The sequence below is a fragment of the Oncorhynchus keta genome, chromosome 22 (assembly GCF_023373465.1).
Source record: "Oncorhynchus keta strain PuntledgeMale-10-30-2019 chromosome 22, Oket_V2, whole genome shotgun sequence".
Taxonomy (NCBI): domain Eukaryota; kingdom Metazoa; phylum Chordata; class Actinopteri; order Salmoniformes; family Salmonidae; genus Oncorhynchus; species Oncorhynchus keta.
In genome coordinates, this window is record NC_068442.1 from 52,552,494 (window position 1) to 52,624,134 (window position 71,641).

Below are 71,641 nucleotides of genomic sequence, written 5' to 3' on the forward strand. Positions count from 1 at the left end.
TAGGTTGTTCATTATGTACACCAGAAAACTATTTACTGTTCATTTTACACTAATTACTCAATTTATAACATTAGCTATTTCTTGGAAATCCTTGCCATAAACATGACTTACAAATGTTTTAGACATTTCCTGTAGATGTATGTATTTACTGATTGCTTGCCCATGATAATAGACAGTTAGACGGGTTAACGTATTATAAATTCACATGGTGTTCATTTTCTCCCCAACCACAACATCTGTGTTGTTGAATGACCTGTCGTTATCACTGTAGGTCCGCCTCGACACGGGACCCTGATGGATGGTAGAGGGACTCGTCTGACGCTTGATATTCTGTGTGTTTATACAGAATAAAATAACACACATTAAAATAACACACCAATTCGTTGTTGAATAGTGAGATTCTGATAATGATGCTTTAAAAATAAAAAACGACTCTGTACCTTTAAGAGACAAATACATTAAACTGATTCATGCTTTGAAATGGAACGTACCTCTCATGAGACCGGGTTGGATATCATTCCATGCAGAGGCACACCAATCTGTTGTTAAATAGTGAGATTCTGATAATGATGCTTTAAAAATAAAAAAATAAATGACTCTGTACCTTTAAGAGACAAATACATTAAACTGATTCATGCTTTGAAATGGAACGTACCTCTCATGAGACCGGGTTGGATATCATTCCATGCAGAGGCACACCAATCTGTTGTTAAATAGTGAGATTCTGATAATGATGCTTTAAAAATAAAAAAATAAATGACTCTGTACCTTTAAGCGACAAATACATTAAACTGATTCATGCTTTGAAATGGAACGTACCTCTCATGAGACCGGGTTGGATATCATTCCATGCAGAGGCACACCAATCTGTTGTTGAATAGTGAGATTCTGGAAGTATTCATTAGTCACCCCATTACAGTTAACTGTATTAGGTTTTCATGAGAAGCAGCTGCATTCGGGCTGGACCTGTGCGACTGATGGTATACGATTCAAAAAGCATCAAACCTGTAATTTGTGGGGCAGATCTTGGCTTTAAAATGTACAGCATGTCACTGTGTAGTAGGTGTGGTAGATGTGGTAGGTGTGGTAGGTGTGGTAGATGTGGTAGGTGTGGTAGGTGTGGTAGGTGTGGTAGATGTGGTAGATGTGGTAGGTGTGGTAGGTGTGGTAGGTGTGGTAGATGTGGTAGGTGTGGTAGATGTGGTAGGTGTGGTAGATGTGGTAGGTGTGGTAGGTGTGGTAGATGTGGTAGGTGTGGTAGATGTGGTAGGTGTGGTAGGTGTGGTAGATGTGGTAGGTGTGGTAGGTGTGGTAGGTGTGGTAGATGTGGTAGATGTGGTAGATGTGGTAGGTGTGGTAGGTGTGGTAGATGTGGTAGGTGTGGTAGATGTGGTAGATGTGGTAGGTGTGGTAGATGTGGTAGGTGTGGTAGATGTGGTAGATGTGGTAGGTGTGGTAGGTGTGGTAGGTGTGGTAGATGTGGTAGATGTGGTAGGTGTGGTAGGTGTGGTAGGTGTGGTAGATGTGGTAGATGTGGTAGGTGTGGTAGATGTGGTAGATGTGGTAGGTGTGGTAGATGTGGTAGGTGTGGTAGATGTGGTAGGTGTGGTAGATGTGGTAGGTGTGGTAGATGTGGTAGATGTGGTAGATGTGGTAGGTGTGGTAGATGTGGTAGATGTGGTAGGTGTGGTAGATGTGGTAGGTGTGGTAGATGTGGTAGATGTGGTAGATGTGGTAGGTGTGGTAGGTGTGGTAGATGTGGTAGGTGTGGTAGATGTGGTAGGTGTGGTAGATGTGGTAGATGTGGTAGATGTGGTAGATGTGGTAGATGTGGTAGGTGTGGTAGATGTGGTAGGTGTGGTAGGTGTGGTAGGTGTGGTAGATGTGGTAGGTGTGGTAGATGTGGTAGGTGTGGTAGATGTGGTAGATGTGGTAGGTGTGGTAGATGTGGTAGATGTGGTAGGTGTGGTAGATGTGGTAGGTGTGGTAGATGTGGTAGATGTGGTAGGTGTGGTAGATGTGGTAGGTGTGGTAGGTGTGGTAGATGTGGTAGATGTGGTAGATGTGGTAGATGTGGTAGGTGTGGTAGGTGTGGTAGATGTGGTAGATGTGGTAGATGTGGTAGGTGTGGTAGATGTGGTAGGTGTGGTAGGTGTGGTAGATGTGGTAGATGTGGTAGGTGTGTATTTACATTCAAAATGTTCACGTTTACATTCCATGTTACAATTGATGACCATATTATTTACTTTATTTAAGTTTTTCTTCCTGTAGGATCCCATGTACTTTGATCTTATATCAAAGTATTTAGGATTAGTAGACTCTTTGCAAAAATAATCTGTCTTTTAAATCTCCCAGCCCTTCAAACGTAATGAGTGGCATGAAAGTTGAGACAAATGAGAAAGTTGAGACAAACGTGATGGAAAAGGCAGTTTTAGTCAATAATGGGAGCAATAATGAGTGGCATGAAAGTTGAGACAAATGAGAAAGTTGAGACAAACATGATGGAAAAGGCAGTTTTAGTCAATAATGGGAGCAATAATGAGTGGCATGAAAGTTGAGACAAATGTAGTCGGGAATGTATCCTGAGAACACATACATATGCAACATGTAAAGTGTTGATCTCATGTTTCATGAACTGAAATAAAAAATCACAGAATTTTTTTCCACCCTCCACCCGATGAAACTGAGGATTATTTCTGTTTGTAATAAAGCCCTTTTGTGGGGAAAAACTCATTCTGATTGGCTGGTCCTGGCTCCCAAATGCCCTCCCAGGACCATCCATGGCTGCGTTCCTGCCCAGTCATAAGAAATCCATAGAGTAGGGCCTAATGAATTTATTTTTCAAGTGACTGAGCTCGTTTTATGTATTGCAACTCAGTAAATCTTTGAAATGGTTGCAAGTTGCTTTAATATTTCCGTTCTTTATAATACAGTTACAGCATACTGTATATGATGCTCCATGTTGGGGTAATAAGGGTTGGGGTAATAAGAGGGTAATAAGGGTTGGGGTAATAAGAGGGTAATAAGGGTTGGGGTAATAAGAGGGTAATAAGGGTTGGGGTAATAAGAGGGTAATAAGGGTTGGGGTAATAAGGGCTGGGGTAATAAGAGGGTAATAAGGGCTGGGGTAATAAGAGGGTAATAAGGGTTGGGGTAATAAGAGGGTAATAAGGGTTGGGGTAATGAGAGGGTAATAAGGGTTGGGGTAATAAGAGGGTAATAAGGGTTGGGGTAATAAGAGGGTAATAAGGGTTGGGGTAATAAGAGGGTAATAAGGGTTGGGGTAATAAGGGTTGGGGTAATAAGGGTTGGGGTAATAAGGGTTGGGGTAATAAGGGTTGGGGTAATAAGGGTTGGTAATAAGGGTTGGGGTAATAAGGGTTGGTAATAAGGGTTGGGGTAATAAGGGTTGGGGTAATAAGGGTTGGGGTAATAAGGGTTGGGGTAATAAGGGTTGGGGTAATAAGGGTTGGGGTAATAAGAGGGTAATAAGGGTTGGGGTAATAAGGGTTGGGGTAATAAGGGTTGGGGTAATAAGGGGGTAATAAGAGGGTAATAAGGGTTGGGGTAATAAGGGTTGGGGTAATAAGAGGGTAATAAGGGTTGGGGTAATAAGGGCTGGGGTAATAAGAGGGTAATAAGGGCTGGGGTAATAAGAGGGTAATAAGGGTTGGGGTAATGAGAGGGTAATAAGGGTTGGGGTAATGAGAGGGTAATAAGGGTTGGGGTAATAAGAGGGTAATAAGGGTTGGGGTAATAAGAGGGTAATAAGGGTAATAAGGGGTAATAAGGGTTGGTAATAAGGGTTGGGGTAATAAGGGTTGGGGTAATAAGGGTTGGGGTAATAAGGGTTGGGGTAATAAGGGTTGGTAATAAGGGTTGGTAATAAGGGTTGGGGTAATAAGGGTTGGGGTAATAAGGGTTGGGGTAAAGGGTAAGGGTTGGGGTAATAAGGGTTGGGGTAATAAGGGTTGGGGTAATAAGAGGTAATAAGGGCTGGGGTAATAAGGGTTGGGGTAATAAGGGTTGGGGTAATAAGGGTTGGGGTAATAAGGGTTGGGGTAATAAGGGTTGGGGTAATAAGGGTTGGGGTAATAAGGGTTGGGGTAATAAGGGTTGGGGTAATAAGGGTTGGGGTAATAAGGGTTGGGGTAATAAGGGCTGGTAATAAGGGTTGGGGTAATAAGGGGGTAATAAGGGTTGGGGTAATAAGGGTTGGGGTAATAAGGGTTGGGGTAATAAGGGTTGGGGTAATAAGGGTTGGGGTAATAAGGGTTGGGGTAATAAGAGGGTAATAAGGGTTGGGGTAATAAGGGTTGGGGTAATAAGGGTTGGGGTAATAAGGGTTGGGGTAATAAGGGTTGGGGTAATAAGAGGGTAATAAGGGCTGGGGTAATAAGGGTTAGGGGTAATAAGGGTTGGGGTAATAAGAGGGTAATAAGAGGGTAATAAGGGCTGGGGTAATAAGAGGGTAATAAGGGTTGGGGTAATAAGAGGGTAATAAGGGTTGGTAATAAGGGTTGGGGTAATAAGAGGGGGTAATAAGGGCTTAAGGGTAATAAGGGTTGGGGTAATAAGGGTAATAAGGGTTGGGGTAATAAGAGGGTAATAAGGGTTGGGGTAATGAGAGGGTAATAAGGGTTAGGGGTAATAAGAGGGTAATAAGGGTTGGGGTAATAAGAGGGTAATAAGGGTTGGGGTAATAAGAGGGTAATAAGGGTTGGGGTAATAAGGGTTGGGGTAATAAGGGTTGGGGTAATAAGGGTTGGGGTAATAAGGGGTGGGGTAATAAGGGTTGGTAATAAGGGGGGGGGTAATAAGGGGTGGTAATAAGGGTTGGGGTAATAAGGGTTGGGGTAATAAGGGTTGGGGTAATAAGGGTTGGGGTAATAAGGGTTGGGGTAATAAGGGTTGGGGTAATAAGGGCTGGGGTAATAAGGGTTGGGGTAATAAGGGTTGGGGTAATAAGGGTTGGGGTAATAAGGGTTGGGGTAATAAGGGTTGGGGTAATAAGGGTTGGTAATAAGGGTTGGGGTAATAAGGGTTGGGGTAATAAGGGTTGGGGTAATAATTGGGGTAATTAAGGGTTGGTAATAAGGGTTGGGGTAATAAGGGTTGGTAATAAGGGTTGGGGTAATAAGGGTTGGGGTAATAAGGGTTGGGGTAATAAGGGCTGGGGTAATAAGGGCTGGGGTAATAAGAGGGTAATAAGGGTTGGGGTAATAAGGGTTGGGGTAATAAGGGTTGGGGTAATAAGGGTTGGGGTAATAAGGGTTGGGGTAATAAGGGTAATAAGGGCTGGGGTAATAAGGGTTGGGGTAATAAGGGTTGGGGTAATAAGGGTTGGAGTAATAAGGGCTGGGGTAATAAGAGGGTAATAAGGGTTGGGGTAATAAGAGGGTAATAAGGGTTGGGGTAATAAGGGTAATAAGGGTTGGTAATAAGGGTTGGGGTAATAAGGGTTGGGGTAATAAGGGTTAGGGTAATAAGGGTTAGGTAATAAGAGGGTAATAAGGGTTGGGGTAATAAGGGTTGGGGTAATAAGGGTTGGGGTAATAAGGGTTGGGGTAATAAGGGTTGGGTAATAAGGGTTGGGTAATAAGGGTTGGTAATAAGGGTAATAAGGGTTGGGGCAATAAGGGTTGGGGTAATAAGGGTTGGGGTAATAAGGGTTGGGGTAATAAGGGTTGGGTAATAAGGGTTGGGGTAATAAGGGTAATAAGGGTAATAAGGGTTGGGGTAATAAGGGTTGGGGTAATAAGGTTGGGGTAATAAGGGTTGGTAATAAGGGTTGGGGTAATAAGGGTTGGGGTAATAAGGGCTGGGGTAATAAGGGTTGGGGTAATAAGGGTTGGGGTAATAAGGGTTGGGGTAATAAGAGGGTAATAAGGGTGGGGGAAATAAGGGTTGGGGTAATAAGGGTTGGGGTAATAAGGGTTGGGGTAATAAGGGTTAAGGGTTGGGGTAATAAGGGTTGGGTAATAAGAGGGTAATAAGGGTTGGGGTAATAAGGGTAATAGGGTAATAAGGGTTGGGGTAATAAGGGAGTAATAAGGGTTGGGGTAATAAGGGTTGGGGTAATAAGGGTTGGGGTAATAAGGGTTGGGGTAATAAGGGTTGGGGTAATAAGAGGTAATAAGGGTTGGGGTAATAAGGGTAATAGAGGGTTGGGGTAATAAGGGTTAGGGTAATAAGGGTTGGGGTAATAAGGGTTAGAAATAAGGGTTAAGGGTAATAAGAGGGGGTAATAAGGGTTAATAAGGGGTAATAAGAGGTAATAAGGGTTAAGGGGTAATAAGGGTTGGGGTAATAAGGGCTGGGGGTAATAAGGGTTGGGGTAATAAGGGTTGGGGTAATAAGGGTTAGGGTAATAAGAGGTAATAAGGGTTGGGGTAATAAGAGGGCAATAAGGGTTGGGGTAATAAGAGGATAATACTGGGTTGGGGTAATAAGGGCTGGGGTAATAAGAGGGTAATAAGGGTTGGGGTAATAAGGGCTAGGGTAATAAGAGGGTAATAAGGGTTGGGGTAATGAGAGAGGGTAATAAGAGGGTAATAAGGGTTGGGGTAATAAGAGGGTAATAAGGGTTGGGGTAATAAGAGGGGGCAATAAGAGGGTAATAAGGGTTGGGGTAATAAGAGGGTAATAAGGGTTAGGGTAATAAGAGGGTAATAAGGGTTAAGGGTAATAAGAGGGTAATAAGGGTTGGGGTAATAAGAGGGTAATAAGGGTTGGGGGTAATAAGAGGGTAATAAGGGTTGGGGTAATAAGGGCTGGGGTAATAAGAGGGAAATAAGGGTTGGGGTAATAAGGGCTGGGGTACTAAGAGGGTAATAAGGGTTGGGGTAATAAGAGGGTAATAAGAGGGTAATAAGGGTTGGGGTAATAAGAGGGTAATAAGGGTTGGGGTAATAAGAGGGTAATAAGGGTTGGGGTAATAAGAGGGTAATAAGGGTTGGGGTAATAAGAGGGTAATAAGGGTTGGGGTAATAAGAGGGTAATAAGGGTTGGGGTAATAAGAGGGTAATACGGGTTGGGGTAATAAGGGTTGGGGGGTAATAAGGGTTGGGGTAATAAGAGGGTAATAAGGGTTGGGGTAATAAGAGGGTAATAAGGGTTGGGGTAATAAGAGGGTAATAAGGGTTGGGGTAATAAGAGGGTAATAAGGGTTGGGGGTAATAAGAGGGTAATAAGGGTAATAAGGGGTAATAAGAGGGTAATAAGGGTTAGGTAATAAGGGTTGGGGTAATAAGGGTTGGGGTAATAAGGGTTGGGGTAATAAGGGTTGGTAATAAGGGTTGGGGTAATAAGGGTTGGTAATAAGGGTTGGGGTAATAAGGGTTGGGGTAATAAGGGTTAGGGTAATAAGGGTTGGGGTAATAAGGGTTGGGGTAATAAGGGTTGGTAATAAGGGCTGGGGTAATAAGGGTTAGGGTAATAAGGGTTGGGGTAATAAGGGTTGGGGTAATAAGGGTTGGTAATAAGGGTTGGGGTAATAAGGGTTGTAATAAGGTAATAAGGGTTGGGGTAATAAGGGTTAGGGTAATAAGGGTTGGGGTAATAAGGGTAATAAGGGGTAATAAGGGTTGGGGTAATAAGGGTTGGGGTAATGAGGGGGTAATAAGGGTTGGGGTAATAAGGGTTGGGGTAATAAGGGTTGGGGTAATAAGGGCTGGGGTAATAAGGGCTGGGGTAATAAGAGGGTAATAAGGGCTGGGGTAATAAGGGCTGGGGTAATAAGGGTTGGGGTAATAAGGGTTGGGGTAATAAGGGTTGGGGTAATAAGAGGGTAATAAGGGTTGGGGTAATAAGGGTTGGGGTAATAAGGGTTGGGGTAATAAGGGTTAAGAGTAATAAGGGCTGGGGTAATAAGAGGGGGTAATAAGGGTTGGGGTAATAAGAGGGTAATAAGGGTTGGGGTAATAAGAGGGTAATAAGGGTTGGGGTAATAAGGGTTAAGGGGTAATAAGGGTTAAGAGGTAATAAGGGTTGGGGTAATAAGGGTTGGGGTAATAAGAGGGTAATAAGGGCTGGGGTAATAAGGGTTAGGGTAATAAGGGTTGGGGTAATAAGGGTTGGGGTAATAAGGGTTGGTAATAAGGGTTGGGGTAATAAGGGTTAATAAGAGGGTAATAAGGGTTGGGGTAATAAGGGTTAAGGGGTAATAAGGGTTGGGGTAATAAGGGTTGGTGGTAATAAGGGTTGGGTAATAAGGGTTGGGGTAATAAGGGTTGGGGTAATAAGAGGGTAATAACGGCTGGGGTAATAAGGGTTGGGGTAATAAGGGTTAGGGTAATAAGGGTTGGGGTAATAAGGGTTGGTAATAAGGGTTGAGGGTAATAAGGGTTGGTAATAAGGGTTGGGGTAATAAGGGTTGGGTTAATAAGGGTTGGGGTAATAAGGGTTGGTAATAAGGGTTGGGGTAATAAGGGTTGGGGTAATAAGGGTTGAGGGTAATAAGGGTTGGGGTAATAAGGTTGGGGTAATAAGGGTTGGGGTAATAAGGGTTGGGGTAATAAGGGTTGGGGTAATAAGGGTTGGGGTAATAAGAGGGTAATAAGGGTTGGGGTAATAAGGGTTAAGGGTAATAAGGGTTGGGGTAATAAGGGTTGGGTAATAAGAGGGTTAGGGTAATAAGGGTTAAGGGTAATAAGGGTTGGGGTAATAAGAGGGTAATAAGGGTTGGGGTAATAAGGGTTAGGGGTAATAAGGGTTGGGGTAATAAGAGGGTAATAAGGGTTGGGGTAATAAGGGTAATAAGAGGGTAATAAGGGTTGGGGTAATAAGAGGGTAATAAGGGTTGGGGTAATAAGGGTTAAGGGGTAATAAGGGCTGGGGTAATAAGGGTTAAGGGTAATAAGAGGGTTAAGGGCTTAGTAATAAGGGTTGGGGTAATAAGAGGGTAATAAGGGTTGGGGTAATAAGGGGTAATAAGGGTTGGGGTAATGAGAGGATAATAAGGGTTGGGGTAATAAGGGCTGGGGTAATAAGAGGGTAATAAGGGTTGGGGTAATAAGGGCTGGGGTAATAAGAGGGTAATAAGGGTTGGGGTAATGAGAGGGCAATAAGAGTTGGGGTAATAAGGGTTAAGGGTAATAAGAGGGTAATAAGGGTTGGGGTAATAAGAGGGTAATAAGGGTAATAAGGGTTGGGGTAATAAGAGGGGGTTGGGGTAATAAGGGTTGGGTAATAAGAGGGTTGGGGTAAGGGCTGGGGTAATAAGGGTTAAGGGGTAATAAGAGGGTAATAAGGGTAATAAGGGTAATAAGAGGGTAATAAGGGTTGGGGTAATAAGAGGGTAATAAGGGTTGGGGTAATAAGAGGGTAATAAGGGTTGGGGTAATAAGGGCTGGGGTAATAAGAGGAAATAAGGGTTGGGGTAATAAGGGCTGGGGTAATAAGAGGGTAATAAGGGTTGGGGTAATAAGAGGGTAATAAGAGGGTAATAAGGGTTGGGGTAATAAGAGGGTAATAAGGGTTGAGGGTTAGGGGTAATAAGAGGGGTAATAAGGGTTGGGGTAATAAGAGGGTAATAAGGGTTGGGGTAATAAGAGGGGGTAATAAGGGTTAAGGGTAATAAGAGGGTAATAAGGGTTAGGGTAATAAGAGGGTAATAAGGGTTGGGGTAATAAGGGTTAAGGGTTAGGGTAATAAGGGTTGGGGTAATAAGGGTAATAAGGGTTGGGGTAATAAGAGGGTAATAAGGGTTAAATGCTCAAGGGTAATAAGAGGGTAATAAGGGTTAAGGGGTAATAAGAGGGTAATAAGGGTTGGGGTAATAAGAGGGTAATAAGGGTTAAGGGGTAATAAGGGTAGGGGTAATAAGGGTTGGGGTAATAAGAGGGCAATAAGGGTTGGGGTAATAAGGGCTGGGGTAATAAGAGGTAATAAGGGTTGGGTAATAAGGGTTGGGGTAATAAGGTCTGGGGTAATAAGGGTTGGGGTAATAAGGGTTAGGTAATAAGGGTTGGGGTAATAAGAGGGTAATAAGGGTTGGGGTAATAAGAGGGGGTAATAAGGGTTAGGGTAATGAGAGGATAATAAGGGTTGGGGTAATAAGGGCTGGGGTAATAAGAGGGTAATAAGGGTTAGGGTAATAAGGGTAATAAGAGGGTAATAAGGGTTAGGTTGGGGTAATAAGAGGGTAATAAGGGTTGGGGTAATAAGAGAGGGTAATAAGAGGGTAATAAGGGTTGGGGTAATAAGAGGGTAATAAGGGTTAGGTAATAAGGGTAATAAGAGGGTAATAAGAGGGTAATAAGGGTTGGGGTAATAAGAGGGTAATAAGGGTTGGGGTAATAAGAGGGTAATAAGGGTTGGGGTAATAAGAGGGTAATAAGGGTTGGGGTAATAAGAGGGTAATAAGGGTTGGGGTAATAAGGGCTAATAAGGGTTGGGGTAATAAGAGGGTAATAAGGGTTGGGGGTAATAAGAGGGTAATAAGGGTTGGGGTAATAAGAGGGTAATAAGGGTTAGGGGCAATAATAAGGGCTGGGGTAATAAGAGGAAATAAGGGTTAATAAGGGTAATAAGGGCTGGGGTAATAAGAGGGTAATAAGGGTTGGGGTAATAAGAGTTGGGTAATAAGAGGGTAATAAGGGTTAGGGTAATAAGAGGGTAATAAGGGTTGGGGTAATAAGAGGGTAATAAGGGTTAATAAGTAATAAGAGGGTAATAAGGGTTGGGGTAATAAGAGGGTAATAAGGGTTAGGGTAATAAGGGCTGGGGTAATAAGGGTTGGAAATAAGGGTTGGGGTAATAAGGGTTAGGGTAATAAGGGCTGGGGTAATAAGAGGGTAATAAGGGTTAGGGTAATAAGAGGTTAATAAGAGGTAATAAGGGTTAATAAGGGTAATAAGAGGGTAATAAGGGTTAATAGGGTAATGAGAGGGTAATAAGGGTTGGGGTAATAAGAGGGTAATAAGGGTTGGGGTAATAAGGGTTGGGGGTAATAAGAGGTAATAAGGGTTAGGGTAATGAGAGGGTAATAAGGGTTGGGGTAATAAGAGGGTAATAAGGGTTGGGGTAATAAGAGGGTAATAAGGGTTAAGGGTAATGAGAGGGTAATAAGGGTTGGGGTAATAAGAGGGTAATAAGGGTTAGGGTAATGAGAGGGTAATAAGGGTTAGGGTAATAAGAGGGTAATAAGGGTTGGGGTAATAAGAGGGTAATAAGGGTTGGGGTAATAAGGGCTGGGGTAATAAGAGGGTAATAAGGGTTGGGTAATAAGAGGTAATAAGGGTTGGGGTAATGAGAGGGTAATAAGGGTTGGGGTAATAAGAGGGTAATAAGGGTTGGGGTAATAAGGGTTGGGGTAATGAGAGGGTAATAAGGGTTGGGGTAATAAGGGTTGGGGTAATAAGAGGTAATAAGGGTTAGGGTAATGAGAGGGTAATACGGGTTAGGGTAATAAGGGCTGGGGTAATAAGAGGAAATAAGGGTTGGGGTAATAAGGGCTGGGGTAATAAGAGGGTAATAAGGGTTAAGTAATAAGAGGGTAATAAGAGGGTAATAAGGGTTGGGGTAATAAGAGGGTAATAAGGGTTGGGGTAATAAGGGTTAGGGTAATAAGAGGGTAATAAGGGTTGGGGTAATAAGAGGTAATAAGGGTTGGGGTAATAAGAGGGTAATAAGGGTTGGGGTAATAAGAGGGTAATAAGGGTTGGTAATAAGGGCTGGGGTAATAAGAGGTAATAAGGGTTAAGGGTAATAAGTAATAAGGGTTGGGGTAATAAGGGTTAGGGTAATAAGAGGGTAATAAGGGTTGGGGTAATAAGAGGGTAATAAGGGTTGGGGTAATAAGGGCTGGGGTAATAAGAGGGTAATAAGGGTTGGGGTAATAAGGGTTGGGGTAATAAGAGGATAATAAGGGTTAGGGTAATAAGGGGTAATAAGGTTAGGGTAATAAGGGCTGGGGTAATAAGAGGGTAATAAGGGTTGGGGTAATAAGAGGGTAATAAGGGTTAGGGTAATAAGAGGGTAATAACGGTTGGTAATAAGGGCTGGGTAATAAGAGGTTGTAATAAGGGTTAGGGTAATAAGAGGGTAATAAGGGTTGGGGTAATAAGAGGTAATAAGGGTTAGTAATAAGGGCTGGGGTAATAAGAGGGTAATAAGGGTTAGTAATAAGGGCTAGGGTAATAAGAGGGTAATAAGGGTTGGTAATAAGGGCTGGGGTAATAAGAGGGTAATAAGGGTTGGTAATAAGGGCTGGGGTAATAAGAGGGTAATAAGGGTTGGTAATAAGGGCTGGGGTAATAAGAGGGTAATAAGGGTTGGTAATAAGGGCTGGGGTAATAAGAGGGTAATAAGCGTTGGGGTAATAAGAGGGTAATAAGGGTTGGTAATAAGGGCTGGGGTAATATGAGGGTAATAAGGGTTGGTAATAAGGGCTGGGGTAATAAGGGTTAGGGTAATAAGGGTTAAGGGGTAATAAGAGGTAATAAGGGTTAGGGTAATAAGGGTTGGGGTAATAAGAGGGTAATAAGGGTTAGGGTAATAAGGGTTAGGGTAATAAGGGTTAGGGTAATAAGAGTTAAGGGGTAATAAGGGCTGGGGTAATAAGGGTTGGGGTAATAAGGGTTGGGGTAATAAGGTTGGGGTAATAAGGATTAGGGTAATAAGGGCTGGGGTAATAAGAGGTAATAAGGGTTAGGCTAATAATGGTTAGGGTAATAAGGGTTAATAAGAGGTAATAAGGGTTAGGGTGATAAGTGTTGGGGTAATAAGGTTTAGGGTAATAAGGGTTAGGGTAATAAGGGTTAGGTAATAAGGGTTGGGTAATAAGGGTTGAGATAATAAGGGCTGGTAATAAGGGCTGGTAATAGGGGTTAGGGTAATAAGGCTTAATAAGTAATAAGGGTTAGGTAATAAGGGTTTGGGTAATAAGGGCTGGTAATAAGGGTTGGGGTAATAAGGGCTGGTAATAAGGGTTGGGGTAATAAGGGTTTAGGTAATACGGGTTGGGGTAATAAGGGTTGGGGTAATAAGGGTTAGGGTAATAAGGGATGGTAATAAGGGCTGGTAATAAGGGCTGGTAATATGGGTTGGGGTAATACGTGTTGGGTTAATAAGGGTTGGGGTAATAGGGGAAAAGGGTTGAGATAATAAGGACTGGTAATAAGGGTCGGGGTAATAAAGGCTGGTAATAAGGGTTGGGGTAATAAGGGTTGGGTTAATAAGGTTTGGGGTAATAGGGGGGAAAGGGTTGAGATAATAAGGGCTGGTAATAATGGTTGAGATAATAAGGGCTGGTAATAAGGGTTGAGATAATAAGGGCTGGTAATAAGGGCTGGTAATAAAGGCTGGTAATAATGGCTGGTAATAAGGGTTGTGGTAATAAGAGGGTAATAAGGGTTGGGGTAATGAGAGGGTAATAAGGGGGTAATAAGGGTTGGGGTAATAAGAGGGTAATAAGGGTTGGGGTAATAAGGGTAATAAGGGGTAATAAGGGTTGGGGTAATAAGGGTTGGTAATAAGGGTTGGGGTAATAAGAGGGTAATAAGGGTTGGGGTAATAAGAGGGTAATAAGGGTTGGGGTAATAAGGGTAATAGGGTAGGGTTGGGTAATAAGGGGTAATAAGGGTTGGGGTAATAAGAGGGTAATAAGGGTTGGGGTAATAAGAGGGTAATAAGGGTTAGGGTAATAAGGGCTGGGGTAATAAGAGAGAAATAAGGGTTAGGGTAATAAGGGCTGGGGGTAATAAGAGGGTAATAAGGGTTAGGGGGTAATAAGAGGGTAATAAGAGGGTAATAAGGGTTGGGGTAATAAGAATAAGGGTTGGGGTAATAAGGGTAATAAGGGTTAGGGTAATAAGTAATAGGGTTGGGGGTAATAAGGGGTAATAAGGGTTAATAGGGTAATAAGAGGGGTAATAAGGGTTGGGGTAATAAGGGGTAATAAGGGTTGAGGGTAATAAGGGCTGGGGTAATAAGAGGGTAATAAGGGTTGGGGTAATAAGGGCTAATAAGGGTAATAAAAAGGGTTAGTAATAAGGGTTGGGGTAATAAGAGGGTAATAAGGGTTAAGGGTTGAGGTAATAAGAGGGTAATAAGGGTTGGGGTAATAAGGGTAATAAGGGTTGGGGTAATAAGGGTTAGGTAATAAGGGTTGGGGTAATAAGGGTTAGGGTAATAAGAGGTAATAAGGGTTGGGGTAATAAGAGGGTAATAAGGGTTGGGGTAATAAGAGGGTAATAAGGGTTGGGGTAATAAGAGGGTAATAAGGGTTGGGGTAATAAGAGGGTAATAAGGGTTGGGGTAATAAGAGGGTAATAAGGGTTGGGGTAATAAGGGTTGGGGTAATAAGAGGTTAATAAGGGTTGGGGTAATAAGGGCTGGGGTAATAAGAGGGTAATAAGGGTTGGGGTAATAAGAGGGTAATAAGGGTTGGGGTAATGAGAGGGTAATAAGGGTTGGGGTAATAAGAGGGTAATAAGGGTTGGGGTAATAAGGGCTGGGGTAATAAGAGGGTAATAAGGGTTGGGGTAATAAGAGGGTAATAAGGGTTGGGGTAATGAGAGGGTAATACGGGTTGGGGTAATAAGGGCTGGGGTAATAAGAGGGAAATAAGGGTTGGGGTAATAAGGGCTGGGGTAATAAGAGGGTAATAAGGGTTGGGGTAATAAGAGGGTAATAAGAGGGTAATAAGGGTTGGGGTAATAAGAGGGTAATAAGGGTTGGGGTAATAAGGGTTGGGGTAATAAGAGGGTAATAAGGGTTGGGGTAATAAGAGGGTAATAAGGGTTGGGGTAATAAGGGCTGGGGTAATAAGAGGTAATAACGGTTGGTAATAAGGGCTGGGGTAATAAGAGGGTAATAAGGGTTGGGGTAATAAGAGGGTAATAAGGGTTGGGGTAATAAGGGCTGGGGTAATAAGAGGGTAATAAGGGTTGGGGTAATAAGGGCTGGGGTAATAAGAGGGTAATAAGGGTTAGGGTAATAAGGGTTGGGGTAATAAGAGGGTAATAAGGGTTGGGGTAATAAGAGGGTAATAAGGGTTGGGGTAATAAGGGCTGGGGTAATAAGAGGGTAATAAGGGTTGGGGTAATAAGAGGGTAATAAGGGTTGGGGTAATAAGGGTTGGGGTAATAAGAGGGTAATAAGGGTTGGGGTAATAAGGGCTGGGGTAATAAGAGGGTAATAAGGGTTGGGGTAATAAGGGTTGGGGTAATAAGAGGGTAATAAGGGTTGGGGTAATAAGAGGGTAATAAGGGTTGGGGTAATAAGGGCTGGGGTAATAAGAGGGTAATAAGGGTTGGGGTAATAATAAGAGGGTAATAAGGGTTGGGGTAATAAGAGGGTAATAACGGTTGGTAATAAGGGCTGGGGTAATAAGAGGGTAATAAGGGTTGGGGTAATAAGAGGGTAATAAGGGTTGGGGTAATAAGAGGGTAATAAGGGTTGGTAATAAGGGCTGGGGTAATAAGAGGGTAATAAGGGTTGGTAATAAGGGCTGGGGTAATAAGAGGGTAATAAGGGTTGGTAATAAGGGCTGGGGTAATAAGAGGGTAATAAGGGTTGGTAATAAGGGCTGGGGTAATAAGAGGGTAATAAGGGTTGGTAATAAGGGCTGGGGTAATAAGAGGGTAATAAGGGTTGGTAATAAGGGCTGGGGTAATAAGAGGGTAATAAGCGTTGGGGTAATAAGAGGGTAATAAGGGTTAGTAATAAGGGCTGGGTAATATGAGGGTAATAAGGGTTAGGGTAATAAGGGTTGGGGTAATAAGAGGGTAATAAGGGTTAGGGTAATAAGGGTTGGGGTAATAAGAGGGTAATAAGGGCTGGGGTAATAAGGGTTGGGGTAATAAGAGGGTAATAAGGGTTGGGCTAATAAGAGGGTAATAAGGGTTAGGGTAATAAGGGTTAGGGTAATAAGAGTTGGGGTAATAAGGGCTGGGGTAATAAGGGTTGGGGTAATAAGGGTTGGGGTAATAACGGTTGGGGTAATAAGGATTGGGGTAATAAGGGCTGGGGTAATAAGAGGGTAATAAGGGTTGGGCTAATAATGGTTGGGGTAATAAGGGTTGTGGTAATAAGGGTTAGGGTGATAAGTGTTGGGGTAATAAGGTTTAGGGTAATACGGGTTGGGGTAATACGGGTTAGGGTAATAAGGGTTGGGGTAATAAGGGTTGAGATAATAAGGGCTGGTAATAAGGGCTGGTAATAGGGGTTGGGGTAATAAGGCTTCGGGTAATAAGGGTTAGGGTAATAAGGGTTAGGGTAATAAGGGCTGGTAATAAGGGTTGGGGTAATAAGGGCTGGTAATAAGGGTTGGGGTAATAAGGGTTTAGGTAATACGGGTTGGGGTAATAAGGGTTGGGGTAATAAGGGTTAGGGTAATAAGGGATGGTAATAAGGGCTGGTAATAAGGGCTGGTAATATGGGTTGGGGTAATACGTGTTGGGTTAATAAGGGTTGGGGTAATAGGGGAAAAGGGTTGAGATAATAAGGACTGGTAATAAGGGTCGGGGTAATAAAGGCTGGTAATAAGGGCTGGTAATATGGGTTGGGGTAATACGTGTTGGGTTAATAAGGGTTGGGGTAATAGGGGGGAAAGGGTTGAGATAATAAGGGCTGGTAATAATGGTTGAGATAATAAGGGCTGGTAATAATGGTTGAGATAATAAGGGCTGGTAATAAGGGTTGGTAATAAGGGCTGGTAATAAGGGCTGGTAATAAGGGTTGGGGTAATAAGGGTTGAGATAATAAGGGCTGGTAATAAGGGCTGGTAATAAAGGCTGGTAATAATGGCTGGTAATAAGGGTTGTGGTAATAAGGGTTGAGATAATACGGGCTGGTAATAAGGGCTGGTAATAAAGGCTGGTAATAATGGCTGGTAATAAGGGTTGGGATAATAAGGGCTGGTAATAAGGGTTGGGGTAATAAGGGTTGAGATAATAAGGGCTGGTAATAAGGGCTGGTAATAAGGGTTGGGGTAATAAGGGCTGGTAATAAGGGCTGGTTATACGGGTTGAGATAATAAGGACTGGTAATAAGGGCTGGGGTAATCAGGGGGTAATAAGAGTTAGGGTAATAAGGGTTAGGGTAATAAGGGTTGAGATAATAAGGGCTGGTTATAAGGGTTAGGGTAATAAGGGCTGGGGTAATAAGGGTTGGGGTAATAAGGGTTGGGGTAATACGGGTTGGGGTAATAAGGGTTGGGGTAATAAGGGTTGGGGTAATAAGGACTGGTGATAAGGGCTGGGGTAATAGGGGTGATAAGGGAAATAGGATTAGGGCTAGGGTTAACCAATAGGGTTAAGATTAGGGCTAGGGTTAACCAATAGGGTTTGGATTAGGGCTAGGGTTAACCAATAGGGTAATGATTAGGGCTAAGGTTAACCAATAGGGTTAGAATTAGGGCTAGGGTTAACCAATAGGGTTAGAATTAGGGCTAGGGTTAACCAATAGGGTTAGGATTAGGGCTAGGGTTAACCAATAGGGTTGGAATTAGGGCTAGGGTTAACCAATAGGGTTAGAATTAGGGATAGGGTTAACCAATAGGGTTAGAATTAGGGCTAGGGTTAACCAATAGGGTTAGAAATAAGGCTTAACCAATAGGGTTAGGATTAGGGCTAGGGTTAACCAATAGGGTTAGAATTAGGGCTAGGCTTAACCAATAGAGTTAGGATAGGGCTAAGGTTAACCAATGGGGTTAGAATTAGGGCTAGGGTTAACCAATAGGGTTAGGATTAGGGCTAGGGTTAACCAGAGGGTTAGAATTAGGGCTAGGCTTAACCAATAGAGTTAGGATAGGGCTAAGGTTAACCAATAGGGTTAGGATTAGGGCTAGGGTTAACCAGAGGGTTCGCACATCAGTCTGGTGATTATGAGGAGTTGTTGACGAAAACCAAATGCACCACTGAGGCCACTGGCTTTTAATTTAAACACACACACACACACACACACACACACACACACACACACACACACACACACACACACACACACACACACACACACACACACACACACACACACACACACACACACACACACACACACACCAGCCCCCCTCCCTGTTCATCTCTTCATGTATTACATACCACTTCTGGGAAGTTAACTTTGCAGCGAGAGCGAAAGCATTAATATCACAGCATCGTTGGTGCTGTTCCACATCAAAGTGGCGTGAGGAAATGTCCCGGGGACCACCCCCTTGGAGACAAAGCACAACAGTGTGCTGCAGTGTATCAGCCTTTGCCTTTGATGTTGGCTAAGTCCCCAAAGGCACCCTATTCCCTATAGTACAATGGAGCCTTATGGACCCTAGTTTTAAAAAAGTAGTGCACTATCATAGGGAAGAGGGCACTGTGGGACGCCCCCCGTTTGTGTTATAATCCTGTCCTTGGAGGGCAGAATTTGATCTGCCTCCATTAGGACATTACAGGTTCATTAGGGGAGATCTAAACACTTCCATATATCCTGCATCCCCCCCTCGGGTGGGCGGGGGGCATCCTGCCAATATATTCAAGGTTTGGTTCTTTTTTCCTCTTCGTCCTGTTGGTTTCCTCTCCTCTCTCTGTTCTGTTCTGGTTTCCTCTCCTCTCTCTGTTCTGTTCTGGTTTCCTCTCCTCTCTCTGTTCTGTTCTGGTTTCCTCTCCTCTCTCTGTTCTGTTCTGGTTTCCTCTCCTCTCTCTGTTCTGTTCTGGTTTCCTCTCCTCTCTCTGTTCTGTTCTGGTTTCCTCTCCTCTCTCTGTTCTGTTCTGGTCTCCTCTCTCTGTTCTGTTCTAGTCTCCTCTCTCTGTTCTGTTCTGGTTTCCTCTCCTCTCTCTGTTCTGTTCTGGTTTCCTCTCCTCTCTGTTCTGTTCTGGTTTCCTCTCCTCTCTCTGTTCTGTTCTGGTTTCCTCTCCTCTCTCTGTTCTGTTCTGGTTTCATCTCCTCTCTCTGTTCTGTTCTGGTTTCCTCTCCTCTCTCTGTTCTGTTCTGGTTTCCTCTCCTCTCTCTGTTCTGTTCTGGTTTCCTCTCCTCTCTCTGTTCTGTTCTGGTTTCCTCTCCTCTCTCTGTTCTGTTCTGGTTTCCTCTCCTCTCTCTGTTCTGTTCTGGTCTCCTCTCTCTGTTCTGTTCTAGTCTCCTCTCTCTGTTCTGTTCTGGTTTCCTCTCCTCTCTCTGTTCTGGTTTCCTCTCCTCTCTCTGTTCTGTTCTGGTTTCCTCTCCTCTCTCTGTTCTGTTCTGGTTTCCTCTCCTCTCTCTGTTCTGTTCTGGTTTCCTCTCCTCTCTCTGTTCTGGTTTCCTCTCCTCTCTCTGTTCTGTTCGGAACTCACTGTAGTTGAGCTCCACTCTCCCAAAGCGGCCTGAGAGGTATTTGGTTCTCTCTCTCTCTCTCTCTCTCTCTCTCTCTCTCTCTCTCTCTCTCTCTCGCGCTCTAACTTAATTTCAATTAAATTTAAGGGCTTTATTGACATGGGAAACATGTGTTAACATTGCCAAAGCAAGCGAAATAGATAATAAACAAAAGTGAAATAAACAATACAAAATGTACAGTAAACATTACAAGATAATAAAGACATTACACATGTCATATTATGTATATATACAGTGTTATAAGGATGTGTAAATAGGGAAAAGAGTACACAAGGGAAAATAAATAAACATAAATATGGGTTGTATTTACAATGGTGTTTTTTCTTCACTGGTTGCCCTTTTCTTGTGGCAACAGGTCACAAATCTTGCTGCTGTGATGTCACACTGTGGTATTTCAACCAAAATATATGGGAATTTATCAAAGTTGGATTTGTTTTCAAAATTCTCTGTTTATCTGTGTAATCTGAGGGACATACAGTATGTGTGTCTAATATTGTCATACATTCGGCAGAAGGTTAGGAAGTGCAGCTCAGTTTCCACCTCATTTTGTGCGCAGTTTGCACATGGCCTGTCTTCTCTTGAGAGCCAAGTGTCCCTTCAGCAGCCTGATAATGCACTGGTTTTTCCCCAAGGTTGCTGTTGACGCATATCCCAGCAGTACATATTGTAGTCAAATTTATCTGCACTTTTGTGGACTCTCTCTCTCTATCTTTCTCTCTCTCTCCTCGACTTTCGGCTGACTGGCCGATAGAAGAACTAGATCCGGTTGAGGAGGACGTGAGGGGGAGACGTGAGGGGGAGGACGTGGGGGAGAAGTGAGGGAGGGGACATGAGGGGGAGACGTGGGGGGAGGTGAGGGGGAGACGTGAGGGGGAGACGTGAGGGGGAGACGTGAGGGGGAGACGTGAGGGGAGGTGTGAGGGGGAGGTGTGAGGGGGAGACGTGAGGGGAGGTGTGAGGGGGAGACGTGAGGGGAGGCGTGAGGGGGAGACGGAGGGGGAGACGTGAGGGGGAGACGTGAGGGGGACGTGAGGGGGAGGACGTGAGGGGGAGGTCGTGAGGGGGAGACGTGAGGGGGTGAGGGGGAGACGTAGGGGGAGACGTAGGGGGAGACGTAGGGGGGACGTGAGGGGGAGATGTGAGGGTGGGTGAGGGGGAGACTGTGAGGGGAGACGTGAAGGGGAGACGTGAGGGGAGACGTGAGGGGAGACGTAGGGGAGACGTGAGGGGAGACGTAGGGGAGACGTAGGGGAGACGTAGGGGAGACGTGAGGGGAGACGTAGGGGGAGACGTGAGGGGGAGACGTAAGGGGGAGACGTAGGGGAGACGTAGGGGGAGAGGTAGGGGAGACGTGAGGGGAGACGTGAGGGGGAGACGTAGGGGGAGACGTGAGGGGAGACGTAGGGGAGACGTGAGGGGAGACGTAAGGGGGAGACGTGAGGGGGAGACGTGAGGGGGTGAGGGGAGACGTGAGGGGGAGACGTGAGGGGGAGACGTGAGGGGGAGACGTGAGGGGGAGACGTGAGGGGGTGAGGGGGAGACGTGAGGGGGAGACGTGAGGGGGTGAGGGGGAGACGTGAGGGGTAGCGGACCGGTAAAGAGGACTTCTACCGTCGACTTCAAGACCTATTCTGGGACGACCCTCCACAATAGCAACATCACAAAAATGGAAAGCCTGAAGGTGATTGGCTGACACACTAATGGGTCTCCACTCTGCCTGGTTCCTCTCAAGATTTCTTCATTTTAGGAAATGTTCCTGTCCCACTGTGCTTCTGCTTTTTCTTTGAGGTATAAGCAATGTTACATTTGTTGACATTTGTTGATTTTGAAAAGGTATTTTAATACATTTGATTGATATGGGTCAGATATTTGCCATAGAAGTCAATATTTCTACCGTGCAGTATATATATTACAATGCTCTGTTCTGAAACCCAGCAAAAGTGACAAAGTCCCACCCCCAGGCTTCTCCTCCTGCACCTTCTCAACCCCTACACCTCCTCAACCCCTACACCTCCTCAACCCCTGCACCTCCTCAACCCCTGCACCTCCTCAACCCCTGCACCTCCTCAACCCCTGCACCTCCTCAACCCCTGCACCTCCTCAACCCCTGCACCTCCTCAACCCCTACACCTCCTCAACCCCTACACCTCCTCAACCCCTACACCTCCTCAACCCCTACACCTCCTCAACCCCTACCCCTCCTCAACCCCTACACCTCCTCAACCCCTACACCTCCTCAACCCCTGCACCTCCTCAACCCCTGCACCTCCTCAACCCCTACACCTCCTCAACCCCTACACCTCCTCCTCTCCACATCTCAAGCCCTACACCTCCGCAACCCCTACACCTCCTCAACCCCTACACCTCCTCAACCCCTACACCTCCTCAACCCCTACACCTCCTCAACCCCTACACCTCCTCAACCCCTACACCTCCTCAACCCCTACACCTCCTGCTCTCCTCATCTCAACCCCTACACCTCCTCCTCTCCTCATCTCAACCCCTACACCTCCTGCTCTCCTCATCTCAAGCCCTACACCTCCTCCTCTCCTCATCTCAACCCCTACACCTCCTCCTCTCCTCATCTCAACCCCTACACCTCCTGCTCTCCTCATCTCAACCCCTACACCTCCTGCTCTCCTCATCTCAACTCCTACACCTCCTCCTCTCCTCATCTCAACCCCTACACCTCCTCCTCTCCTCATCTCAACCCCTACACCTCCTCCTCTCCTCATCTCAACCCCTACACCTCCTCCTCTCCTCATCTCAACTCCTACACCTCCTCATCTCCTCATCTCAACCCCTACACCTCCTCCTCTCCTCATCTCAACTCCTACACCTCCTCATCTCCTCATCTCAACCCCTACACCTCCTCCTCTCCTCATCTCAACCCCTACACCTCCTCCTCTCCTCATCTCAACTCCTACACCTCCTCATCTCCTCATCTCAACCCCTACACCTCCTCCTCTCCTCATCTCAACTCCTACACCTCCTCATCTCCTCATCTCAACCCCTACACCTCCTCCTCTCCTCATCTCAACCCCTACACCTCCTGCTCTCCTCATCTCAACCCCTACACCTACTCCTCTCCTCATCTCAACCCCTACACCTCCTGCTCTCCTCATCTCAACCCCTACACCTCCTCCTCTCCTCATCTCAACCCCTACACCTCCTCCTCTCCTCATCTCAACCCCTACACCTCCTCCTCTCCTCATCTCAACCCCTACACCTCCTCAACCCCTACACCTCCTCAACCCCTACACCTCCTCAACCCCTACACCTCCTCAACCCCTACACCTCCTCCTCTCCTCATCTCAACCCCTACACCTCCTCCTCTCCTCATCTCAACCCCTACACCTCCTCCTCTCCTCCTCATCTCAACCCCTACACCTCCTCCTCTCCTCATCTCAACCCCTACACCTCCTGCTCTCCCTCATCTCAACCCCTACACCTCCTGCTCTCCTTATCTCAACCCCTACACCTCCTCCTCTCCTCATCTCAACCCCTACACCTCCTCCTCTCCTCATCTCAAGCCCTACACCTCCTCAACCCCTACACCTCCTCCTCTCCTCATCTCAAGCCCTACACCTCCTCCTCTCCTCATCTCAACCCCTACACCTCCTCCTCTCCTCATCTCAACCCCTACACCTCCTCCTCTCCTCATCTCAAGCCCTACACCTCCTCCTCTCCTCATCTCAACCCCTACACCTCCTCCTCTCCTCATCTCAAGCCCAACCATCTGCAATCTCCAGTGTATAACATGTTAAAGTGGCATCAACTGTTGAGGATAACAGCAGGATAACAGCAGGATAACAGCAGGATAACAGCAGGATAACAGCAGGATAACAGCAGGATAACAGCAGGATAACAGCAGGATAACAGCAGTGGTATGTGTACTTGGTTATGTCGATTTTATACAACATTCGTTCACAAAGCAAGTCACTACATGTAGTAATTGGTTTGGGGAATTGATGTCACCATTAGATGAATTCAAACCATGACGTTTGGAATTTGATGTTTTGTGTCTGTTGTTGCCATGTGTTAGTAACACGAGTAAAAGGACACTGCTCTCATCCAAACACACAATAACAAAACACATCTGGCACAGTTTTTATTTCAGTTGTGAAAACTTTAACTGAGAGGAGCATTGAGGTGAAAACTGTCCATATGGTTTCAGACACTACCTAGTGGTTAGAGCGTTGGACTAGTAACCGGAAGGTTGCGAGTTCAAACCCCCGAGCTGACAAGGTACAAATCTGTCATTCTGCCCCTGAACAGGCAGTTAACCCACTGTTCCTAGGCCGTCATTGAAAATATATGCAGAAATAACAACAGTCAATGCAGCACAAGCAGTAAGTATCCCTTTTCTTCTGACTTAGTTGCTTACTTAACAACTTACTTAGTTACTTAGTTACTTACTTACGTAGTTACTTAGTTACATACGTACCTAGTTCCTTAGTTACTTACTTAACAACTCACGTAGTTACTTAGTTACTTACTTGTAAACATACTTAGTTGTTTACTTAACAACTTATATGGTTACTTAGTTACTTACTTGTAAACATACTTAGTTGTTTCCTTAACAACTTTCTTAGTTACTTAGTTACTTACTTACTTAGTTACTTACTTAACAACTTACGTAGTTACTTAGTTGTTTACTTAACAACTTATGTAGTTACTTAGTTACTTACTTGTAAACATACTTAGTTGTTTACTTAACAACTTACGTAGTTACTTAGGTACTTGTAAGCATACTTAGTTGTTTACTTGACAACTTACGTAGTTACTTAGGTACTTGTAAACATACTTAGTTGTTTACTTGACAACTTACGTAGTTACTTAGGTACTTGTAAACATACTTAGTTGTTTACTTAACAACTTACGTAGTTACTTAGGTACTTGTAAACATACTTAGTTGTTTACTTGACAACTTACGTAGTTACTTAGGTACTTGTAAACATACTTAGTTGTTTACTTAACAACTTACGTAGTTACTTAGGTACTTGTAAGCATACTTAGTTGTTTACTTGACAACTTACGTAGTTACTTAGGTACTTGTAAACATACTTAGTTGTTTACTTAACAACTTACGTAGTTACTTAGGTACTTGTAAGCATACTTAGTTGTTTACTTGACAACTTACGTAGTTACTTAGGTACTTGTAAGCATACTTAGTTGTTTACTTGACAACTTACGTAGTTACTTAGGTACTTGTAAACATACTTAGTTGTTTACTTGACAACTTACGTAGTTACTTAGGTACTTGTAAACATACTTAGTTGTTTACTTAACAACTTACGTAGTTACTTAGGTACTTACTTGTAAACATACTTAGCTGTTTACTTAACAACTTACGTAGTTACTTAGTTACTTACTTGTAAACATACTTAGTTGTTTACTTAACAACTTACATAGCTACTTAGTTACTTACTTGTAAACATACTTAGTTGTTTACTTAACAACTTACGTAGTTACTTAGTTACTTACTTGTAAACATACTTAGTTGTTTACTTAACAACTTACGTAGTTACTTAGTTACTTACTTGTAAACATACTTAGTTGTTTACTTAACAACTTACGTAGTTACTTAGTTACATACTTACGTAGTTACTTAGTTACATACGTACCTAGTTCCTTAGTTACTTACTTAACAACTCACGTAGTTACTTAGTTACTTACTTGTAAACATACTTAGTTGTTTACTTAACAACTTATATGGTTACTTAGTTACTTACTTGTAAACATACTTAGTTGTTTACTTAACAACTTACGTAGTTACTTAGTTACTTGTAAGCATACTTAGTTGTTTACTTGACAACTTACGTAGTTACTTAGGTACTTGTAAACATACTTAGTTGTTTACTTGACAACTTACGTAGTTACTTAGGTACTTGTAAACATACTTAGTTGTTTACTTAACAACTTTCTTAGTTACTTAGTTACTTACTTACTTAGTTACTTACTTAACAACTTACATAGTTACTTAGTTGTTTACTTAACAACGTATGTAGTTACTTAGTTACTTACTTGTAAACATACTTAGTTGTTTCCTTAACAACTTACGTAGCTACATTTACATTTACATTTAAGTCATTTAGCAGACGCTCTTATCCAGAGCGACTTAGGTACTTACTTGTAAACATACTTAGTTGTTTACTTAACAACTTACGTAGTTACTTAGTTACTTACTTGCTTACCAACTTATGTACTTGCGTACGAACATGCTTAGTTAGTAACGTACTTACATATTTACTTATGTAGTTATTTAGTTACTTAGTTACTTAATTACTTAATTACTTAGTTGCTTAGTTACTTACTTGATTGCTTACTTAGTTCCTTACTTACTTAGTTACTTTCTACTTAATTACTTAGTTACTTACTTAATAGCTTATTTACCTATTAACTTACTTCCTAAGTTAGTTACTTAGTAACTTATTAATTTCCTTATTTCCTTGTTTACTTACTTAGTTCTCTGTCTCATGTACGACGTACTGTAAGGCGGCAACAATAACGTGCCACTGAACTCTGTCTTTGGCCACAACGTTTGCCCTGTCCCATGAGAAACCCATCTCTTTCATCTCCAGCTATTGGACTAATACACCCAAATTGTTATAACTGATGCATGTTAACTTGCTTTTATATGAAACAGAGTAAGATTTTCTTTTCTTTTATTTAGTATTTTATTTTTTCTTATTTAAAAAAAAATGTTTTATTGAATATCCGAAAAATACAATATACTTGCAGTGAAGCCACTCAACAACTATGCCGCACCAGTCATCCAGCAGACTCTCATTCAGAGTGACACACAGAAGCATCCTGGGCCAATGCCCCCCCAGGCCAAAAAACATGAACCCCAACCCTCTAAGACCCCCCAACAGCTGTCCCTCCACCATTCGAGACCCCTCTCACAGCCCCCGAGAAAAATAAAAAAATAAAAAATGCAATGAATTCCATTCCCCACCCCCAAGAACCCCCCAATGCACCAACAACCAAGATAATCAACTAAAGAGACAAGAGAAAAAGACAGAAGAAAACAGCAAACAACTAAGGTCAACAAGGACAACTAAAATCATAACAGCAATGCCAACTGTATATGTATGTGCGCATGTCTGGCACTATTACATGTATGTGTGTGTGTACAATTATGATAACTCTATGAAAGACAAAAACTCTACCATTCCAATGTACAATATAATTAAAGAATAAAATACCCTTTTCAAACATCTTTCCCATAAATACAGGTATTTTATCAACCAGCACATTTGAGTTCAGCCATAATATGTGTTGTAATATCTTTTCAGGGGGATGAAATTTAAATTTTAGCCAGATCTGCAATGCTTGTTTGAAAAAGAGAAATACTTTGAGAAAAGTGTTATTTTCAATTAATTGAAATGAGTTCATCAGGGCATTTTTTTCTTCATAAATATGCAGGTATTTACCTCTCCATGGTTGCAGGATCTATTTTTACAAGTTTTCTATTGAAATTAATTGTGGAGAGCTTATTACACCTCCTCAACCCCTTACATATTTTGTGATATAAATACCTAGTATGTCCACTTCACCATCAACCCATTTTATAGGTAAACTGCAGGGTAATGTAAATGTGGTATTTTTTTTAAAGATCCAATATGTAATATTGTACACTTATCATACTTAAGTTTTAGTCCAGAGAGTCCAGCAAAGTTATGTACACCTTCAATGAGACATTGAGGGATCTTCAATGAGACATTGCAGGGATCTTCAATGAGACATTGCAGGGATCTTCAATGAGACATTGCAGGGATCTTCAATGAGACATTGCAGGGGTCTAGTTTTTGGACTTAAAACATAAAACTTGAGTCATTGGCATACATGGACACCTTTGTTTTTAAGCCTTGGATTTCTAATCCTCTAATGTTGTTAATGGATCTGATTTTAATAGCTAGCATTTCAATGGCCATAACGAATAGATATGGTGACAGTGGACAACCTTGTTTAACTCCTTTTGACAATTCAAAACTCTCTGAGAAGTAGCCGTTATTTACAGTTTTACACCTGGGTTTGCAATACATTATTTTTTACCCATTTTATAAGAGAATCACCGAAATTAAAAAATCCAGGCATTTATAAATAAAACCAGTCGTACTTTATCAAGTACGGCAGCGTAGCCTAGTGGTTAGAGCGTTAGACAAGCAACCGGAAGGTTGCGAGTTCAAACCCCCGAGCTGACAAGGTACAAATCTGTCGTTCTGCCCCTGAACAGTCAGTTAACCCACTGTTCCCAGGCCATCATTGAAAATAAGAATGTGTTCTTAACTGACTTGCCAAGTTAAATAAAGAAAAAATTAAAAAATGCATTTTCAAACCCGCTATAAAAATCAGGCTTCTTAGATGTTTCATGATGTTCTATTATTTCTAGTAGTTGTCGTATATTATCTCCAATGTATCGTCCATGTAAAAACAAACTGTCTGATCAGGATGAACAATACCTGGTAAAACCCTTTTAATTCTGAGCTCTATATGTATTTTTGCATCACAACATTGAAGTGTAAGGGGCCTCCAGTTTTTTAGATAGATTGGGTCTTTATATTTGCCATCTGGGTCTTGTTTTAATAGAGAAATCAGACCTTCCTGCTGAGTACCTGACAGACTACAATTTCTGTAGGAGTAGTTAAAACAAAAGGAAAGCCAGTGTGATGTGATTTCAACTGAAAAGTGCCTTTACTGTGCACCTACCTACTAATATCATAGCAGTAAACCGCCCTGCATCTCACTGCTGGCTTGCCTCTAATTCTAAGCAGGGTCCGTGCAGTTGGTCCCTGGATCAGAGACCAGACACTTGTGTGGAATTGTGACGTCTTTCGGATGGTACCTTAAACGGGTGTTCTGACTCTCTGTGTTCATAAATAATCCTCCCATGGCACTTATCATAAGAGTAGAGGGGTGTTAACCCCGGTTTCATGGCTAAATTCACAACCTGGCCCCATTCCATCATAGTCACCTAATCATCCCCCTCATTCCCAATTGGCACATATCACTCCTCACCTCTCTAATGGATGGCTGAAGTGTGGTGAGCATTCTGGTAAAACAAAATGGCCACCGTGCAGGTGGGTGCTACACATGGTTAGTGGATGAGGTAAGTTTCCCCCTACTATGTAAAGCGCTTTGAGTAACTCAGCTGGTGTCACACCCTGATCTGTTTCACATGTCTTTGTGCTTGTCTCCAACCCCCTCCAGGTGTCGCCCATTTTCCCCATTATCCCCAGTGTATTTATACCTGTGTTCTCTGTTTGTCTGTTGCCAGTTCGTTTTGTTCATGAAACCTACCAGCAGCCTTTTCCCTGCTCCTCCCTGTTTTCCTGCTCCTGTTTTTTAGTCTTTCCCGGTTTTGATCGTTCTGCCTGCCCTGACCCTGAGACTGCCTGTCCTGACGCTGAGACTGCCTGCCCTGACCCTGAGACTGCCTGCCCTGACCCTGAGACTGCCTGCCGTGACCCTGAGACTGCCTGCCCTGACCCTGAGACTGCCTGCCCTGACCCTGAGACTGCCTGCCCTGACCCTGAGACTGCCTGCCCTGACCCTGAGACTGCCTGCCCTGACCCTGAGACTACCTGCCGTGACCCTGAGACTGCCTGCTGTGACCCTGAGACTGCCTGCCCTGACCCTGAGACTGCCTGCCCTGACCCTGAGACTGCCTGCCCTGACCCTGAGACTGCCTTCCCTGACCCTGAGACTACCTGCCCTGACCCTGAGACTCCCTGCCCTGACCCTGAGACTGCCTGCCCTGACCCTGAGACTGCCTGCCCTGACCCTGAGACTGCCTGCCCTGACCCTGAGACTGCCTGCCCTGACCCTGAGACTGCCTGCCCTGACCCTGAGACTGCCTGCCCTGACCCTGAGACTGCCTGCCCTGACCCTGAGACTGCCTGCCCTGACCCTGAGACTGCCTGCCCTGACCCTGAGACTGCCTTCCCTGACCCTGAGACTACCTGCCGTGACCCTGAGACTACCTGCCGTGACCCTGAGACTGCCTGCCCTGACCCTGAGACTGCCTGCCCTGACCCTGAGACTGCCTGCCCTGACCCTGAGACTGCCTGCCTTGACCCTGAGACTGCCTGCCCTGACCGTGAGATTATATAAATCCGATCAATTAATCAATGAATTATTATAGCTTTTATTACAATGCTATTACACTGCTAAGACACATCAGTATCATTACTGATATCGTGAAGAGTGACCGTGTAGCATAATATTATAACTCAGTGCTAAGTATTAGCTTCTAACATCTCTACCCCCCAAAGCACCCGTCTGCTGTATCTTATCTATCACGGAGCCACTGTAACGAATGAAGCTGTGTTACTCCTTGACAAGCAGTTGTTATTTAAATTACCGTATCTCATTAACCATCTTCTAATTCTCCTGAGAACGGCGAGAGAAAGGGGGAGCAGAGAGAGAGAGACAGAGAGAGAGACAGAGAGAGAGAGAGAGAGAGAGAGAGAGAGAGAGGGACTGAGAGAGAGAGAGAGAGAGAGAGAGAGAGAGAGAGAGAGAGAGAGAGAGAGAGAGACTTAGAAAGAGAGAGAGAGAGAGAGAGAGAGAGAGAGAGAGAGAGAGAGAGAGAGAGAGACAGAGAGAGAGAGAGAGAGAGAGAGAGGTACTGAGGGACTTATCTACCTCACTTGCTTTGGCAATGTTAACACGTGTTTCCCATGCCAATAAAGCCCTTGAATTTAATTGAATTGAGAGAGAAAAAGAGAGAGAGAGAGGGACTGAGAAAGAGAGAGAGAGAGAGAGACATTGAGAGAGAGACTGAGAAAGAGAGAGAGAGAGAGAGAGACAAACAAGAAGCAAACAAGATGAGAAAACAAAAAGATAAATACTTGACACATTGGAAAGAATACAGCAAACTAGAATGCTATTTGTCCCTAAACAGAGAGTACACAGCAGCAGAATACCTGACCACTGTGACTGACCCTAAACAGAGAGTACACAGCGGCAGAATACCTGACCACTGTGACTGACCCTAAACAGAGAGAACACAGCGGCAGAATACCTGACCTATGTGACTGACCCTAAACAGAGAGTACACAGTGGCAGAATACCTGACCACTGTGACTGGCCCTAAACAGAGAGAACACAGCGGCAGAATACCTGACCACTGTGACTGACCCTAAACAGAGAGAACACAGCGGCAGAATACCTGACCACTGTGACTGACCCTAAACAGAGAGTACACAGTGGCAGAATACCTGACCACTGTGACTGACCCTAAACAGAGAGTACACAGTGGCAGAATACCTGACCACTGTAACTGACCCTAAACAGAGAGGACACAGCGGCAGAATACCTGACCACTGTGACTGACCCTAAACAGAGAGTACACAGCGGCAGAATACCTGACCACTGTGACTGACCCTAAACAGAGAGTACACAGTGGCAGAATACCTGACCACTGTGACTGGCCCTAAACAGAGAGTACACAGTGGCAGAATACCTGACCACTGTGACTGACCCTAAACAGAGAGTACACAGCGGCAGAATACCTGACCACTGTGACTGACCCTAAACAGAGAGTACACAGTGGCAGAATACCTGACCACTGTGACTGACCCAAACTTAAGGAAAGCTTTGACTATGGACAGACTCAGTGAGCATAGCCTTGCTATTGAGAAAGGCCGCCGTAGGCAGACCTGGCAATGAGGTGGAAACTGAGCTGCAATTCCTAACTATAATAGGTATTTGACTTGCGTAGTGCTAGTTAATGTGCCAGATGGTGAATCCTATTATAATCTATGGTTTTATTCCTTCTATAGAAAGCTAGTTTCAAAGCGAATTGTCATGTAAAGGTGAATCATTTAGTTTTAATTAGATTTGTGTATGACCATATTACACATGCAGTATTTCCCTCAGATTACACAGACCCACAAAGAATTAGAAAACAAACACGATTTTGATAAACTCCTATATCTACTGGTTGAAATACCACAGTGTGACATCACAGCAGCAATATTTGTGACCTATTGCCTCAAGAAAAGGGCAACCAGTGAAGAACAAACACCATTGTAAATACAACCTGTATTTATGTTGATTTATTTTCCCTTGTGTACTTTAACTATTTGAACATCGTTACAACACTGTGTATATATATATATATATATATATATATATATATATATATATATATATATATATATATATATATAATATGACATTTGAAATGTCTTTATTATTTTGGGAATTCTGTGAGTGCAATGTTTACTGTTGATTTTTATTGTTTATTTCACTTTTGTATATTATCTACCTCACTTGCTTTGGCAATGTTAACACATGTTTCCCATGCCAACAAAGCCCCTTGAATTGATTTGATTTGAGAGGGGAGAGAGGGGAGAGAGAAGAGAGAGAGAGGGGAGAGAGGTGAGAGAGAAGAGAGAGATAGAGAGAGGGGAGAGAGGGGAGAGAGAAGAGAGAGAGAGGGGGAGAGAGGTGAGAGAGAAGAGAGAGATAGAGAGAGGGGAGAGAGGGGAGAGAGAAGAGAGAGAGAGGGGAGAGAGGTGAGAGAGAAGAGAGAGATAGAGAGAGGGGAGAGAGGGGAGAGGGTCTGAGAAAGAGAGGGAGAGAGGGGGCTGAGAAAGAGAGAGAGAGGGGGGGCTGAGAAAGAGAGAGAGAGGGGGGGAGAAAGAGAGAGAGAGAGAGAGAGAAAGAGAGAGAGAGAGAGAGAGGGGGGGATTGAGAGAGAGAGAGAGAGTGTGTGTGTATGCATGTATATCTTTCTGTGTGTGTGTCCCTTTAACAGCAGGTGTGGAGTGTGTTGAAACCCACCATGCTGTTTGGAATCTGACTTTAGTCCCGAGTCTTTGGCCATCCTAAAAATAGCCCTCTGAAAGACCAGCAGCTGCTGCCTCAATGGTACACTAGCCTCCATAATGCTCTGGTCCAAAATAGTGCACTACATAGGGAATAGGGTGCTATTTAGCCGAAGTAGTATTGCCCAATGACTTGGCTCCTCCATACTGCCAACTACATGTTGTTCTTCCTGGCCTCTCTCTGAACCACACACTCCATTTACCGGAAATATGAGCAATTATTCCCTTTAGTTACCCTCTCTGGTAAGTCTTTGATTTATTTTCTCCTGTTTGAAGATAGGAAATGTAATTTAGTGTGGGCCGGAGGGAGCATGGGATACAGCTAGCTCGGTGACTGTTGTTGCCACGTAAACAGAATGCAATGGACTTAATTATGACACTGGAGTTTAGAAATGTATCTTGGTTCATACGAACAATTTTTAACTTTTATATTTAAAAAAAAAACATTTAATGTTTAACTCTCCTGGGATAGAAAGGAAATGTTATGAAATTACACAGTTTTCACAAAGGTTGTGATCTTTCACTGCGTGGCTCTACATTGAGGCCTAGGTGTAAAAATCTCACAAACTATTTTGCGTTTTAAATTGGGGGCCGTGGCTGCTGATCTGACTCTTTCGGGATCTTTAATCCACGACTAAAATATCCGAAACTTCCCGAAGATTCTGGGCATGTGTGAATCACATTCTGTGCGTGTCTATATTGTCTACAGAGAACAGGCTACTCAGGCCAATGGTGCTCATTTAATACAGTTAGATTAAAGCTGAAATCAATGTCTGCAGGATCTCACATAACGATCGCAGTATTCTTCATAACAGAACCGAATATAATAGCATAACATTACCGTAAGACAAAAAAAAAACGCATTCAATCGTGATTGTTATTCTTTAAGTTATAAACCCTTCTCAGTATGCACTTAGATCTTAGATTTTGGTTTTGAACTATGTACAGTGTTGTTTTGAACTATGTACAGTGTTGTTTTGAACTATGTACAGTGTTATTTTGAACTATGTACAGTGTTGTTTTGAATGACACACAGTGTTGTTCTGAATGACACACAGTGTTGTTTTGAATGACACACAGTGTTGTTTTGAATGACACACAGTGTTGTTCTGAATGACACACAGTGTTGTTTTGAATGACACACAGTGTTGTTTTGAACTATGTACAGTGTTGTTTTGAACTATGTACAGTGTTGTTCTGAATGACACACAGTGTTGTTCTGAATGACGTACAGTGTTGTTCTGAATGACACACAGTGTTGTTCTGAATGACACACAGTGTTGTTCTGAATGACACACAGTGTTGTTCTGAATGACACACAGTGTTGTTCTGAATGATGTGCAGTGTTGTTCTGAATGACACACAGTGTTGTTCTGAATGACACACAGTGTTCAAAGAATTGAAGGTGCCAACTCATTTTATAGTCACCATAAAAATGTTTTACTGTCATATACAAAAAATATACTCCTCCCTTGACAGGGATCATCAACTTCATGTTTTTCAGCTTCAGCCCACCAATTTAAACTGAGGCATAGCCTTACCTGTGTATTTTGCCTAGTGGCGTGCACTGTTTTGAGTTTTGGCCACACAGTAACGTTATACCATGCAATTATAAGTGGTTTTGTTATGTAGAATTATGTATGTGATCATGATGTGATCTTGCAGACATTGCATAAGCTTGATCTAACTCTGCCTGAGTTTCCTGAGTTGCCTGAGTTTCCTGAGTTGCCTGAGTTGTCTGAGTTGCCTGTGTTGCCTGAATTGCCTGAATTGCCTGAGTTGCCTGAGTTGCCTGAGTTGCCTGAGTTGCCTGAGTTGCCCGAGTTGCCCGAGTTGCCCGAGTTGCCCGAGTTGCCTGAGTTGCCTGAGTTTCCTGAGTTGCCTGAGTTGCCTGAGTTGCCTGAGTTGCCTGAGTTGCCTGAGTTGCCTGAGTTGCCTGAGTTGCCTGAGTTGCCTGAGTTGCCTTAGTTTCCTGAGTTGCCTGAGTTGCCTGAGTTGCCTGAGTTGCCCGAGTTGCCTGAGTTGCCCGAGTTGCCCGAGTTGCCCGAGTTGCCCGAGTTGCCCGAGTTGCCCGAGTTGCCCGAGTTGCCTGAGTTGCCCGAGTTGCCTGAGTTGCCCGAGTTGCCCGAGTTGCCCGAGTTGCCCGAGTTGCCCGAGTTGCCCGAGTTGCCCGAGTTGCCCGAGTTGCCCGAGTTGCCCGAGTTGCCTTAGGTACGTGAGGGCTGGATTGGATTCAATCAGTGGTCCTGATGAGCCCATCCCAGCTAGCTAGTTTATGCCGTAGGGGCCATCAGACGCTTCAGGAAGTTCTGGTTCTTTTAGTCGGCGGATTAAAGATCCAAAAAAGTCAGATCCACATCCACTCTCTATAAATGTTTCATTATTTCCAAATAAGTTGTTGATTACTTTGTGTATTTAGTTTTTTTTTTTCAATAATTTTTTTCTTGTTCTCTCTTTCTTTCTCTCTCTCTCTCTTGTAGTCAAATTTGAAAGCTGCAAACACATTTTAACAACACTCTAGGGGTAGGAAATAATTTTTAATTTGGTTTATTTTTCATTTCTTTTGAAAATCAGCTTCAAAGTAACAAGTTGTTATCATGAACTCGACAGATTAACAGCCTTTTGCAACCACCTGTGTTCCCGAGCTTGTCGGTTGTTGTAAGTGTTCTATGAATAAACATGACGTGTAATTCTGACCATTTGACCGTACTGAACTTGAATGACCAAGCAAAACCGCTCTCAGGCCACTGCAGTTGTCATCCCCGGGTCCGTATTCACAAAGCGTCTCTGAGTAGGAATGCAGTTTTGCCTTTAACAAAAAAAATCATTATGAACGAGAGAGGGGCGGGGGGTGGAACTTGATCCTGAAGATCAGCATTCTTACCCAGAGACGCTCTTCGTAAAAACGGACCCTTGAAGATTAATTTTTGTCAGAGAAGTCTCATCCCTCATCTCTCTTCTTGTAGGTAACATTGACAGCTGCTGTTTGGGCCGGGGCTCTGAAACAGAATAAGTGGTTAGAGATCAGAAGTGTCGTGGTCACCATGGTGCGTAATGTGGACGATCTGGACTTTTGCCTTGCCTCCCACCCCCAGAGCATCCTGGAGGGGCTACGCTCCCTCTGCTGCAACCCCAAACTAGTGGACGTGACTCTGGCAGCAGGCGGCCGCGACTTCCCCTGTCACCGGGCCGTCCTGGCGCTCTGCAGCGTCTACTTCCACTCCATGTTCTCCGGGGACTTTGTGGAGAGCATCGCGGCCCGGGTGGAGCTGCACGGTGTGGATCCTGACATAATGGCTTCCCTTCTAGACTTCTGCTACACAGGGAAACTCACCATCAACCAGGGAAACGTGGAGGGCCTGATACGCACGTCCAGTCAGCTACAGTTCCAGGCGGTCCGGACTGTGTGCAGCCGTTATCTCCAGCACCAGATCGATGCCACCAACTGCCTGGGGATCCTGGAGTTCGGGGAGGTACACGGCTGTCCCGAGGTGGTAGCAAAGGCCTGGGGATTCCTTCTGGAGAACTTTGAGGCCGTACAGCGCTGGGAGGAGTTTCCTCTTCTGGAGAAGGAGAGGTTAGTGGCGTGTCTGTCCAACGAGAGGCTACAGACCAGGACAGAGTGTACACGTGTGGAGGCAGCCCTGGCCTGGGTGAGACACCACCAAGAGTCCCGACTCCCCCACCTCCCAGAGCTTCTGGGGCTGACCCGCCTGGCCCTCCTGTCCCCTGACTACCTCACTAACACCCTAATGAAGGACAGCCTGGTTCTAGCCTCTCTCAGCTGTGTGGAGGTGGTGGAGAGGGTATGCAGAGAGGTAAATGAACAAGATAATAAAGTACAAATGTTTTCATCTTTTATACTTAATGGTCCAGTTTCCCAACCACCAATAAGCCTAGTCCTTTTACTCAAATACACGTTGAATGGAGGTTCTACATTGAGTTGATTTTTTTATTCCAGGGTCGAGGCTTGATCTGTGTCTGGGAAACCGGAACCTTAGGTTTTATCAGGGCAGAGAGAACTTCCATATTTCCCAACATTTCCAAATCACCGTCTTTTGTGTAGAAAATGGACGTGAAGCCAGGAGATATGGTCCAGAGTGGCAGCCCGAGTCCCCAACCCAACCTGGAGGAGGTGTTATTCGTGATGGGAGGACGCTCGCTGGACGACTCAGATGACGAAGATGATGATGATGAAGACAGAGACCCCAGGCTGCTGCCCGGAAACTGTGGCTTCTACAACCCTAAGACACGTAATGTTCCTCTTCCTCCTCATCTTCCTCTTCCTTCGCCCATGTGTTCTGAGCATCTGTGTCCCTATAACCTGATCCCAGATCTGTTTGTGCTGTCTGGTGAAATTTGTCATGTGACAATGAGGAGTTGACAAGACACCACAAACAGGTCTGGGACCAGGCTAGGTAATGACCATAGTAGTGGACAAGACACCACAAACAGGTCTGGGACCAGGCTAGGTAATGACCATAGTAGTGGACAAGACACCACAAACAGATCTGGGACCAGGCTAGGTAATGACCAGGCTAGGTAATGACCATAGTAGTGGACAAGACACCACAAACAGATCTGGGACCAGGCTAGGTAATGACCAGGCTAGGTAATGACCATAGTAGTGGACAAGACACCACAAACAGATCTGGGACCAGGCTAGGTAATGACCAGGCTAGGTAATGACCATGGTAGTGGACAAGACAACACAAACAGATCTGGGACCAGGCTAGGTAATGACCATAGTAGTGGACAAGACAACACAAACAGATCTGGGACCAGGCTAGGTAATGACCAGGCTAGGTAATGACCATAGTAGTGGACAAGACACCACAAACAGATCTGGGACCAGGCTAGGTAATGACCAGGCTAGGTAATGACCATGGTAGTGGACAAGATAACACAAACAGATCTGGGACCAGGCTAGGTAATGACCATAGTAGTGGACAAGACACCACAAACAGATCTGGGACCAGGCTAGGTAATGACCAGGCTAGGTAATGACCAGGCTAGGTAATGACCATATTAGTGGACAAGACAGAACAAACAGATCTGGGACCAGGCTAGGTAATGACCAGGCTAGCTAATGACCAGGCTAGGTAATGACCAGGCTAGGTAATGACCATAGTAGTGGACAAGACACCACAAACAGATCTGGGATCAGGCTAGGTAATGACCATATTAGTGGACAAGACAGAACAAACAGATCTGGGACCAGGCTAGGTAATGACCAGGCTAGCTAATGACCAGGCTAGGTAATGACCAGGCTAGCTAATGACCATAGTAGTGGACAAGACATCACAAACAGATCTGGGATCAGGCTAGGTAATGACCATAGTAGTGGACAAGACAGAACAAACAGATCTGGGATCAGGCTAGGTAATGACCATAGTAGTGGACAAGACACCACAAACAGATCTGGGACCAGGCTAGGTAATGACCATGGTAGTGGACAAGACAGAACCACCAGATCTGGGACCAGGCTAGGTAATGATCATAGGAGTTGACAAGACAACACAAACCGATCTGGGACCAGGCTAGTGTCCACCCAGCAAAGACCCTATAAATAATGTGCATGTTGCGATTATCATGTCTCTCTACAGAACAGTGATATGAATAACATTATCATGTCTCTCTCTCTACAGAGTAAATAAGCATGCCCCTTTAAAAAAGGCTTCTCCTTCACCCAAATCCAGATAGCAGGTGTTCTAAAAGAGCTGCAAAACCTGGACCAGTACAAATCAGCTGGGCTAGACAATCTGGACCCTCTCCTTCTAAAATTATCCACCGCCATTGTTGCAACCCCTATTACCAGTCTGTTCAACCTCCCTTTCCTATCATCCGAGATCCCTAAAGATTGGAAAGCTGCCGCTGTCATCCCCCTTCCAAGGGGGTGACACTCTAGACCCAAACTGTTATAGACCTATATCCATCCTGCCCTGCCTTTCTAAAGTCTTCGAAAGCCAAGTTAACAAACAGATCACTGACCATTTCAAATCCCACCGAACCTTCTCCGCGGTGCAATCCGGTTTCCGAGCTGGTCACGGGTGCACCTCAGCCATGCTCAAGGTACTAAACGATATCATAATCGCCATCGATAAAAGACAGTACTGTGCAGCCGTCTTCATCAACCTGGCCAAGGCTTTCGACTCTGTCAATCATCATATTGTTATCAGCAGACTCAACAGCCTTGGTTTCTCAAATGACTGCCTCGCCTGGTTCACCACCTACTTCTCAGATAGAGTTCAGTGTGTCAAATCGGAGGGTCTGTTGTCCGGACCTCTGGCAGTCTCTATGGGGATGCCACAGGGTTCAATTCTCGGGCCGACTCTTTTCTCTGTATATATCAATGATGTCGCTCTTGCTGCTGGTGATTCTCTGATCCACCTCTACGCAGATGACTCCATTCTGTATACATTTGGCACATCTTTGGACACTGTGCTAACAAACCTCAAAACGAGCTTCAACGCCATACAACACTCCTTCCGTGGCCTCCAACTGCTCTTAAATGCTATGCTCTTCAACCGATCACTGCCCGCACCGCCCGCCCGACCAGCATCACTACTCTGGACGGTTCTGACTTAGAATATGTGGACATCTACAAATACCTAGGTGTGTGGCTAGACTGTAAACACTCCTTCCAGACTCATATTAAACAGCTCCAATCCAAAATTAAATCTAGAATCGGCTTCCTATTTAGCAACAAAGCCTCCTTCACTCACACTGCAAACATACCCTCATAAAACTGACTATCCTACCAATCCTCGACTTGGGCGATGTAATTTACAAAATAGCCTCCAACACTCTACTCAGCAAACTGCAGTCTATCACAGTGCCATCCGCATTGTCACCAAAGTCCCATATACTACCCACCACTGCGACCTGTATGCTCTCGTCGGCTGACCCTAGCAACATATTCGTCGCCAAATCCACTGGCTCCAGGTCATCTATAAGTCTATGCTAGGTAAAGCTCCGCCTTATCTCAGCTCACTGGTCACCATAACAACACCCACCCGCAGCACGCGCTCCAGCGGGTAAATCACACTGGTCATCCCCAAAGCCAACACCTCCTTTGGCTGCCTTTCCTTCCAGTTCTCTGCTGCCAATGACTGGAACAAATTGCAAAAATTGCTGAAGTTGGAGACTTATATCTCCCTCACTAACTTTAAACATCAGCTATCGAAACAGCTTACCTATCGCATCAGCTGCACATAGTCCATCTGTAAATAGCCCATCCAATCTACCTACCTCATCCCCATATTGTTTTTATTTACTTTTTCTATTTTGCACACCAATATCTCTACTTGCACATCATCATCTGCACATCTATCACTCCAGTGTTAATTTGTTAAATTGTAATTACTTCGCTACTAGGGCCTATTTATTGCCTTACCTCCTCTTGCCATTTGCACACACTGTATATAGACTTTTTCTATTGTGTTATTGACTGTACGTTTTTTTACTCCATGTGTAAATCTGTGTTGTTGTTTTATCTTGACCAGGTCGCCGTTGTAAATGAGAACTTGTTCTCAACTGGCCTACCTGGTTAAATAAAGGTGAAATGAAAAAATGAATAACAGTATCATGTCTCTACAAAACAGTGGTATGAATAACATTATCGTGTCTCTACAGAGTAGTGGTATGAATAACATTATCATGTCTCTACAGAACATTGGTGTGAATAACATTATCATGTCTCTACAAAACAGTGGTATGAATAACATTATCATGTCTCTACAGAACAGTGGTATGAATAACATTATCATGTCTTTACAGAACAGTGGTATGAATAACATTATCATGTCTTTACAGAGTAGTGGTATGAATAACATGATCATGTCTCTCTCTCTCTCTACAGAGTAGTGGTATGAATAACATGATCATGTCTCTACAGAGTAGTGGAACGAATAACATTATCGTGTCTCTCTCTCTACAGAACAGTGATATGAATAACATTATCACGTCTCTCTACAGAGTAGTGATATGAATAACATTATCACGTCTCTCTACAGAGAAATGATATGAAGAACATTATCATGTCTCTCTACAGAGTAGTGGTATGAATAACATGATCATGTCTCTCTCTCTACAGAGTAGTGGTATGAATAACATTATCATGTCTCTACAAAACAGTGGTATGAATAACATTATCACGTCTCTACACAGTAGTGGTATGAATAACATTATCACCTCTCTCTCTCTCTAGAACAGTGGTATGAATAACATTATCGTGTCTCTCTCTCTCTACAGAGTAGTGGTATGAATAACATTATCATGTCTCTACAGAACATTGGTATGAATAACATTATCATGTCTCTACAAAACAGTGGTATGAATAACATTATCATGTCTTTACAGAGTAGTGGTATGAATAACATGATCATGTCTCTCTCTCTACAGAGTAGTGGTATGAATAACATGATCATGTCTCTACAGAGTAGTGGTACGAATAACATTATCGTGTCTCTCTCTCTACAGAACAGTGGTATGAATAACATGATCGTGTCTCTCTCTCTACAGAGTAGTGATATGAATAACATTATCACGTCTCTCTACAGAGTAGTGGTATGAATAACATTATCACGTCTCTCTACAGAGAAATGATATGAAGAACATTATCATGTCTCTCTACAGAGTAGTGGTATGAATAACATGATCATGTCTCTCTCTCTACAGAGTAGTGGTATGAATAACATTATCATGTCTCTACAAAACAGTGGTATGAATAACATTATCATGTCTCTCTACAGAGTAGTGGTAAGAATAACATTATCACCTCTCTCTCTCTCTCTCTCTCTCTACAGAACAGTGGTATGAGCTGCCAGTCTTCCCCAACCACAACAAGTACGGATACTCTGTGGTCTCTTTGAATAATGACGTTTATGTCACAGGTCGGTTGGCTTTTATTTAGGGCACTTTATTTGAAATTTTTTATTTGTAAATGCATAAAATAAATATGTAGAACGAAAGTATTCCTCCAATAGTTGCAGTGTGCTGGGTGCTTCTTGATAGACATAATTGATGCATCCAGTATCCCTCCCTCCCTCCCTCCCTCCCCCCTCCCTCCCCCTCCCTCCCTCCCTCCCTCCCACCCTTCATCCCTCCCTCCCTCCCTCCATCCCTCCCTCCCTCCCTCCCTCCCTCCCTCCCTCCCTCCCTCCCTCCCTCCCTCCCTCCCTCCCTCCCTCCCTCCCTTCATCCCTCCCTCCCTCCCTCCCTCCCTCCCTCCCTCCCTTCATCCCTCCCTCCCTTCATCCCTCCCACTATCCCTCCATTCATCCCTCCCTTCATCCCTCCCTTCCTCCCTCCCTTCATCCCTCCCTCCATCCCTCCCTCCCTCCCTTCATCCCTCCCTCCATCCCTCCCTCCCCCTCCCTTCATCCCTCCCACTATCCCTCCATTCATCCCTCCCTTCATCACTCCCTCCCTCCCTTCATCCCTCCCTCCATCCCTCCCTCCCTCCCTTCATCCTTCCCTCCATCTATCCCTCCCTCCATCCCTCCCTCCCTCCCTTCATCCCTCCCTCCATCTATCCCTCCCTTCATCCCTCCCTTCATCCATCCCTCCCTCCATCTATCCCTCCCTTCATCCCTCCCTTCATCCCTCCCTTCATCTATCCCTCCCTTCATCCCTCCCTTCATCCCTCCCTCCCTCCCTTCATCTATCCCTCCCTTCATCCCTCCCTCCCTCCCTCCTTTCATCCCTCCCTCCCTCCCTCCCTCCCTCCCTCCCTCCCTCCCTCCCTCCCTCCCTCCCTCCCTCCCTCCCTCCCTCCCTCCCTCCCTCCCTCCCTCCCTCCCTCCCTCCCTCCCTCCCTCCCTCCCTCCCTCCCTCCCTTCATCCCTCCCTCCCTCCCTCCCTTCATCCCTCCCTCCCTTCATCCCTCCCACTATCCCTCCATTCATCCCTCCCTTCATCCCTCCCTCCCTCCCTCCCTTCATCCCTCCCTCCATCCCTCCCTCCCTCCCTTCATCCCTCCCTCCATCTATCCCTCCCTCCATCCCTCCCTCCCTCCCTTCATCCCTCCCTCCATCTATCCCTCCCTTCATCCCTCCCTTCATCCATCTCTCCCTCCATCTATCCCTCCCTTCTTCCCTCCCTTCATCCCTCCCTTCATCTATCCCTCCCTCCCCCTCCCTCCCTCCCTCCCTCCCTCCCTCCCTCCCTCCCCCTCCCTCCCTCCCTCCCTCCCTCCCTCCCTCCCTCATCCTAGGGGGCTCGAGGGGTTCCCAATCCAACACCTGGTCGACCACAGAGACCTGGAAGTACATCACCAGAGAAGGACGGTGGGTGACGGTGGCTCCCATGCTCCGGCCCCGGACTAACCACACCTCAGCAGCCCTCAGCGGAGAGATATACGTCATCGGAGGAAAGAGACAAATAGGAACTATAGGAACTAGACCTATAATAGACCTATAATAGACCTATAGGAACTAGACCTATAATAGACCTATAGGAACTAGACCTATAATAGACCTATAGGAACTAGACCTATAATAGACATATTACAATAGACCTAAAATAGACCTATAACAGACCTAAAATAGACCTAAAATAGACCTAAAATAGACCTATAACAGACCTAAAATAGACCTATAACAGACATATAACAGACCAATAATAGACCTATAACAGACCTAAAATAGACCTAAAATAGACCTATAACAGACCTAAAATAGACCTAAAATAGACCTAAAATAGACCTAAAATAGACCTAAAATAGACCTATAACAGACCAATAATATACCTATAATAGACCTAAAATAGACCTAAACAGACCAATAATAGACCTAAAATAGACCTAAAATAGACCTAAAATAGACCTATAACAGACCAATAATATACCTATAATAGACCTAGAATAGACCTAAAATAGACCTATAATAGACCTATAATAGACCTAAAATAGACCTAAAATAGACCTATAACAGACCAATAATAGACCTAAAATAGACATTTTACATTACATTTAAGTCATTTAGCAGACGCTCTTATCCAGAGCGACTTACAAATTGGTGCATACACCTTATGACAACCAGTGGAACAGCCACTTGCATCTAAATCTTGTTGGGGGAGAAGGGGGGTGAGAAGGATTACTTACCCTTACTTACCCTATCCTAGGTATTCCTTGAAGAGGTGGGGTTTCAGGTGTCTCCGGAAGGTGGTGATTGACTCCGCTGTCCTGGCGTCGTGAGGGAGTTTGTTCCACCATTGGGGGCCAGAGCAGCGAACAGTTTTGACTGGGCTGAGCGGGAACTGTACTTCCTCAGTGGTAGGGAGGCGAGCAGGCCAGAGGTGGATGAACGCAGTGCCCTTGTTTGGGTGTAGGGCCTGATCAGAGCCTGGAGGTACTGAGGTGCCGTTCCCCTCACAGCTCCGTGGCGAGCACCATGGTCTTGTAGCGGATGCGAGCTTCAACTGGAAGCCAGTGGAGAGAGCGGAGGAGCGGGGTGACGTGAGAGAACTTGAAGGTTGAACACCAGACGGGCTGCGGCGTTCTGGATGAGTTGTAGGGGTTTAATGGCACAGGCAGGGAGCCCAGCCAACAGCGAGTTGCAGTAATCAAGACGGGAGATGACAAGTGCCTGGATTAGGACCTGCGCCGCTTCCTGTGTGAGGCAGGGTCGTACTCTGCGGATGTTGTAGAGCATGAACCTACAGGAACGGGACACCGCCTTGATGTTAGTTGAGAACGTCAGGGTGTTGTCCAGGATCACGCCAAGGTTCTTAGCGCTCTGGGAGGAGGACACAATGGAGTTGTCAACCGTGATGGCGAGATCATGGAACGGGCAGTCCTTCCCCGGGAGGAAGAGGAGCTCCGTCTTGCTGAGGTTCAGCTTGAGGTGGTGATCCGTCATCCACACTGATATGTCTGCCAGACATGCAGAGATGCGATTCGCCACCTGGTCATCAGAAGGGGAAAGGAGAAGATTAATTGTGTGTCGTCTGCATAGCAATGATAGGAGAGACCATGTGAGGTTATGACAGAGCCAAGTGACTTGGTGTATAGCGAGAATAAGAGAGGGCCTAGAACAGAGCCCTGGGGACACCAGTGGTGAGAGCGCGTGGTGAGGAGACAGATTCTCGCCACGCCACCTGGTAGGAGCGACCTGTCAGGTAGGACGCAATCCAAGCGTGGGCCGCGCCGGAGATGCCCAACTCGGAGAGGGTGGAGAGGAGGATCTGATGGTTCACAGTATCGAAGGCAGCCGATAGGTCTAGAAGGATGAGAGCAGAGGAGAGAGAGTTAGCTTTAGCAGTGCGGAGCGCCTCCGTGATACAGAGAAGAGCAGTCTCAGTTGAATGACTAGTCTTGAAACCTGACTGATTTGGATCAAGAAGGTCATTCTGAGAGAGATAGCGGTAGAGCTGGCCAAGGACGGCACGCTCAAGAGTTTTGGAGAGAAAAGAGAGAAGGGATACTGGTCTGTAGTTGTTGACATCGGAGGGATCGAGTGTAGGTTTTTTCAGAAGGGGTGCAACTCTCGCTCTCTTGAAGACGGGAGGGACGTAGCCAGCGGTCAGGGATGAGTTGATGAGCGAGGTAAGGTAAGGGAGAAGGTCTCCGGAAATGGTCTGGAGAAGAGAGGAGGGGATAGGGTCAAGCGGGCAGGTTGTTGGGCGGCCGGCCGTCACAAGACGCGAGATTTCATCTGGAGAGAGGGGAGAAAGAGGTCAGAGCATAGGGTAGGGCAGTGAGCAGAACCAGCGGTGTCGTTTGACTTAGCAAACGAGGATCGGATGTCATCGACCTTCTTTTCAAAATGGTTGACGAAGTCATCTGCAGAGAGGAGGAGGGAGGGGGGGAGGATTCAGGAGGGAGGAGAAGGTGGCAAAGAGCTTCCTAGGGTTAGAGGCAGATGCTTGGAATTTAGAATGGTAGAAAGTGGCTTTAGCAGCAGAGACAGAGGAGGAAAATGTAGAGAGGAGGGAGTGAAAGGATGCCAGGTCCGCAGGGAGGCGAGTTTTCCTCCATTTCCGCTCGGCTGCCCGGAGCCCTGTTCTGTGAGCTCGCAATGAGTCGTCGAGCCACGGAGCGGGAGGGGAGGACCGAGCCGGCCTGGAGGATAGGGGACATAGGGAGTCAAAGGATGCAGTAAGGGAGGAGAGGAGGGTTGAGGAGGCAGAATCAGGAGATAGGTTGGAGAAAGTTTGAGCAGAGGGAAGAGAAGATAGGATGGAAGAGGAGAGAGTAGCGGGGAGAGAGAGCGAAGATTGGGACGGCGCGATACCATCCGAGTAGGGGCAGTGTGGGAAGTGTTGGATGAGAGCGAGAGGGAAAAGGATACAAGGTAGTGGTCGGAGACTTGGAGGGGAGTTGCAATGAGGTTAGTGGAAGAACAGCATCTAGTAAAGATGAGGTCAAGCGTATTGCCTGCCTTGTGAGTAGGGGGGAGGGTGAGAGGGTGAGGTCAAAAGAGGAGAGGAGTGGAAAGAAGGAGGCAGAGAGGAATGAGTCAAAGGTAGACGTGGGGAGGTTAAAGTCGCCCAGAACTGTGAGAGGTGAGCCGTCCTCAGGAAAGGAGCTTATCAAGGCATCAAGCTCATTGATGAACTCTCCGAGGGAACCTGGAGGGCGATAAATGATAAGGATGTTAAGCTTGAAAGGGCTGGTAACTGTGACAGCATGGAATTCAAAGGAGGCAATAGACAGATGGGTAAGGGGAGAAAGAGAGAAAGACCACTTGGGAGAGATGAGGATCCCGGTGCCACCACCCCGCTGACCAGAAGCTCTCGGGGTGTGCGAGAACACGTGGGCGGACGAGGAGAGAGCAGTAGGAGTAGCAGTGTTATCTGTGGTGATCCATGTTTCCGTCAGTGCCAAGAAGTCAAGGGACTGGAGGGAGGCATAGACCTATAACAGACCAATAATATACCTATAATAGACCTATAATAGACCTAGAATAGACATATAACAGACCTAGAATAGACCTAAAATAGACCTATAACAGACCTAGAATAGACCTAAAATAGACCTATAACAGACCTAGAATAGACCTAAAATAGACCTAGAATAGACCTAAAATAGACCTATAACAGACCTAGAATAGACCTAAAATAGACCTATAACAGACCTATAATAGACATATAACAGACCTAGAATAGACCTAAAATAGACCTATAACAGACCTAGAATAGACCTAAAATAGACCTATAACAGACCTAGAATAGACCTAAAATAGACCTAAAATAGACCTAGAATAGACCTAAAATAGACATATATAATAGACCTATAGGAACTAGACCTAAAATAGACATATAATAGACCTATAATAGACCTATAGGAACTAGACCTATAGGAACTAGACCTATAATAGACCTATAATAGACCTATAGGAACTAGACCTATAGGAACTAGACCTATAATAGACCTATAATAGACCTATAGGAACTAGACCTATAGGAACTAGACCTATAATAGACCTATAATAGACCTATAGGAACTAGACCTATAATAGACCTATAGGAACTAGACCTATAATAGACCTATAGGAACTAGACCTATAATAGACCTATAGGAACTAGACCTATAATAGACCTATAGGAACTAGACCTATAATAGACCTATAGGAACTAGACCTATAATAGACCTATAGGAACTAGACCTATAGGAACTAGACCTATAATAGACCTATAGGAACTAGACCTATAATAGACCTATAGGAACTAGACCTATAATAGACCTATAATAGACCTATAATAGACCTAGAATAGACCTAAAATAGACCTATAACAGACCTATAATAGACCTATAATAGACCTATAATAGACCTATAATAGACCTATAGTATCTAGACCTATAATAGACCTATAATAGACCTATAATAGACCTAGAATAGACCTAAAATAGACCTATAATAGACCTATAATAGACCTATAATAGACCTATAGGAACTAGACCTATAATAGATCTATAATAGACCTATAATAAACCTATAATAGACCTATAGGAACTAGACCTATAATAGACCTATAGGAACTAGACCCTATAATAGACCTATAGGAACTAGACCCTATAATAGACCTATAATAGAATAGATTTTTTTCCTTTTTTTTTTAAAAACGGTGACCCCGACCTTACCAAAAGAACTAGACCTATAAGAACGAGACCTATACTAGACCTAAAAGAACTAGACCTATAATAGACATATAAGAACTAGACCTATAATAGACCTATAATACACCTATAGGAACTAGACCTATAATAGACATATAAGAACTAGACCTATAATAGACATATAAGAACTAGACCTATAATAGACCTATAATAGACCTATAGGAACTAGACCTATAATAGACATATAAGAACTAGACCTATAATAGACATATAAGAACTAGACCTATAATAGACCTATAGGACCTATAGGAACTAGACCTATAATAGACCTATAGGAACTAGACCTATAATAGACCTATAGGAACTAGACCTATAATAGACCTATAATAGACCTATAGGAACTAGACCTATAATAGACCTATAGGAACTAGACCTATAATAGACCTATAATAGACCTATAATAGACCTATAATAGACCTATAGGAACTAGACCTATAATAGACCTATAATAGACCTATAATAGACCTATAATAGACCTATAGGAACTAGACCTATAATAGACCTATAGGAGACCTATAAACTAGACCTATAATAGACCTATAGGAACTAGACCTATAATAGAACCCTATAATAGACCTATAATAGACCCAGAGACCTATAATAGACCTATAGGAACTAGACCTATAATAGACCTATAGGAACTAGACCTATAATAGACCTATAGGAACTAAACCTATAATAGACCTATAGGAACTAGACCTATAATAGACCTATAGGAACTAGACCTATAATAGACCTATAATAGACATATAAGAACTAGACCTATAATAGACCTATAGGAACTAGACCTATAATAGACCTATAATAGACCTATAGGAACTAGACCTTGTCACGTTCTGACCTTTATTTTCCTCTGATCCGTTTCGCCTCTCCTCTTTGGAAGAGAAGGAGGAAATTCATTACAGACCTATAATAGACATATAAGAACTAGACCTATAATAGACCTATAGGAACTAGACCTATAATAGACATATAAGAACTAGACCTATAATAGACCTATAGGAACTAGACCCTATAATAGACCTATAATAGACCTATAATAGACCTATAGGAACTAGACCTATAATAGACCTATAAGAACTAGACCTATAATAGACCTATAGGAACTAGACCTATAATAGACCTATAGGAACTAGACCTATAATAGACCTATAGGAACTAGACCTATAATAGACCTATAGGAACTAGACCTATAATAGACCTATAATAGACCTATAGGAACTAGACCTATAATAGACCTATAGGAACTAGACCTATAATAGACCTATAGGAACTAGACCTATAATAGACCTATAGGAACTAGACCTATAATAGACCTATAGGAACTAGACCTATAATAGACCTATAGGAACTAGACCTATAATAGACCTATAGGAACTAGACCTATAATAGACCTATAGGAACTAGACCTATAATAGACCTATAATAGACCTATAATAGACCTATAGGAACTAGACCTATAATAGACCTATAATAGACCTATAATAGACCTATAGGAACTAGACCTATAATAGACCTATAGGAACTAGACCCTATAATAGACCTATAATAGACCTATAGGAACTAGACCTATAATAGACCTATAGGAACTAGACCTATAATAGACCTATAGGAACTAGACCTATAATAGACCTATAATAGACCTATAAGAACTAGACCTATAATAGACCTATAGGAACTAGACCTATAGGAACTAGACCTATAATAGACCTATAGGAACTAGACCTATAAGAACTAGACCTATAGGAACTAGACCTATAATAGACCTATAATAGACATATAAGAACTAGACCTATAATAGACATATAAGAACTAGACCTATAATAGACATATAAGAACTAGACCTATAATAGACATATAAGAACTAGACCTATAATAGACCTATAATATACATATAATATACCTATAGGAACTCTATTACAGACCAATAGGAACTAGGACAATAGGAACTAGACCAATAGGAATTAGAACAATAGGAACTAGACCAATAGGAACTAGACCAATAGGAAGTGGTCCTTCTGTGGCTCAGTTGGTAGAGCATGGCGCTTGTAACGCCAGGGTAGTGGGTTCAATTCCCGGGACCACCCATACGTAGAATGTATGCACACATGACTGTAAGTCGCTTTGGATAAAAGCGTCAGCTAAATGGCATATATTATTATTATTATATTATTATTATTATTATTATTTATATTATTATTATTATTATTATTTATTATTATTTATTATTATTATTATTATTATTATTATTATTATATTATTATTATATTATTATATTATTATTATTATATTATTATTATTATTATTATATATTATTATATTATTATATTAGGAACTAGACCAATAGGAACTAGACCAATACGAACTAGACCGATAAGAACTAGACCAAAAGGAACTAGACCAAAAGGAACTAGACCGATAAGAACTAGACCAATAGGAACTAGACCAAAAGGAACTAGACCGATAAGAACTAGACCAATAGGAACTAGACCAATAGGAACTAGACCGATAAGAACTAGACCAATAGGAACTAGACCAATAGGAACTAGACCGATAAGAACTAGACCAAAAGGAACTAGACCGATAAGAACTAGACCAATAGGAACTAGACCAAAAGGAACTAGACCGATAAGAACTAGACCAATAGGAACTAGACCAAAAGGAACTAGACCAATAGGAACTAGACCAATAGGAACTAGACCGATAAGAACTAGACCAATAGGAACTAGACCGATAAGAACTAGACCAATAGGAATTAGAACAATAGGAACTAGACCAATAGGAACTAGACCAATAGGAACTAGACCAATACGAACTAGACCAATAGGAACTAGACCAAAAGGAACTAGACCGATAAGAACTAGACCAATAGGAACTAGACCAAAAGGAACTAGACCAATAGGAACTAGACCAATAGGAACTAGACCGATAAGAACTAGACCGATAAGAACTAGACCAATAGGAACTAGACCGATAAGAACTAGACCGATAAGAACTAGACCAATAGGAACTAGACCAATAGGAACTAGACCAATAGGAACTAGACCAATAGGAACTAGACCAATAGGAACTAGACCGATAAGAACTAGACCAATAGGAACTAGACCGATAAGAACTAGACCAATAGGAACGAGACCAATAGGAACTAGACCGATAAGAACTAGACCGATAAGAACTAGACCAATAGGAACTAGACCGATAAGAACTAGACCAATAGGAACTAGACCTATAGGAACTAGACCTATAGGAACTAGACCAATACGAACTAGACCAATAGGAACTAGACCAAAAGGAACTAGACCAATAAGAACTAGACCAATAGGAACTAGACCAAAAGGAACTAGACCAATAGGAACTAGACCAATAGGAACTAGACCGATAAGAACTAGACCGATAAGAACTAGACCAATAGGAACTAGACCGATAAGAACTAGACCGATAAGAACTAGACCAATAGGAACTAGACCAATAGGAACTAGACCAATAGGAACTAGACCAATAGGAACTAGACCAATAGGAACTAGACCGATAAGAACTAGACCAATAGGAACTAGACCGATAAGAACTAGACCAATAGGAACGAGACCAATAGGAACTAGACCGATAAGAACTAGACCGATAAGAACTAGACCAATAGGAACTAGACCGATAAGAACTAGACCAATAGGAACTAGACCTATAGGAACTAGACCTATAGGAACAAGACCAATAGGAGTTAGACCAATAGGAAGTAGACCGATTAGATCTAGACTAATTCTCTACACTGTACAGACCTGTAAACCTCTGCAGCCTGCCCGATCTACAGCGATAGATATGCTTTGTCATAATCTACGTAATCTAAGTCTACGTTTTTTTCTCTCCGTATTGGTCGGGTCAGTTAACAACACCAGTGTTTTGTCTCCACAGGCACTACAATGGACTTTGTAGACATTGAGCACTATGACCCATACAATGACACCTGGGCCCGGACGTGCCCTGCAGTGAGATATGTCACAAACTTCACAGCGACTGCCTGCCATGGGAAACTATACGTGATAGGCTCCTGTGCTGTTAAGTACAACGCCTTGACTCTGCAGTGCTACAATCCTGTTATAGGTAGGTAGGAACGGCATGGAGCATCACAGAGATGGTCACACAACATGGAGCTGTAACCAATGGGTTTTTTTTGTATGTTTTTATGGGGGTGGGGTCGATTCCATTTTCACGTTCACGTCTTGAATTTTACTAAATTGAAAGGGAATTGATCCCCGATTCATGATTCCCCAATAATTGATTATCACTTTAGAAATGTTGCAGTAAAATGGTGGTCAAAACAGTCTCCTTTTCAGATCCATTTGAGGTCTCTTGTCAGCGTAATGAAACACCTCTCAGATGTGGGTTGTTCAGATTCATATCTCTACCCGTGTTCATTATTTAAAAAAAAAAAAACGGTTTTAGTAAGAATTAAAGGAAAAGCGTGTTAGGTTACAACACTTCTCAGATTCTCGAGCAGATCCTATCTCATATCTTTGCCCCGTTGTGCCTCTCTGTCCCCAAGATGGGTGGAGTATCATCTGCTCTCCCTTCATCCCCAAGTACCTGTCCTCTCCTCGCTGTGTCTCAGTGGAGGGGCTCATCTACCTGATCGCTGACAACACCAAGAAGGTTTACTGCTATGACCCACTGGCTAACATGTGGCAGAAGGTGGGTAAGGGGTTAGGGGTTAGGGGTTAGAGTTAGGGGTTAGGGGTTAGAGTTAGGGTTAGGGGTTAGTGTTAGGGGTTAGGGTTAGGGTTAGAGTTAGGGGTTAGAGTTAGAGTTAGGGTTAGAGTTAGAGTTAGGGGTTAGAGTTAGGGTTTAGAGTTAGGGGTTAGAGTTAGGGGTTAGGGGTTAGAGTTAGAGTTAGGGGTTAGGGTTAGAGTTAGCGTTAGGGGTTAGGGTTAGAGTTACGGGTTAGGGTTAGAGTTAGCGTTAGGGGTTAGGGTTAGAGTTAGGGGATAGGGTTAGAGTTAGCGTTAGGGGTTAGGGGTTAGGGGTTAGGGGTTAGAGTTAGAGTTAGGGGTTAGAGTTAGGGTTAGGGGTTAGAGTTAGCGGCTAGAGTTAGGGGTTAGGGGTAGAGTTAGGGGTTAGAGTTAGAGTTAGGGGTTAGGGGTAGAGTTAGGGTTAGAGTTAGGGGCTAGAGTTAGGGGTTAGGGGTTAGAGTTAGGGGTTAGAGTTAGGGGTTAGAGTTAGGGTTAGGGGTTAGGGTTAGAGTTAGAGTTAGGGGATAGAGTTAGGGGTTAGGGGTTAGGGTTAGAGTTAGAGTTAGGGGTTAGAGTTAGGGGTTAGGGTTAGAGTTAGAGTTAGGGGTTAGAGTTAGGGGTTAGAGTTTGGGGTTAGAGTTAGGGGTTAGGGGTTAGAGTTAGGGGTTAGGGGTTAGGGGTTAGAGTTAGAGTTAGAGTTAGGGGTTAGGGGTTAGAGTTAGCGTTAGGGGTTAGGAGTTAGGGGTTTGGGGTTAGAGTTAGGGGTTAGGGGTTAGGGGTTAGAGTTAGGGTTAGAGTTAGAGTTAGGGGTTAGGGGTTAGGGGTTAGAGTTAGGGTTCGAGTTAGAGTTAGAGTTAGGGGTTAGGGTTAGAGTTAGCGTTAGGGGTTAGAGTTAGAGTTAGGGGTTAGGGATAGAGTTAGGGTTAGAGTTAGGGGCTAGAGTTAGGGGTTAGGGGTTAGAGTTAGGGGTTATGGGTTAGGGTTAGAGTTAGAGTTAGGGGTTAGAGTTAGGGGTTACGGGTTAGGGTTAGAGTTAGAGTTAGGGGTTAGGGTTAGGGGTTAGAGTTAGGGGTTAGGTTTAGAGTTAGAGTTAGGGGTTAGAGTTAGGGGTTAGGGGTTAGGGGTTAGGGGTTAGAGTTAGAGTTAGGTTTAGGGGTTAGGGGTTAGCGTTAGGGGTTAGGGGTTAGAGTTAGGGGTTAGGGGTTAGAGTTAGGGGTTAGGGGTTAGAGTTAGAGTTAGGGGTTCGGGGTTAGGGGTTAGGGGTTAGAGTTAGGGGTTCGAGTTAGGGTTAGAGTTAGAGTTAGCGTTAGGGTTAGGGTTAGGGGTTATAGTTAGCGTTAGGGTAGGGTTAGGGCTAGGGGTTAGAGTTAGCGTTAGGGTAGGGTTAGGGTTAAGGGTTATAGTTAGCGTTAGGGTAGGGTTAGGGGTTAGGGGTTATAGTTAGCGTTAGGGGTTAGGGTTAGGGGTTAGAGTTAGGGTAGGGTTAGGGCTAGGGGTTATAGTTAGCGTTAGGGGTTAGGGGTTAGAGTTAGGGGTTAGAGTTAGGGGTTAGGGTTAGAGTTAGGGTTAGGGGTTAGAGTTAGCGTTAGGGGTTAGAGTTAGGGTTTAGTTTTAGGGTTTAGAGTTAGGGGTTAGGGTTAGGGGTTAGAGTTAGGGTTAGGGGTTGGAGTTAGGGTTAGGTTTAGGGGTTATAGTTAGCGTTAGGGTTAGGGGTTAGAGTTAGCGTTAGGGTAGGGTTAGGGTTAGGTTTAGGGGTTATAGTTAGCGTTAGGGTTAGGGGTTAGAGTTAGCGTTAGGGTAGGGTTAGGGTTAGGTTTAGGGGTTATAGTTAGCGTTAGGGTAGGGTTAGGGCTAGGGGTTAGAGTTAGGGTTAGGGTAGGGTTAGGGTTAAGGGTTATAGTTAGCGTTAGGGTAGGGTTAGGGGTTAGGGGTTAGGGGTTATAGTTAGCGTTAGGGGTTAGGGTTAGGGGTTAGAGTTAGGGTTAGGGGTTAGAGTTAGGGATTAGGGTTAGAGTTTGGGTTAGGGTTAGGGGTTAGAGTTAGCGTTAGGGGTTAGAGTTAGGGTTTAGTGTTAGGGTTTAGAGTTAGGGGTTAGGGTTAGGGGTTAGCGTTAGGGTTAGGGGTTGGAGTTAGGGTTAGGAGTTAGAGTTAGGGTTTAGAGTTAGGGTTAAGGTAGGGTAGGGTTGGGGTTAGAGTTAGGGTTAAGTGTTAGGGGTTAGCGTTAGGGGTTAGCGTTATGGTTAGGGGTTAGAGTTAGCGTTAGGGTAGGGTTAGGGGTTAGAGTTAGCATTATGGTAGGGTTAGAGGTTAGCGTTAGGGTAGGGTTAGGGGTTAGAGTTAGCGTTAGGGTAGGGTTAAGGGTTAGAGTTAGCATTAGGGTAGGGTTAGGGTTAGGTTTAGGGGTTAGAGTTAGCGTTAGGGTTAGGGGTTAGAGTTAGCGTTAGGTTAGGTTTAGGGGTTAGAGTTAGCGTTAGGGGTTAGGGGTTAGAGTTAGCGTTAGGGTAGGGTTAGGGTTAGGTTTAGGGGTTATAGTTAGCGTTAGGGTTAGGGGTTAGAGTTAGCGTTAGGGTAGGGTTAGGGTTAGGTTTAGGGGTTAGAGTTAGCGTTAGCGTTAGGGGTTAGGGGTTAGAGTTAGCGTTATGGTAGGGTTAGGGTTAGGTTTAGGGGTTATAGTTAGCGTTAGGGTAGGGTTAGGGCTAGGGGTTAGAGTTAGCGTTAGGGTAGGGTTAGGGTTAGGGGTTATAGTTAGCGTTAGGGTAGGGTTAGGGGTTAGAGTTAGGGTAGGGTTAGGGCTAGGGGTTATAGTTAGCGTTAGGGGTTAGAGTTAGCGTTAGCATTAGGGTAGGGTTAGCGTTAGTGGTTAGAGTTAGCGTTAGCGTTAGGGTAGCGTTAGGGGTTAGAGTTAGGGTTAGGGTAGGGTTTAGGGCTAGGGGTTAGAGTTAGCGTTAGGGGTTAGGGTTATAGTTAGCGTTAGGGGTTAGAGTTAGGGTAGGGTTAGGGCTAGGGGTTATAGTTAGCGTTAGCGATTAGAGTTAGCGTTAGCGTTAGGGTAGGGTTAGGGTTAGGGTTAGGGGTTAGAGTTAGCGTTAGCGTTAGGGTAGGGTAAGCGTTAGGGTTAGAGTTAGCGTTAGCATTAGGGTAGCGTTAGGGGTTAGAGTTAGGGTTAGGGTAGGGTTAGGGCTAGGGGTTAGAGTTAGCGTTAGGGTAGGGTTAGGGCTAGGGGTTAGAGTTAGCTTTAGGGTAGGGTTAGGGCTAGGGGTTAGAGTTAGCGTTAGGGTAGGGTTAGGGTTAGGGGTTATAGTTAGCGTTAGGGTAGGGTTAGGGGTTAGGGTTATAGTTAGCGTTAGGGTTAGGGTTAGGGTTAGAGTTAGGGTAGGGTTAGGGCTAGGGGTTATAGTTAGCGTTAGCGATTAGAGTTAGCGTTAGGGTAGGGTTAGGGTTAGGGGTTAGAGTTAGCGTTAGCGTTAGGGTAGGGTTAGCGTTAGGGGTTAGAGTTAGCGTTAGCGTTAGGGTAGCGTTAGGGGTTAGAGTTAGGGTTAGGGTAGGGTTAGGGCTAGGGGTTAGAGTTAGCGTTAGGGTAGGGTTAGGGCTAGGGGTTTAGAGTTAGCGTTATAGGGTAGGGTTAGGGGTTATAGTTAGCGTTAGGGTAGGGTTAAGGGTTAGGGGTTATAGTTAGCGTTAGGGGTTAGGGTTAGGGGTTAGAGTTTGGGTAGGGTTAGGGCTAGGGGTTATAGTTAGCGTTAGCGGTTAGAGTTAGCGTTAGCGTTAGGGTAGGGTTAGGGTTAGGGTTAGGGGTTAGAGTTAGCGTTAGCGTTAGGGTAGGGTTAGCGTTAGGGGTTAGAGTTAGCGTTAGCGTTAGGGTAGGGTTAGGGCTAGGGGTTAGAGTTAGCGTTAGGGTAGGGTTAGGGCTAGGGGTTAGAGTTAGCGTTAGGGTAGGGTTAGGGTTAGGGGTTAGAGTTAGCGTTAGGGTAGGGTTAGGGCTAGGGGTTAGAGTTAGCGTTAGGGTAGGGTTAGGGTTAGGGGTTATAGTTAGCGTTAGGGTTAGGGGTTATAGTTAGCGTTAGGGGTTAGAGTTAGGGTAGGGTTAGGGCTAGGGGTTATAGTTAGCGTTAGCGATTAGAGTTAGCGTTAGCGTTAGGGTAGGGTTAGGGGTTATGGTTAGGGTTAGAGTTAGGGTTATAGTTAGGGTTAGGGGTTAGGGGTTATAGTTAGCGTTAGGGGTTAGAGTTAGGGTAGGGTTAGGGCTAGGGGTTATAGTTAGCGTTAGGGGTTAGAGTTAGCGTTAGCGTTAGGGTAGGGTTAGTGTTAGGGGTTAGAGTTAGCGTTAGCGTTAGGGTAGCGTTAGGGGTTAGAGTTAGGGTTAGGGTAGGGTTAGAGCTAGGGGTTAGAGTTAGCGTTAGGGTAGGGTTAGGGCTAGGGGTTAGAGTTAGCGTTAGGGTAGGGTTAGGGCTAGGGGTTAGAGTTAGCGTTAGGGTAGGGTTAGGGTTAGGGGTTATAGTTAGCGTTAGGGTAGGGTTAGGGGTTAGGGGTTATAGTTAGCGTTAGGGGTTAGGGTTAGGGGTTAGAGTTAGGGTAGGGTTAGGGCTAGGGGTTATAGTTAGCGTTAGCGATTAGAGTTAGCGTTAGCGTTAGGTAGGGTTAGGGTTAGGGTTAGGGGTTAGAGTTAGCGTTAGGGTAGGGTTAGCGTTAGGGGTTAGAGTTAGCGTTAGCGTTAGGGTAGCGTTAGGGGTTAGAGTTAGGGTTAGGGTAGGGTTAGGGCTAGGGGTTAGAGTTAGGGTTAGAGTTAGGGTTATAGTTAGGGTTAGGGCTAGGGGTTATAGTTAGCGTTAGGGGTTAGAGTTAGCGTTAGCGTTAGGGTAGGGTTAGGGCTAGGGGTTAGAGTTAGCGTTAGGCTAGGGTTAGGGCTAGGGGTTAGAGTTAGCGTTAAGTTAGGGTTAGGGGTTATAGTTAGCGTTAGGGTAGGGTTAGGGGTTATAGTTAGCGTTAGGGGTTAGGGTTAGGGGTTAGAGTTAGGGTAGGGTTAGGGCTAGGGGTTATAGTTAGCGTTAGCGGTTAGAGTTAGCGTTAGGGTAGGGTTAGGTTAGGGGTTAGAGTTAGCGTTAGCGTTAGGGTAGGGTTAGCGTTAGGGGTTAAAGTTTGCGTTAGCGTTAGGTAGGGTTAGGGCTAGGGGTTAGAGTTAGCGTTAGGGTAGGTTTAGGGCTAGGGGTTATAGTTAGCGTTAGCGGTTAGAGTTAGCGTTAGCGTTAGCGTTAGGGTTAGGGGTTAGAGTTAGCGTTAGGGTAGGGTTAGGGCTAGGGGTTAGAGTTAGCGTTAGGGTAGGGTTAGGGTTAGGGGTTATAGTTAGCGTTAGGGTAGGTGTTAGGGGTTAGGGGTTATAGTTAGCGTTAGGGGTTAGGGTTAGGGGTTAGAGTTAGGGTAGGGTTAGGGCTAGGGGTTATAGTTAGCGTTAGCGTTAGGGTAGCGTTAGGGGTTAGAGTTAGGGTTAGGGTAGGGTTAGGGCTAGGGGTTAGAGTTAGGGTTAGAGTTAGGGTTATAGTTAGGGTTAGGGCTAGGGGTTAGAGTTAGCGTTAGGGTAGGGTTAGCGTTAGGGGTTAGAGTTAGCGTTAGCGTTAGGTAGGGTTAGGGCTAGGGGTTAGAGTTAGCGTTAGGGTAGGGTTAGGGTTAGGGGTTATAGTTAGCGTTAGGGGTTAGGGTTAGGGGTTAGAGTTAGGGTAGGGTTAGGGCTAGGGGTTATAGTTAGCGTTAGCGGTTAGAGTTAGCGTTAGCGTTAGGGTAGGGTTAGGGTTAGGGGTTAGAGTTAGCGTTAGGGGTTAGAGTTAGCGTTAGCGTTAGGGTAGCGTTAGGGGTTAGAGTTAGGGTTAGGGTAGGGTTAGGGCTAGGGGTTAGAGTTAGGGTTAGAGTTAGGGTTATAGTTAGGGTTAGGGCTAGGGGTTATAGTTAGCGTTAGGGGTTAGAGTTAGCGTTAGCGTTAGGGTAGGGTTAGGGCTAGGGGTTAGAGTTAGCGTTAGGGTAGGGTTAGGGCTAGGGGTTAGAGTTAGCGTTAGGGTAGGGTTAGGGTTAGGGGTTATAGTTAGCGTTAGGGTAGGGTTAGGGGTTAGGGGTTATAGTTAGCGTTAGGGGTTAGGGTTAGGGGTTAGAGTTAGGGTAGGGTTAGGGCTAGGGGTTATAGTTAGCGTTAGCGGTTAGAGTTAGCGTTAGCGTTAGGGTAGGGTTAGGGTTAGGGGTTAGAGTTAGCGTTAGCGTTAGGGTAGGGTTAGCGTTAGGGGTTAGAGTTAGAGTTAGCGTTAGCGTTAGGGTAGGGTTAGGGCTAGGGGTTAGTGTTAGGGTTATGGATGTATGGATGGACTGATTCATCCTCTCCTCCTGTTTATTCCCCCAGGTCCAGCTGCTGCACATGCTCCATGAGAACGGAGATCTGGTGGCGTTGGACAGTCAGCTCTTTGCGACGGGGGGTCACTGGAAGGGCATGGAGGGGGACTACGGGGTGGAGGTGGAGGTGTACAACAGAGCTTCTAACAGCTGGAAGGTGGAGTGTTTCCTACCAAGGCTCTGGATCTACAGCGGGACATGTTCTGTCTTCCTGGACCCCTCCCAGTGGTCCGACCCATTCCCCCTCGATGAAACCTAAATGGACCGGTCGGGTCCATGGCATTCAGCACTTGAAGTGGAAAGATAGAGGTGCTGGTACTCATTTTAGGTACTGATTTTAACTTAAAAGTACTGGTGTAGTCGACCAGATTGTAGGGGTGAATATTCTAGATGTGCAGTCAGCAGTTAAAGGCCCAGTGCAGTCAAAAACATGATGTTCCTGTGTTTTATATATATGTATTTCCACACTATAAGGTTGGAATAGTACAGTGAAATTGTGAAAATGACGACAATGCTCTTTTAGTGTAATTGCCGTTTGAAAAGACTCCCTGACATCTCAGCCTGTTTTGATGGGATGGAGTTTTGGCCTGCCTGGTGACATCAACAGACCGTAAATTAGTTAATTGGCCAATAAGAAAGAAAGTTACAAACCTCTCTGCCAATTGCAGCTAGTTTTCAGATTTCCAATCCCCACTCAGAACACTCCCGGAGAGTCCTAGCAAAAAAATAATTTATTGAGAAATTGCTCTTTGCTAATTAAAATAAACCACTTAATTGTTACCCAGAAATGATTTAATATGGAGACCTTTAATTAAGCAGTAGATGCAGGTCTAATTCAAGTACTGAGCCCACGGCACTGAGCCCACGGCACCGGGCCCACGGCACCGGGCCCACGGCACCGGGCCCACGGCACCGAGCCCACGGCACCGAGCCCACGGCACCGAGCCCACGGCACTCAGCCCATGGCCATGACAGACTGACCTCAGGGTTATAGTGCACAGACTATTGTCAGACTTTTATGTCCTGCTGTCTTGGCTGTCAGTAGCCTAGACTACTGTATGCATGTGGAATGTTGTTCATCTCTAGATTATGGAGGGTTGTCTTGGCTGTCAGTAGCCTGGACTACTGTATGCATGTGGAATGTTGTTCATCTCTAGATTATGGAGGGTTGTCTTGGCTGTCAGTAGCCTGGACTACTGTATGCATGTGGAATGTTGTTCATCTCTAGATTATGGAGGGTTGTCTTGGCTGTCAGTAGCCTGGACTACTGTATGCATGTGGTATGTTGTTCATCTCTAGATTATGGAGGGTTGTCTTGGCTGTCAGTAGCCTGGACTACTGTATGCATGTGGAATGTTGTTCATCTCTAGATTATGGAGGGTTATCTTGGCTGTCAGTAGCCTGGACTACTGTATGCATGTGGAATGTTGTTCATCTCTAGATTATGGAGGGTTGTCTTGGCTATCAGTAGCCTGGACTACTGTATGCATGTGGAATGTTGTTCATCTCTAGATTATGGAGGGTTGTCTTGGCTGTCAGTAGCCTGGACTACTGTATGCATGTGGAATGTTGTTCATCTCTAGATTATGGAGGGTTGTCTTTATGCACTCCAATAGCACGTTACTTGGTCCTCTATGCTGCCTTGCCTAATTCTTCTTCTCTTGTTATTTTGTAACGTTATACTCATGTGACGATGTCTTTATTTATATTGTTACTTCCTGACTTCCCTGAAACGTCTGTTGGCGTCTGTATTATTGAGTTTGTTTGTTTGTTTGTTTGTGTGTTGACTTATTCAAACTCTGTAGGAAATGTACTGTGAATCAACTAATTTAAACTTTGTAGAAAATGTGATGTTTAATCAAAACATCTTTGTAAATATGTTTTTTTTAAATGGTGGAAAACATGGAATACTTCATTATTTACAGCTTATGCTTTTGTGCTATAATGCAATAGTGCCTTTCAACCTGTGTTTGTTTATAAGGAACTCACTCGGCACAGTGTCAATTCAACACACTGGGCACAGTGTCAGTTCAACACACTGGGCACAGTGTCAGTTCAACTCACTGGGCACAGTGTCAATTCAACACACTGGGCACAGTGTCAGTTCAACCCACTGGGCACAGTGTCAATTCAACCCACTGGGCACAGTGTCAATTCAACCCACTGGGCACAGTGTCCATTCAACCCACTGGGCACAGTGTCAATTCAACCCACTGGGCACAGTGTCAATTCAACCCACTGGGCACAGTGTCAATTCAACCCACTGGGCACAGTGTCAGTTCAACCCACTGGGCACAGTGTCCATTCAACCCACTGGGCACAGTGTCAATTCAACCCACTGGGTACAGTGTCAATTCAACTCACTGGGTACAGTGTCAATTCAACACACTGGGCACAGTGTCAATTCAACCCACTGGGCACAGTGTCAATTCAACCCACTGGGCACAGTGTCAATTCAACCCACTGGGCACAGTGTCCATTCAACCCACTGGGCACAGTGTCAATTCAACCCACTGGGCACAGTGTCCATTCAACCCACTGGGCACAGTGTCCATTCAACCCACTGGGCACAGTGTCCATTCAACCCACTGGGCACAGTGTCAATTCAACCCACTGGGCACAGTGTCAGTTCAACCCACTGGGCACAGTGTCAGTTCAACCCACTGGGCACAGTGTCCATTCAACCCACTGGGCACAGTGTCCATTCAACCCACTGGGCACAGTGTCAATTCAACTCACTGGGCACAGTGTCAATTCAACCCACTGGGCACAGTGTCAATTCAACCCACTGGGCACAGTGTCCATTCAACCCACTGGGCACAGTGTCAATTCAACTCACTGGGCACAGTGTCAATTCAACTCACTGGGCACAGTGTCAATTCAACTCACTGGGCACAGTGTCAATTCAACTCACTGGGCACAGTGTCAGTTCAACCCACTGGGCACAGTGTCAGTTCAACCCACTGGGCACAGTGTCAATTCAACCCACTGGGCACAGTGTCAGTTCAACCCACTGGGCACAGTGTCAGTTCAACCCACTGGGCACAGTGTCAATTCAACCCACTGGGCACAGTGTCAGTTCAACCCACTGGGCACAGTGTCAGTTCAACCCACTGGGCACAGTGTCAATTCAACCCACTGGGCACAGTGTCAGTTCAACCCACTGGGCACAGTGTCCATTCAACCCACTGGGCACAGTGTCAATTCAACCCACTGGGCACAGTGTCAATTCAACCCACTGGGCACAGTGTCAATTCAACCCACTGGGCACAGTGTCAGTTCAACCCACTGGGCACAGTGTCCATTCAACCCACTGGGCACAGTGTCAGTTCAACCCACTGGGCACAGTGTCAGTTCAACCCACTTGGCACAGTGTCCATTCAACCCACTGGGCACAGTGTCAGTTCAACCCACTGGGCACAGTGTCAGTTCAACCCACTGGGCACAGTGTCCATTCAACCCACTGGGCACAGTGTCAATTCAACCCACTGGGCACAGTGTCAATTCAACCCACTGGGCACAGTGTCCATTCAACCCACTGGGCACAGTGTCAGTTCAACCCACTGGGCACAGTGTCAGTTCAACCCACTGGGCACAGTGTCCATTCAACCCACTGGGCACAGTGTCCATTCAACCCACTGGGCACAGTGTCAGTTCAACCCACTGGGCACAGTGTCAGTTCAACGTCCACCTTATTTGGTTTTAGGTTAAAACAAATCAGAAATGCCCTTACGTTGATAACTTTTTGCAAATCCAATTGGTTTTCCATATTGATTCAACATAATCACATGGATTTTTAGGGGGGTTGAAATTATTTGGAGACAATGTTAACTCAGTAGCGGAGTGTTTACGCAGGTATATCCAGGCTGTAACACATCCCGCCGTGTGTGGGAGTTTGGGATCTGCCCGGGTTGGTCGTCATTGTAAATAAGAATTTGTTCTTAATTAACTGACTTGCCTAGTTAAATAAAGGTTAAATAAAAAATACAAAAATAAATATTTGGAGTAAGTGAATTTTTTCACATTCTGCTACCGAATGCAGCTAGCTAATTTTAGCCTACTTAAACACCCAGATCTAACAGAGAGGGATGCTACGTTAGCTAGCTGGCTATGGCTATCCGACAGAAAGGGATGCTATGTTAGCTAGCTGGCTATGGCTATCCAACAGAAAGGGATGCTATGTTAGCTAGCTGGCTACGGCTATCCAACAGAGAGGGATGCTATGTTAGCTAGCTGGCTAAGGCTATCGATCACTGGAACTCTTCCAAGTCAAGGTAAGCTTTTGTTTTTGTAAATGTATTGCCACGAGGCCCGCTGCTGTAACTGCTAAACTGCTTTTTTGTACACTGTACAGCATGATTGTTGTGGGTTTAATAACGTGTTAGTTCTAGTAGTTATATTGACTATGACGTTAGCTAATATGGTGACACTGATGTAGGCTGTGGGTAGTGGTTATGGTACAAATGTTTTTGCTTGTAAAGGTTTTTTCGCCCTGGTCTTAGACAGCTGATGTGTTGTGCACTGAAGTCCATAAGTGAAGAGAAAATGTAAGAGGAGGAGAGAACGTAGATGCAATGAGGAATGAGAGTATGAGTAAAGGTGTCATGCTGTTATGTGGCTGCTATGAAAGTGAACTGTGTTCGCTGGTGATCAGGGGATGTATTCATTCCGTCAATTATGTTGAAAAACATTTCTTAAACAGAATCAAATGCAACAAAACGATGCATGTCAAAATAGATTAGTGTAGTGGAGGTGTACCAATGGAACAGACCAGAATGTTTAGCTTAAAATCTAGATCAAGTAGTATTTCTTCCCATTTTGAGAGCAGCAATGTCAGTAGGCCTATGCACAAATGTGCGGTTTCATGGACAGAAATGGAAATATCTGTTAAATGTTTTGTTTTTTTGAAAGAGTCAAAGAGAGAAGATCAAAAGATGCAATAACTATAATAAATAAGTGATAAAATAATATAAAAATAATGATGACAGCTTTGCACACTCTTGGCATTCTCTAAAGCAGCTTCATGAGTTAGTCACCTGGAATGCTTTTCCAACAGTCTTGAAGGAGTTCCCACATATGCTGAGCATATGCGGTCCAACTCATCCCAAACCATCTCAATTGGGTTGAGGTCGGGTGATTGTGGAGGCCAGGTCATCTGATGCAGCACTCCATCACTCTCCATCGTGGTCAAATAGCCTTTTCACAGCCTGGACATGTGTTGAGTCGTTGTTCTGTTGAAAAACAAATGATACCACTCACTAAGCGCAAACCAGATGGGATGACTTATCCCTGCAGAATGCTGTGGTAGCCATGCTGTGGTAGCCATGCTGTGGTAGCCATGCTGTGGTAGCCATGCTGTGGTAGCCATGCTATGGTAGCCATGCTGTGGTAGCCATGCTGTGGTAGCCATGCTGTGGTAGCCATGCTGTGGTAGCCATGCTGTGGTAGCCATGCTGTGGTAGCCATGCTGTGGTAGCCATGCTATGGTAGCCATGCTGTGGTAGCCATGCTGTGGTAGCCATGCTGTGGTAGCCATGCTATGGTAGCCATGCTGTGGTAGCCATGCTGTGGTAGCCATGCTGTGGTAGCCATGCTATGGTAGCCATGCTGTGGTAGCCATGCTGTGGTAGCCATGCTGTGGTAGCCATGCTGTGCCTTGAATTCTAAATAAATCACCAACGGTGTCACCAGCAAAGCACCCCCGCACCACCACACCTCCTCCTCCTCCATGCTTCACGGTGGGAACCACACATGCGGAGATCATCTGTTACCCTACGGCTCTTGGAACCAAAATCTCCAATTTGGACTCATTAGACCAAAGGAAAGATTTCCACCGGTCTAATGTCCATTGCTCATGTTTCTTGGTCCAAGCAAGTCTATTCTTATCATTGGTGTCCTTTAGTAGTGGTTTATTTGTAGAAATTCAACCATGAAGGCCTGATTCACACAGTCTCCTCTGAACAATTGATGTTGAGATGTGTCTGTTACTTTACCTTTGCAAAGCATTTATTTGGTCTGCAATTTCTGAGGCTGGTAACTCTAATGAACTTATCCTCTGCAGCAGAGGTACCTCTGGGTCTTCCTTTCCTGTGGTGGTCCTCTTGAGAGCCAGTTTCATCATAGCGCTAGATGTTTTTTGTGAGTGCACTTGAAGAAACTTTAAACGTTTTTGAAAATTTGGGTGACCTTCATGTCTTAAAGTAATGATGGACTGTCATTTCTCTTTGATTATTGTAGCTGTTTGTGGTCTTTTACCAAAAATGGCTATCTTCTGTATACCAACCCTACCGTGTCATAACAGAACTGATTGGCTCAAACGCATTAAGGAAAGAAATTCCACAAATTAACTTTTAACAAGGCACAGACAGCTGTTAATTGAAATGCATTCCAGGTGACTACCTCATGAAGCTGGTTTAGATAATGATAATGATAATAATGATGATAGATAATGATAATAATTCCAGGTGAAGCTGGTTGAAAGAATGCCAAGAGTGTGCAAAGCTGTCATCAAGGCAAAGGGTGACTACTTTGAAGAATCTCAAATATAAAATACATTTTCATTTGTTAAACACTTATTATTGGTTATTACACAATTCCATATGTGTGATTTCATAGTTTTGATGTCTTCAGTATTATTCTACAATGTAGAAAATAGTAAAAAATAAAGAAAAACCCTTGAATGAGTAGGTGTTTCCAAACTTTTGACTGGTGTTGTATAAAAAGACAATCCACATATATATATATATATTTTTAAACACTTGACTTTGAGAGAGAAAATGGAACAAATCAGAAATCTGTGAATTTCTGACTCAGTTGACACATCCTCAATGCCCTATTTCAATAATAGACCCACTATTAGTCTATTTGCACAGTACAGCGTGGGTTGGCCTGACTGTGAAAGACCAATATGGGATTCCTCATTTTCAGTCATTCAGAGTGTATGTCACTGCTTGTCAGAAGTTTTCACAAAGGGCGCCTTTCCTTCAGCTGGGCGGGCCGTTAGCGAAATGTTTCGTATATCCACTTCGCCAGGCACCATTACACCACTGCGTGATTCAACCCGTTTTTACCCCATTATAAAAATGGATCATTAGATTTAGGCAATTACAACCAATGATGTATACCACTATGTATATATGGTGTATAATATACATCATTGGTTTCAACACTATTGATCTGCCACGGAGATCTTCAAATATGATATATCCCGCAGAAAGTATGTTTCCTCCCGCTACAGCAAACTATTTGATCATTAACCAATTTGTATCAAAGCGAAGCTACAAAGTAGCCCTGTACCCATCGAACTCACCGCGTCCCTCTCGCTATGGAAACGGCCCGGGAGCGTCCTGTTACCCCGGCAACCTCTGCTGAGATTTGCCTCGCAAGCTCGCACTCTGTTGTCTCTGCAAGTTCTTTAATAAGCTTTTAAGGTGACTAGCAAAAGTTAGGAAATCGTTATTCGTCGTAGAATGCTTAGATTCAGTTAAATAAAAAATAGTATGCCACTTCGTTTCTGCGTTACAGCGACTTACTTTGGTTTTAAAAGCAATGCTTTTTCAAATTGTTTTTCGTTTTTTTTCTTTGACCAGGTTTCCCTTGCAGGTGTGTTTTGTGGATTGTAGCTAAATCCTCTCTTTTCGGGCACAGTGTAGAAGTTCCTATCGGTTTGTTTCAATGAGTTCTCAAGGAGACCAACGCGAACCAACATCACCTGGACTGGAAGCTGTGATTCAGGTTTGTGCAACAGTAGCCTGAGTTTGAACATGAGCTCAAATTGTGCATTTGGGATAGTTTTGCAAATAGAAGAAAGCCAAGCACGTGTTGTTAACTAATGAAAACAGAGAACTACAAACCTTTCGATGCGTGTTCCTAATTGTATAAAACACTTCAGTAATACACACACATCTGCGCACCTGACTCAAAACAAGGCTATACATTCCAATTCAAATGAATCACTGTGAGTGCACGAGCAGGATAGAAGCATTCTCACTCTGCAAGACTGCATTTAGTCGGATTAAATGTTACCCAATGTATATCACAATCTCTAAACACAAAAATATGACTCTGCCTAATATTTGGTTCGTCTCCCTAGGCAGTGGGGTTTCCTCCCACATTAAAAATGCTCCAGTGGACAGTAGGGCTATTTCCCTAGTAACCATTGAATGCTAATTATCCGTTACAGTAATTACTGGTTGATGGTGTGATGGTGGTGTGAGGCAATGGCAATGGCTGTAGAAAGAGTCTCTCTGCTCCACCCTGACAGACAGACAGACAGACAGACAGACAGACAGACAGACAGACAGACAGACAGACAGACAGACAGACACACACACACACAAATATAGTAACTATTGGGTGGTGTCGTGTGTGTGTGTGTGTGTGTGTGTGTGTGTGTGTGTGTGTGTGTGTGTGTGTGTGTGTGTGTGTGTGTGTGTGTGTGTGTGTGTGTGTGTGTGTGTGTGTGTGTGTGTGTGTGTGTGTGTGTGTGTGTGTGTGTGTGTGTGTGTGTGCAGAAGCTGGAGGAGTCTCTACTCTCTAGTCTCCCTGACAGAAGCAGCAGGGTAGAGGAGAGTAGCCTGTCTCTGACACCGAGAGGAGATGGACAGGAAACTGCTGCACACAAACTCGCTGCCTCACCCGTCTCAGACTCCGCCTGCTCTACAGTAACACCTGTCTCCTCCCGCATCAGACAGATCCTCACCAGGAACCTGGCTGACCCTAACCCTGCAGGTAGACCAAGGCCATACCTTTCTCAGGTCACAGCTCGTGGAACATAATGTATAGAACCTATCTCTATCATCAACCTACTGATATCTACCTCTATCGTCAACCTACTGATATCTACCTCTATCATCAACCTACTGATATCTACCTCTATCATCAACCTACTGATATCTACCTCTATCATCAACCTACTGATATCTACCTCTATCATCAACATACTGATATCTACCTCTATCATCAACATACTGATATCTACCTCTATCATTAACATACTGATATCTACCTCTATCATCAACCTACTGATATCTACCTCTATCATCAACCAACTGATATCTACCTCTATCATCAACCAACTGATATCTACCTCTATCATCAACCTACTGATATCTACCTCTATCATCAACCTACTGATATCTACCTCTATCATCAACCTACTGATATCTACCTCTATCATCAACATACTGATATCTACCTCTATCATCAACATACTGATATCTAACTCTATCATCAACCAACTGATATCTAACTCTATCATCAACCTACTGATATCTAACTCTATCATCAACCAACTGATATCTAACTCTATCATCAACCAACTGATATCTAACTCTATCATCAACCTACTGATATCTACCTCTATCATCAACATACTGATATCTACCTCTATCATCAACATACTGATATCTACCTCTATCATAAACCTACTGATATCTACCTCTATCATCAACCTACTGATATCTACCTCTATCGTCAACCTACTGATATCTACCTCTATCATCAACATACTGATATCTACCTCTATCATCAACATACTGATATCTACCTCTATCATTAACATACTGATATCTACCTCTATCATCAACATACTGATATCTACCTCTATCATCAACATACTGATATCTACCTCTATCATCAACCTACTGATATCTACCTCTATCATCAACCAACTGATATCTACCTCTATCATCAACATACTGATATCTACCTCTATCATCAACCTACTGATATCTACCTCTATCATCAACATACTGATATCTACCTCTATCATAAACCTACTGATATCTACCTCTATCATCAACCTACTGATATCTACCTCTATCATCAACCTACTGATATCTACCTCTATCATCAACATACTGATATCTACCTCTATCATTAACATACTGATATCTACCTCTATCATCAACCTACTGATATCTACCTCTATCATCAACCAACTGATATCTACCTCTATCATCAACCTACTGATATCTACCTCTATCATCAACCTACTGATATCTACCTCTATCATCAACATACTGATATCTACCTCTATCATAAACCTACTGATATCTACCTCTATCATCAACCTACTGATATCTACCTCTATCGTCAACCTACTGATATCTACCTCTATCATCACCCTACTGATATCTACCTCTATCATCAACCTACTGATATCTACCTCTATCATCAACCTACTGATATCTACCTCTATCATCAACCTACTGATATCTACCTCTATCATCAACCTACTGATATCTACCTCTATCATCAACCTACTGATATCTACCTCTATCATCAACCTACTGATATCTACCTCTATCATCAACCTACTGATATCTACCTCTATCATCAACATACTGATATCTACCTCTATCATCAACATACTGATATCTACCTCTATCATTAACATACTGATATCTACCTCTATCATCAACCTACTGATATCTAACTCTATCATCAACCAACTGATATCTAACTCTATCATCAACCAACTGATATCTAACTCTATCATCAACCTACTGATATCTACCTCTATCATCAACATACTGATATCTATCTCTATCATCAACCTACTGATATCTACCTCTATCATCAACCTACTGATATCTACCTCTATCATCAACCTACTGATATCTACCTCTATCATCAACATACTGATATCTACCTCTATCATCAACATACTGATATCTACCTCTATCATCAACATACTGATATCTACCTCTATCATCAACATACTGATATCTACCTCTATCATCAACATACTGATATCTACCTCTATCATCAACCTACTGATATCTACCTCTATCATCAACCTACTGATATCTACCTCTATCATCAACATACTGATATCTACCTCTATCATCAACCTACTGATATCTACCTCTATCATCAACATACTGATATCTACCTCTATCATAAACCTACTGATATCTACCTCTATCATCAACCTACTGATATCTACCTCTATCATCAACCTACTGATATCTACCTCTATCATCAACATACTGATATCTACCTCTATCATTAACATACTGATATCTACCTCTATCATCAACCTACTGATATCTACCTCTATCATCAACCAACTGATATCTACCTCTATCATCAACCTACTGATATCTACCTCTATCATCAACCTACTGATATCTACCTCTATCATCAACATACTGATATCTACCTCTATCATAAACCTACTGATATCTACCTCTATCATCAACCTACTGATATCTACCTCTATCATCAACCTACTGATATCTACCTCTATCATCAACCTACTGATATCTACCTCTATCATCAACCTACTGATATCTACCTCTATCATCAACCTACTGATATCTACCTCTATCATCAACCTACTGATATCTACCTCTATCATCAACCTACTGATATCTACCTCTATCATCAACCTACTGATATCTACCTCTATCATCAACCTACTGATATCTACCTCTATCATCAACATACTGATATCTACCTCTATCATCAACATACTGATATCTACCTCTATCATTAACATACTGATATCTACCTCTATCATCAACCTACTGATATCTAACTCTATCATCAACCAACTGATATCTAACTCTATCATCAACCAACTGATATCTAACTCTATCATCAACCTACTGATATCTACCTCTATCATCAACATACTGATATCTACCTCTATCATCAACATACTGATATCTACCTCTATCATAAACCTACTGATATCTACCTCTATCATCAACCTACTGATATCTACCTCTATCGTCAACCTACTGATATCTACCTCATCGTCAACCTACTGATATCCTATCATGATATCTACCTCTATCATCAACCTACTCTATCATCAACATACTGATATCTACCTCTATCATCAACATACTGATATCTACCTCTATCATCAACCTACTGATATCTACCTCTATCATCAACCTAATATCTGATATCTACCTCTATCATCAACATACTGATATCTACCTCTATCATCAACCTACTGATATCTACCTCTATCATCAACATACTGATATCTACCTCTATCATCCTACTGATATCTACCTCTATCATCCTACTGATATCTACCTCTATCATCAACATACTGATATCTACCTCTATCATCAACATACTGATATCTACCTCTATCATTAACATACTGATATCTACCTCTATCATCAACCTACTGATATCTACCTCTATCATCAACCAACTGATATCTACCTCTATCATCAACCTACTGATATCTACCTCTATCATCAACCTACTGATATCTACCTCTATCATCAACATACTGATATCTACCTCTATCATAAACCTACTGATATCTACCTCTATCGTCAACCTACTGATATCTACCTCTATCGTCAACCTACTGATATCTACCTCTATCATCACCTACTGATATCTACCTCTATCATCAACCTACTGATATCTACCTCTATCATCAACCTACTGATATCTACCTCTATCATCAACCTACTGATATCTACCTCTATCATCAACCTACTGATATCTACCTCTATCATCAACCTACTGATATCTACCTCTATCATCAACCTACTGATATCTACCTATCATCAACCTCTGATATCAACCAACCTACTGATATCTACCTCTATCATCAACCTACTGATATCTAACTCTATCATCAACATACTGATATCTACCTCTATCATCAACATACTGATATCTACCTCTATCATTAACATACTGATATCTACCTCTATCATCAACATACTGATATCTACCTCTATCATCAACATACTGATATCTACCTCTATCATCTATCTATCAACAACTACTGATATCTACCTCTATCATCAACATACTGACTGATATCTATATCTACCTCTATCATCAACATACTGATATCTACCTCTATCATCAACCTACTGATATCTACCTCTATCATCAACATACTGATATCTACCTCTATCATCAACATACTGATATCTAATATCTACCTATCATCAACCTACATGATATCTACCTCTATCATCAACCAACTGATATCTACCTCTATCATCAACCTACTGATATCTACCTCTATCATCAACCTACTGATATCTACCTCTATCATCAACCTACTGATATCTACCTCTATCATCAACCTACTGATATCTACCTCTATCATCAACCTACTGATATCTACCTCTATCATCAACCTACTGATATCTACCTCTATCATCAACAATACTGATATCTACCTCTATCATCAACCTGATATCTACCTATCTACATATCTACTGATATCTACCTCTATCATCAACCTACTGATATCTACCTCTATCATCAACCTACTGATATCTACCTCT

General features: G+C 43.8%; 2 protein-coding genes and 2 long non-coding RNA genes across 9 annotated transcripts in view; 3 read left to right on the forward strand and 1 right to left on the reverse strand.

Moving 5' to 3' along the window:
• Positions 1-1,096: 1,096 nt before the first annotated feature.
• LOC127910835 (uncharacterized) lies at positions 1,097-2,023 on the forward strand. Of its 4 annotated transcripts, none has more exons than XR_008076293.1 (4): positions 1,097-1,171; positions 1,208-1,315; positions 1,676-1,765; positions 1,964-2,023. It is a non-coding gene; the product is annotated as an uncharacterized LOC127910835 (long non-coding RNA). The 4 variants fall into 4 exon arrangements; XR_008076296.1 differs by lacking the exon at positions 1,964-2,023 and adding an exon at positions 1,865-1,957 and having other exon boundaries at positions 1,676-1,738; XR_008076294.1 differs by having other exon boundaries at positions 1,155-1,171; positions 1,208-1,252; positions 1,685-1,765.
• A 30,177-nt stretch (positions 2,024-32,200) lies between these two features.
• Positions 32,201-59,737, forward strand: klhl30 (kelch-like family member 30). 2 transcript variants are annotated; one of them, XM_052475602.1, is made up of 9 exons: positions 32,201-32,387; positions 34,625-34,667; positions 35,111-35,962; positions 36,211-36,397; positions 40,952-41,038; positions 42,361-42,514; positions 51,170-51,360; positions 51,803-51,948; positions 58,366-59,737. In XM_052475602.1, exons 3-9 carry the CDS (start codon positions 35,189-35,191, stop codon positions 58,612-58,614), a joined length of 1,788 nt encoding a protein of 595 aa, XP_052331562.1. In that variant the 5' UTR covers positions 32,201-32,387; positions 34,625-34,667; positions 35,111-35,188; the 3' UTR covers positions 58,615-59,737. The 2 variants fall into 2 exon arrangements, with proteins under 2 accessions (XP_052331562.1, XP_052331561.1); XM_052475601.1 differs by lacking the exon at positions 34,625-34,667 and having other exon boundaries at positions 32,202-32,387.
• On the reverse strand, positions 42,429-49,751 carry LOC127910717 (uncharacterized). The gene is made up of 7 exons (XR_008075928.1): positions 49,607-49,751; positions 49,084-49,280; positions 48,378-48,808; positions 48,251-48,299; positions 47,524-47,756; positions 46,416-46,842; positions 42,429-42,560 (listed from the first exon to the last, which is right to left on the reverse strand). It is a non-coding gene; the product is annotated as an uncharacterized LOC127910717 (long non-coding RNA).
• A 5,977-nt stretch (positions 59,738-65,714) lies between the features above and the next one.
• The window catches only part of crocc2 (ciliary rootlet coiled-coil, rootletin family member 2), a 207,308-nt gene continuing 201,381 nt past the window's right edge, over positions 65,715-71,641 (forward strand). For both annotated transcript variants that reach the window (XR_008075929.1, XM_052475603.1), the window contains exons 1-2: positions 65,715-66,089; positions 66,869-67,085. Coding sequence is in view for 1 of the 2 variants with exons in the window: in XM_052475603.1 (XP_052331563.1) it covers positions 66,030-66,089; positions 66,869-67,085 (277 nt within the window). In the remaining variant the exon portion in view is untranslated. The remainder of the gene's footprint in view (positions 66,090-66,868; positions 67,086-71,641) is intronic.

Coding starts and splice junctions, on each gene's coding strand:
- klhl30 (XM_052475602.1), top strand. CDS start 35,189: ATGGTGCGTAATGTGGACGATCTGGACTTTTGCCTTGCCTCCCACCCC. Junction 42,515..51,169: donor GGAGAGATATACGTCATCGG/AGGAAAGAGACA, acceptor TTTTGTCTCCAC/AGGCACTACAATGGACTTTG. Junction 51,361..51,802: donor GTGCTACAATCCTGTTATAG/GTAGGTAGGAAC, acceptor TCTGTCCCCAAG/ATGGGTGGAGTATCATCTGC.